Source organism: Meriones unguiculatus, chromosome 2 (genome assembly GCF_030254825.1).
Source record: "Meriones unguiculatus strain TT.TT164.6M chromosome 2, Bangor_MerUng_6.1, whole genome shotgun sequence".
NCBI lineage: Eukaryota > Metazoa > Chordata > Mammalia > Rodentia > Muridae > Meriones > Meriones unguiculatus.
In genome coordinates this window covers 172,230,981-172,290,243 of record NC_083350.1, presented here as the reverse complement: position 1 = coordinate 172,290,243, position 59,263 = coordinate 172,230,981, and the positions used below count along the sequence as shown (strand labels likewise).

Here is a 59,263-nt window from a genome sequence, read left to right as displayed (position 1 = left end):
ACACGCTTCTAACCCAAGGTTGTAAGCTTGATTTAATAAACGTTGATTGCACTGGTTAGCAGCAAGCAAGGACTTCATTTGCCTTGGCATAAAATGAAAAAACTAAACTCCCCAAGCCCTCTTTCCATTAGAAGTGTAAATTCTGAGTCATCTAGCCAATGACAGTGGCATTGGGCACCACATTCAAACTTCACCAGAACTTTCAGAATTTCAAGATATATCAAAAGTAGTACCACTATTTTATCTAAAATTCCATTTTATTCTACTCAGTTTCAATTTTTCCTACCTACTTAAAAGTTTTTTTTTTTTTTAAGATTACCCGTGGTGGTTTGAATGAGAATGGCCCCCACAGGCATAGATTTGAATGGTTGGTTGGCCACCAGGGAGTGGCACTATTTGAAAGGACTAGGAGGTGTGGACTTGTTGGAGGTAGTTTGCCACTGGGGGCACATTTTGAGGTGTCAAGGGCCCAAACCAGGCCCAGTGTCACCCTCTTCCTGCAGATCCAGATGAAGAACTCCCAGCTCCTCTCCACCACATCTGCCTGTGTGCCTCCATGCTCCCCACCACGGTAACGGACCACACCTCTGAAACTGGAAGCTAACCACTAATTAAATGCTTTCTTTTATAAGTGTCACCGTGGTCATGGTGTCTCTTCATAGCAACAGAATACTGACTAAAATGGTTCATTTGAAGGTCAGCTGAAATGTCTATTTTGGACTTGAATATTAGTCCCTTAAGACATCATACTTTATTACACTGATTTTTCTCGGTTCAGAAAGTTCTGTGACCTCCCCTAGCTATGAAAACACAAGGCTCTGCTGCTGTGCTCTCTGACCCATGTATGAGTGAAGGAGCACATCTGCGGGGAGCACAAGCCGCTTGCTTCAGTGAAGCACTTTAAGTTAGCTGAAGACTTAAAATTCTTATTCAGCAACGTAGTTTCAGCAATGCAAAGAGCTATCTTCTGCAATGGGACAGTCCCAACACGCCACAATTTACTCCTTTCTGGTGACTGCCACATTTAAGATTCTATGTTAAAATGTTAAAATTCAAAAATTCCTATTTTTCAAAACAATCAGTTTAAATTTTGTTGATTCACAAACTATACAATTAAGCAGGAAGAAAAAGAATTAGAGAAAACTCAACTGTATTTCTTTAATGCCAGTTATCAGCTGAAGGGACAAGAGCCCAAATATAATATCACACAAAAGAATATTGATACTAAACATTAGAGTTGCAAAAAGAACTTTTAATTCCACGTTTTGGGCCTATGTGCAGGTGACACTACGGTGGTCTATAACATCAAATGCAAACTAGAATCAACTGGAATGTCCCAGGGAGCCTGGCTATCTAGAGATGGAACTGGGTCCTCACTAAAAACTCTGGGGATTCTTTAAGTGAGACAGGAGAGGGCAGGCAGGCACCAGTCTTCCCAACACAAGCTGACACTTCCTTTAAAGTAAGTACAACTATTCTTCATAATAATCGTATAAAAATCCTCAGTTACTAACGTCCACCTTAATCTTTTCCATGCTGCAGACTTTTGTTTGTTTTTTCCAGTACATCCATCACTAATCTAATGACCTAGCAACAGATATGGGTCTGCTCCTGGAACTGGCCTGGAACTCACCAAAGAGACCAAGCTGGCCTTGACTCACAAAGGTCTACCTGCCTCTGCCTTCTGACAGGCTAACTAGAATATTTAACAAATTAAAAAACACACCCAATTTTAACCATTTTTCTGATTGTTCTCAGTATCCAGAGACTGCATTAAATTCTATGGCAGTACCTCCTTCCTGGGAATGTACTCACAGTACCCGAAGCAAACCATTCCCAGACCACGCACACTCACCAGGATATGGAGCTCACGAGGAACTGGAACCACAGTATCTATCTGAAAACGTAATGACTGCACGGTCTTAAAGACTCTACTATTTCTGCATGTTTGTGCTCATTGCAAAGACACGGTATTTACTTTCACAGGGTTAAATTAGATAATGCATCTTAACTTAAAAGCAGGTACTCAACTTAAATCTTTTTATCCTAAAATCCTAAAGTCTACAGATAAAGAAAATCAAAAAAGCTGCACAAGGTGGCACAGGCTCTAACACCAGCACGTCAGAGGTGGCAGAAGGAAGCCCCGGATTTCAAGGCTAGACTTTGACACATGAGAGTCTGTGGAAAACCCCTCAGGAAACAAGTCGTTTTATTTCTGTTATCTACTTTTCTCCAGGATAAAAGAGACTAGAGTATGTATGTTGCATACATACAAAGGGGGTTTTGGAGTAGAAAAAATTTCTGTGACAGAACAGCCTGAGAAAAGCCAACTTATTCTGGAGACAAAAAGCTTAACTTTTGTTCTTTCTTAATCTCAATGAATACAACACAGGAAACACTCAAACACCATATACTGCAAGAATGAACTGACAAAGCAGCAATTCTAGAAATTCTATTTTATCAGAATCCATGAATAGAAAAAAGGAGAACATTAGAAAAGACTGCAAATAATATTGTATCCCTAACACAGAGGTGGTTATAAATTTGTAGAAGCCATAAATTGAAGCCATTTGCCATCGTCAGTATTTTAATAGCCCAATGAAGAATCTGAAAATGTTCTCTATTAAGATCATAACGATTCACTTTAAAAGAGAAAGCTTCATTAAATGACCCTCAAGAAATGTCATGATGTGCAACATTTACTTTCATAGCCTCAACAGAGGAACTTCTAAAATATCAATGCATGCCCCAGAGACAATGGAGAACTTATTTGAAAAGCAAAGCATTGAAAACCGTTGACTCCTGAATATAGATAAAAGAAGCTATGTGGCTTTTCTGTATATTACATCACATGACAAAAAAATTAGGGAGCTGAAGGGTTGGCTCGCTCAATAAAATGCTAAACGAGGAAGCATGAGGAGCCGAGTTCAATCCCCCAAAACCCATGTGGGAGCAGCTGGGCGTGGCACATGCCTGTGATGCTCGTGCTGCGGAAGCAGAGGCAGGAGGGCCCCTGCTTTCTGGTCAGCAAGCTTAGAGAGAGACTGTACCTAAAAACGTAAGGTGGAGGACACTGAGAAAGACAACCTCTGGCATGTACATTCACACACAAAACCACAGACTACATACACATTCACAGTGTTCATATCCACAGTCCTAGCACTTGGCAAGAGGACTGTGCATTTTGAGGCCAACCATAGACCTTGTGTCAAAAATATTGCAAAGTAAATTAATATATATATTCTAAGCTGAAATTACTCTCTCCTTCCCTTAAATAATATTAAACATACTTCAGCAATCTATTTTATTTAAGGTCTTTCACTAGACAATAAAAATAGTCCATTCAGTTTAAATATACGTAAGTATCTTTGCATGTGCATAGAAACTCCTGAACAGGAGACAGCAAGGGCTCCTAACATTTGCTTCAGCCCACTGAATTCATCCTGCTGGATCCGTCATCTCTAAGTTCTGCGATCAAACAGTCTGTACATTCAGAGGAAGGTGGCTCAGTTCTTGGCTTTTCCTTTTTTCACAGGAAGTTGGCCGGTAGCCTCCAAGTACTTATTGACGAGGTCTTCCTGTGTGGACGGTAAGCACGGCTGGTATCTGCAGTACTCCATCGTGTACTCTCCTTTTCCCTACAGTTCAAGACAGAGAGATTCATTTGCGTATGCAGAGTGAAGTTGCAGTGAGTCTTCTGAAGAGCACTGATGTGAAGTTTGACCCTGCCCTAAAGCTGCTTACCTCTGTGCAGGACCTAAGCTCCGTGGAGTAACCAAACATATCATTTAGGGGAACCTAAAATCAAACAGAAGAAAATTTTAGCACTATTTGTTAAAAAATTTTAAGGAAAACAGGGGTGTGTTAGTCAGCTTAATGCCTTACAATTAGCTTTCTATGACAACTCTAAGTTAAAAAAAAAAAAAAAAAATCAAAAGCCAGAGCCTTATTTCAGACAGAAAACCCTACTTTAAAGTTATCTGACAGGCATAGTCAGAGCAAATCTTTCTGTTTCAGACTGTACACTACCGGGGCGTCAGCTTCTCACCCCGAGCTGCTGTCTACCTCCAGATCACACATTCACAAGCGTGTTTTCTATGGAAACATTAATGAGTTTCCACTGCCTAATCTGTGTGTGTGTGTGTGTGTGTGTGTGTGAAAGAGAGACAGAGAGAGAGAGATTGGGTATTTAACCCAGAGCCTCACACATGCCTGAGTGCATCACCACTAAGCTGTACCCAGGGCTCCTTTGGGGACTGACATATCCTGACAGCAACATCTTTATAGAGGTGATCTATAACGCGACCAATACTTTCTCTTACATGAGAGTTAAATTAAGACATGTACAGGTCAGAGAATTAAATACGAACCTTCTAACATAAGAAAGCAGCTATATAAATAAGGTTAAAACAGGAAAAAAGAAGTATACACCTAAGAAACAACAAATTCACTAAAAAATTATAGATATTTAGAATATATATACACTCATATATAGAGATGCTAAATAAACGTATGATATATATATCCAAGATTCCTATTTTTGGCTTTTGCACTTAAGAGTTGCTCTCACAGAAAATCACACAAATTGCCAAAACCAAAACTAATTGATTACCTTCTGTGGCTAACGAAAGTAAGACATATCTGCATCCCCAGAGGGGTTCCCTCATGAGGCTGAGGCTGCAGGATTACTGTGAGTTCCAGGCTAGCCTGAACTACAGTGTGAAGTGTGGGACAATCAACGACTGCACACATCTGCAGGCAGTGTGAACTGTGGGATGCCCAATGAGCACACTTACCTCTGCATACAGTGTGAAATAGTCCTCTATTCCATCTTGGCCTGTGATTACTCCATGGCGCCGGTTAATTCCTGCGATTACTGTTCCCTGAAATTCATTTGGAGCTATAACTTCCACAGACATAATAGGTTCAAGAATACACATTGTGGCATTTGCCAAGGCTAGGTTTAAAAATAAAAAAATAAAAAACAACAAGAGAGAAAGTTAAGTATATTAGTTATTAAAGTGACATTCTCTCCAGCTCTACACATGAGACAGATGGTACTTTCCCAAAGGCAATAAACTTAAATTTTCCCCTGGACTCATTTTTTAAATAGTAATGGGAACAGTTATGCATGGGGAAATTCCAAAAGAAAAACATTTCATTCCGATTTTTCAATTAGCACCCTTAAAAAAAAAACCTTAAATCTCTTTAACCTGCAGAGTACAGAAAACATTAATCAAGGCTCACATTATGTAAGCTGGCCGGCTGTGCCACCTGTTCTCTCTGGAACTCTGGTCTCTCTGGTCTCCCTGATGAGACCAGCGTAAACCTTTCTTACTGGTCTTTGGCACGCGCACACACACGCACACACACAGGCGCACACACAGTGCAGGAGAGGGTGCATAGAAGAAAGAATCGCGTCTTTCAGAGTCTTTCCTTTCTAGGCTGAACAACTCCCCTGCCTGACTTGGGCTTTTAGTTTCTGTCCTGTAACAAGTCATTTGCCTCTTGTGAAAACAGCCTGTCCAAGTCTTAAGTTTCTTTACCAATAATTAAAAAATATCAAACTAAATGTTAACAACCACTTTAACCCATTTTTGGTCTTGTCTAATACACAACTACTACACTTTTTAGTTACAAATACTGATTAATATTTACGAAGAAATTAAAACAGAACTTCAAAATTTACACTTCAAATATTTACAAAACTTTAGCAGCAGGGCTGGAGCACAATCTTTAACCTCAGACTGGCTGCACTGTCCCCAAATGAGAAGTTTTAGGCAAAACACAGGAAAGGCAGCTAAGACGCTATTTTGTTTTAAAATAACCATAGTCTTTCCAGAGACATCAATTTGTTTGTAAGAAATGAATTAGCAGCCATTTTTGTACATTCATATAAGCACTTCTAAAGAGACCACAGTCTCAAGGGCAGTAACTGCTCGAGTGACAGTGTGACACATGTCGCTCAGTACCAGTGGGGGTTTGGCACCAGGACCTCAGCTGGGTAGCAAACTCCAGAACTGCTGCACTTTCTGCCATTTATACAATGCTCAGTGTTTGAATATAACACTGTTACGATGAAGAATTGGGTTCTAGTAGCTAATTCATGGCAAGTCTATGTAATAGAAACACTGGTGATTCTCTGTGTCAACCCACTAGTAAAAACACTAGTACCGGCAGGCCAGGTGCTGCCGTGGCTAAACGAGCAGGTAGTCAAGGACTAAAACTAGTCTAGGTTTAACTTTACACTCCAGCAAACTAGTATGTCAGCATGGGTTCTGAACCTCAATTCTCTCAGCATTAAGGTCACTGTGAAGATAAGCTCACTCATGTAGTCAACACAACACAACATACACAAGGGATCAATAAATGCTACGAGCGGCAAGTGGGGCAAACATACTGGGCAATAAGTGTCTTGGCACAATGCTAGGTCAAAGGCAGTGTAACAGGAAGAACTGTATTCAGTGTGCCTAAATGGATGTACACACACACATATACACACGGTACATTTCCGAGTAATATTCCCAGGCAACTTGGCAAAGTTCAAGTGATGGGCCTATTTCTACATAGTAAGGAGATGAGACAGACTCAAATCCAAAGCCTGGCATGGAATGGCAAGAGAGCCTAGAGAACAGACCGCTGGGCTAAAGACGTAAGGACACAGTGCTGGCTGTTTAGAATGGCTGTAAGCAGTGTTTGGGAGGTAAGTATGGTGTTCTCTAAGAACTAGTTACGGAACACCCACACCCACAGAGCCAGACCAGACCAAGCACATCTAGTTTCAAACTTCAGTTTTAAGTTTCATCATTTGTTGATCTCTATGCAAGTTCAGATTGCCTGTTTGTTTGTTTGTTTGTTTTTGTTTTTTGAAAATCTAAAGTATCTCCTAATCTTGATAGTATATCAAAAATGTTAATATATTTTACTATATATAATAATAAACCCATTAACCTAAGTATAAGCTACTCTAATCCTCACCCCGAAGCCCTCAGGTAGTTCAGGGATATATACACATCAATTAGTTAATGCGTAGCAAGAGTTTCCTGTGCTTGATTTTGTTCAATAAAATTATTTAGTATTTTGTTGTTTGTTTTGTTTTGTTTTTTTTGAGACAGGGTTTCCCTGTGTAGACCTGGCTGTCCTGACTTGCTCTGTAGACCAGGCTGGCCTTGAACTCCAGAGTTCTGCCTGCCTCTGCCTCCTGAGTGGTGGGATTAAAGATGTTCACTTTTAACATTTTAAAATTTCCTCTTTTTTAGAACTTTAAAAATCAATCTTTTACTTTTTTTCCAAATCTAATGCCTTTTTTTTTTTTTTAAAAAAACTGCATTCTATTTTTGGCAAATATTTGCAATGTTTTTATGGATAAAATGTGATTCCATGTATTTTTGCTTTTATGCATGAAGAAACAGTCAGATGAAGAACCCAAATCAGCTGTTTTTCTTGTTAGTACCTAGCTTGTATGCACAACTTGGTTTTACAAAATGTTCCTATTTCAGTTATAATCCAGATTTTTTCCTTTGTACACCAACTAGGCAATTACTCATATTTCACTGACTTTTTCATTGACATATGTGTTTATTATGAGCATACACATCTATCTTTATTTATATTTAAATATAGGAAGAGCTAAAAAGGATAATGTGGCATGTTAATTGATAAATGGAAAATTTATCTTAGTTTTATCTAATCTCTCTTTCCATAAAAGTTACAAACTTCTAGTCAAGAACCAGCATAAAACAATTGGTACTTTTTAATTCAATTGTATTTCTAAAAAGTATTAAAGTGATTTAATATTATTTAGCTTAAGATATATTAAGTAAAGAATATTCCAAGGTCAAAAGGTGAGTACTCTAATCTGAGTTATGCTCAATAACATCCAAATCATTTTTTTTTCTTCAGATTGACCAAATTCCTACATCACAGACTACAAAGCCTGTTTATTTATTTACTTAATGTATGACTGCTCTCTCTCTGCATGTACACATGCACACCAGAAGAGGGCATCAGATCACATCATAGATGGTCATGAGCCACCATGTGGTTGCTAGGAATTGAGTTCAGGATATCTGGAAGATCAGCCAGTGCTCTGAACGGCTCAGCCATCTCTCCAGCCCTGCAGAGCTTGTACAATACACAGCTGATATAAAGAAAATTGAGTCAGGCATGTAGGAGGTCTCTGGGCACAGGGGTCTTTTTTGAGACTGATACTCTAACAAAGGTTCTAGGTTATTCATGGAGATAACCTAGAACCCCAGCACAGATGTAGCCCATGGCAGTTCAGTCTCCAAGTGGGTTCCATTGTAATGGGATCAGGGACTGTCTCTAACATGAACTTATTGGCCTGCTCTTTGATCACCTCCCCCTGAGGGGGAAGCAGCCTTACCAGGCCACAGAGGAAGACAATGCAGCCACTCCTGATGAAACCTGATAGACTAGGATCAGAAGGGGAGGAAGACCTCCCCTATCAGTGGACTTGGGGAGGGGAATGGGTGGAGAAGGGGGAGGAAAGGTGGGATTGGGAGGGGAAGAGGGAGGGGAGCTACAGGGGGATACAAAGTGAATAAATTATAATTAATAAAAATTAAAATAAAAAAACTGAGGATCACTTATTCTTTTTACAACTCAGGTAGACTATAACTACTAAGTTTAAATAAAATAATGAGTTTACAAGCTAGTGCAGAAAGCAGCAGCCTTTCTGGCCCCTGCCCAACAGTGACTGGAGATGCCAACTGAGACCAAAAAAAGTTCAACAAGCTTGACATTCACACAGAACCAATAGAATTCTGATTTACAGAATGGTTTGGAAATAATGATTAAGACATATTAATTCTCTACTGTCTATTTCAACTCTCTTCGATGTAAATGTTTTATGAATCATAATTTTATTATGTAAAGACACTTCTATATATTACTAAGGAATTGGCAAATATCAGATGGGATTGAGGAAGCAAAGACAATCAATTTTATGATTTCAGAGTAACTGCGAAGTTCTCTTGCTGGATAATCCTGATGTCAGTTGCTTTATGGTCATTAGGTTTCCACGCCCCTGAATTAAAAGCAAAGAACCAGATATGCCTGCCTGCAACTCCTCAGAACTCTAGTTCACAGTTTGAGTAAGTGTATTATCCAGTTTGTGGAGGGTGATAATTTTAGCAGTTTAGCAGGAAGTCTGTATTATGCATAAAGTTTACTGAATTCTTTAAAACAGTTTCCCATTCTCATAATAATGCCTAACAGCTTGAAATGTGATATATGAAAAAATTACTTGCAAATTTATGAACTGCTTAACATTTAAATAGTTAAAATAACACGACTAATTTATCCTTAACATACTTAAAGTTCTGAGCACTTGTCTTTTCTGTTAAGACCAGAACTTCAGATTATATATGAACTTAAACACCCAGATAATCTAGAACAGGGTGGGCTCTGGTCTTTGCAGGAACAATGACCTCCCATACTTACGAACACTGCAAGTACTTGCGCCTAGCACACTCTGCCCCAAGTTCTGGACGAAGAAGACAGTGCTGCTCTTGAGGCTATGGCAGTCTCCCACACAGACTGATACAGAAGACATCAGGACAACATACCTTGTTTAAGAGCACCTTCTCCAGCTCGGATGAAGGAGAATTCATTAGAATCAACCATGTGGTGTGCTCCATCTTGCAGAATAAACCGTAGTCCAGAAAGCTTATGTCCAGAAAGTGGGCCTTTTTCGCAGGCATCCAAAAACCCCTAACAATGAATGAATACAACGCAATGAGATTTCACTTGCAGAGTATTACCCAAAATACCGGAACAGGTTATTGCTCAGAAGTGTAATGTTCTTATGATATATGTTGTCTTTCACTTCTCAAAATACTTCTGAGTAAGTCTGGCATTTAGATGAGCAATTCTCTAGAAAAGGACAGCATATAAAGGTGGGAGCTGGTTAGAAAATGAAGTTAAGGGCTCATCATCACTGCCCTACAATCTCAACTACAGAAATTACTTAATGCTCACACTCCCTTACAGACACAGCAGGACCTTCATTTCACAATAAGGAAATGGAGGAAAGGCCAACTAAGGTCACCAGCCTTACCAAAATCTGTGTGCACACATCGGCTGTTACAGATCAATTAATACTTTGCCTCACTGGCAGATCACATCATAAAAACCACTGTGTAAATGCACGACGTTGTTAAGAACGAGAATTAAAGGAAATTTCATTTTCTCAAATGCAATTCATTTTTTAGAAGACAGCTTCATTGATGTATAACTCATATACAACAAACTGCAACAATTTAAACAGTTGACAAATTTGTCACTCATTTTCAGTCACTTATAGAACTCTAATTCAGTCACATAGCCATACACACAGATCATATTTCTGACATTTCAAAACTGTACATTATGTATCCTGAAAAATATGTAAATTTTCCCCTTATGCGAATTCTGAATATCATCTCAGGTATTTAGAAGTGTGAGAATGGCAAACTGTTACCTTAAAATAAAAGTATACTAAATGAAATACATTACCAACCAAAAAAATGCTATTACTATTAAAACCAAAACTATAATCTGCTGTTCACAAATTAACAATTGCTTAGACTGTACAGCCGCCTTAAGCGAGTAACAGGGAAAGCAAAGCAAGCACTGTGTGTGTGCACAGCTCTTTGTAATTTCACACGTGCAACCTTACCTGGCCTCAGTATTTTTGAAGGGTACAGTAAGTGGTACAGGTACTCCCAATTTCCATATTTAAAAAGGAAGCAGGGGCAAATCGCTTTGAATTCGAGGCCATTCTGAGCCACATATAGACTCCCTGTCTCAAAGAAACAAACCAGCTCCGAACACTCATTCAACAAGGAGTGGATTCAGCAGCAGCAAAAATGCTATAGAGCAGTTCCCAGGTGCTGGGACTCTTAGTGCACATAAGAGCACACACAAAACTGTCATCACCCGATGGTGAGTGCTCTCTGTCACGAACAACTCCACATTTGGCTAAGGCCGAGGATCTGGCTTGCTTCCATGTATGTGGACCTATCTGCATTGCCCCCGTGGCACGCCTGGGTTGGCTACCCAGAGGCTATTTAAGTTGTGGGCTGGCTTTCCCCAGGGTCCGAGGATTGTTCAATGTTCCTGAATAAACCGCATTGAAAAAAAAAAAAAAAAACCTGTCATCACCCCCCAAGGATTATAATAAAATGATGATGGATTATAATCAATGTAGTAGTATCAGCCTTATGCAAAGAGACTTTACACATGATTAACAGAGCACTGTTTCCAGCCCCTGAGCTGGAGGTTCTAAGATGGAAAGCCCAGTAGTCCCATAAAGAAAGATGGTTAACTTAAACCATGGTAGACATGAACAGGACAGAAGATGAAGTGTGATTTAATCCAAATAACCTGCTTTCACATAGAGACAAATGCCAGAGTTCTGTTAAGCACTACCTTTTCAACAGCAGGTACAAACTGCTTTGGAACGTTGGCCCCAAATGTTTCATCGGAAAACTCCAACTTAGTGTAGTCCTCTGGGGGCAGGGGCTCCAGCACACCTATTACTTTTCCATACTGGCCGGCACCGCCTGACTGCTTCTTGTGCGTAAAATCAAACCTGCAGGTGATTTAGGAGGAGAAAACAAGCAGAGCATTCGTAATCAGCGAAATGAAAAAAAACTCCCACTAATTTATGCGAAGATCCACATTTCATATTTTTTTCTATGATGGCCAGTATGAAATTTTATTATAGAAGTTATTTAGAAGGAATTATCTTCTGTTCTTCCTCATCAGTGAAAGTGAGGCATGCCACCTAAGTAATCATGACTTTTCACTCTTCTAATAGAAGGCTCAGTCTAAGGCTTCTAATAAAGTGCAGACCGAAGAGCTCAACCAGTCTGGACTGACGCCCTTCCATGTCACGCAGTGCAGTGATCAAGGATGGTTACGTGGAAACGAGAACTCTGATGGGTCCTACCTCACTTCAGTATTTGGCATTACAGATTTGGGTGATTCAAGGGAGCACTTTGTGTAATAATTAACACCTGAAGATGATTAATGACGACATGACAGTAACGAGCATCAAAAAGGCTCTCAGAAAGAAATGAACACAGGTTAGTGTTTACTTCAAGCCAAGGGATAGAAGAAGTATTTTACACACATATCAAACATGGAGACACAAGAAAATGGGCAGCTGTTTCTTAGGAAACATGGAGACACCGGGCAGCCGCTTCTTCCTTTAATGAGTCTTTCAGAGAGCACTTTCAAAGTACTCACAGTATCTGCAGGTGAACGGACATTAATGGGTGAGTCTGTAAGTGGCTTGGAAGAACTCAATGTAAAAAATGGTAGGAGATGCAAGCTTGGAAGGGCATATTTCCTAAAGAGCCCAAGGGTAAATGTGTTTGACTCTTGGTAGGTTGCCTTCTAATAATCTTCCAAGGACCAAGCGCTTCAGGATGTGCGAGGCAACGCCAGAGAGGGATAACTTAGCTTTCCAGGGAGGGAAACACAGCGCCATTAGGAGCAAGGGAACAAGGTGGAAGGTGAAAGAAGCCACAGTCGGGTCAGAGGCACGGGGGAGGCTACAAGCGCTGCACCAAAGCTCTGCCAGCCACTCAGCGCTCCCTGAGGTCCTGGGCAGTGAGTTCCAGTCTAAGAGCAGCGTAGCATCTCTATAAAATAGCCTCAGCTGAAGAGACGGCTCGGCAGGGAAACCAGCTTGCTGCCAAGTCCAATGGCTTGAGTTCAATCCCTGGGACTACGCAAGGTAACAGAACCAGGTCCTGCGGTTGTCCTCTAGCCTCCACACTCCTGCCACGGCACACTCGAACGCCGGTGCCCACACAAAATAAAATAAAGTATAAAGAACTTCAATGAAAAAAATAGTCTATGTCTGTACTTCATAGATGAAGTATAGGGTTAAAACCAGTCACAGCTACTTAAACTTAATTGAAAATTCAACAACTTGACACCCCAAGTGCAGGAGACTTGAAACAGTGACCACCGTATGGGCTGGGGCGGACACAGGACCCTCTAGCTGCTGAGGTCTTCAGGCAGCAACGGCCTAAGGACCAGCCTCAGATTAAAAGTGTCACTTATGAATGGAAGGAAGCAAAGCGACTGTAAGTACCAGGTTTGTGTTAAATAAACCCAGGAAAGCAACAGCATATCTAGTCATCATTTTATAGGTGTAAGACGTGGGAGTCAGAGGCTAAGTCACTAGACAAATGTGACTGCGACCAAAGCCGGGAATGCCCTTAACCAAACATCTTCCTAGAGAAGTTATAGGACACACAACTAGGAACGTATCAAACAGTACTGCATATCTGCAGACCACTTTCTGACTAACTATACAGCCACTCTTTCCTGGACACTACCCAAGGAGTGTTTATGCCAACACACACACGCACACACAGTCCTCCTTCACAGGAAAACTGTGGCACTCCAGGAAAGCAACACTCAGCACACACAGCACTGTCCCTTCTTTTTGGTGCGCCGCTGCAGCATGCACAGGCAGTCTATCCAAAAAGCCTTCCATAATCTACATTTAAGAAAAGAGAGATGGGGCCAGAGCTACGTGCACAGCAGAGGACATGAGTTTGGTTCTCAGCACTCAGGCTGTGTGTGTGTGTGTGTGTCCCACAACTGCACAGAACTCCAACTCCAGAGAGATCTGATGCATCTGCACACACGTGTGCACATCCACACGCATAATTAAAAAAACATAAAAATAAAATTTTAAGAAAGAGAGCCAGGAGTGGTGGTTCATGGCCATAAAGCCTTATATTTCTAAAGTCAGTGAGTGGGGAGGTATGCTGATACATTTTAGTTTTTTCCTTTAGTCCCCCCACTTTAGAGCATGATTTTTCTGCTTCTCCGGCCTGGATGAGCCTCCAAAGAAACCCGGGTGAGCAAGCCTGTTCCTGGAGGTTCATAATAGGACCAGGAAAGAAGGGGTGAATCACACTTGGAGCACTTTGCACCTTGCCCCGTGAGGCCCATTAGAGGAAAGTTGTACTCCAACCTGTAGGCAAAACAGCAGAGGTCCCTCAAGAGCCTCCGAAGGCCTCAAGAGGACCCACTGAGGCAAGGCCAGAAAGCTCCTCCCACACCGGCCCGGGAGCCCCGGGAGCCCCGAGAGGCGGCGGGAATGCCGAGGCTTTTCTCCAGGAGCACCCGCCTACCCCGGGGCGGGGCCCAGGCTTCTAGCGGCGGAGCCACAGCCCTAACAGTTTCCTGAGTGAAGGAGGAAGAGGGAAGGAAGGCGCTGAGGATCGCGTGCCCAGCCCAGCTGCCGGCTTCCCCACCACACCGTCTCGGGCCGCCGGGACCCAGGCTGCCCAGGGCCCACTGTGATCCCTTCGAACCAAGGCAGCCGCGCTCACTGCTGCCCTAAGATGGAAATCCCACCCACCCACTATGCGGCCTCCAGGGCCGCCTCAGTGGCGGAGAACTGCATCAACTACCAGCAGGGGACCCCCCACAAGGTGTTCCTGGTGCAGACCGTCCAGCAGGCCAGTAAGGAGGTGAGTCCGCGGGGCGCGGCCCGGGGCTCGCCCCCTGCCCCGCCTCGGAAACTAGCATTCCTATGCGCCTTGTTGTGGACGCTCCACAACTGTGCGCTTTCACGTGAGGCGCGGAACCCATGCAGACAGATTTTCGCGCATATTACTGCAAGCAACTGGGAAATGTGTGGGGTGGGCAGCTCACCCTTTCCTGTGGTGAGGAGGGAGGTTGGGAAGAGGCACACTAAACAATCTGTCGCTGTCACTGTTTCTCAATCTGCTCGTAGCCAGCCTTGGCCAACAAAAGCTCACGGCCTCCCAACAACTCCCTAAACTTTTAAGAGCAACTCTGAAGGGAAACGTGTGAGGTTAGCGCAGAGTAAGGAGACAAAAGCACTGCGGGCTGCCACATCCTGCCTCAGACGATGCGCTTCCCTGGCTGAAGCCGCTCTAAGACCTTACCTCCTGAGCGCCCCTAAATTTTTTTTTTTTTTTGGCTGACAAAGAAATAGTTTTTATTTTTGAAACTGTACCAGATGTTTAGGTGCAGATTTCAAACGTATGTTTTCATTTAAAAGTGAAATATCTAATTTGTCTGTCTTTTCATAAGATTTGTTGAAATATTGTTTGACAAGTCAAGACAAAATAAAAACGGCATTTATACCCATTGTCTCTTGGCACTTGACAGTAATTTGCCACAAATCAGTTTAGTCACTGAAGACACTGGTACCATTGGCTTTAACATAAACCTTTCCAAAGCTGTATCCTACTATCATTTCGTCTGTGTGCTCTGTATGCTTCTACACAATCTCAAATAAACTTGCCAGAGATGCCAAATTAGAAGCTAAATACTTGGCAACAGGCCCTTCTCAAACAGTAAGGCTTGGGGGAGGGATGATGAGGTGAAAAATGTCAGAACAAACCCCACTGTGTGTGCTTAAAGATATGCAAAGCTTTAATGTGTTTCCTCTCACCATCCTCCCAGCCATGTGACAAGAATGTCTTGGCTAAAAAGAACTGATTTATTACAATATTCCCTTTTCAACTACATTTTTTCTTAACTTTAGGATATCCCAGGAAGAGGGCACAAGTACCACCTCAAATTTTCTGTGGAAGAAATTATCCAAAAAGTAAGTGAAATGTCCTTTCTAGTGACTACATCTTGATTCAGAATGGTGTAGATCATTTTTGCTGAAGGGTCTGATCTGGGCTTTCACTGTCATGGCTGTGAAATTTCTGAGAATAAACAGTAGCAGCTCTGCAGGCAACGCTATAGGAGCCAGTGTGTGCTGCCTTTGTGTACTTTCTATTGAATTCTTTAGAAAATAGTCTGTATTTCAGTTCAGATAAATTACTTTTAAATAAATTCTGAATAGTCCGAATGTAGGGCTGATATGAGTGAGTGAAGTGATTTACTCCAGTCATGACTGTTGCCTCATGCCTGCCTTTCTGTTTGGTTTTTAATTGGCTATTCACTTTAAGTACATTTAGAAATTCAGGAACAGTGGAACGGCCAACAGTGATTCCACTAGTCTTTCCGTAATGAGGCAGGACAGTTTGAAAACTTTTAATGCCTCTCGAATTATTAATGAAATAAAAGAAGGAACCGCAGTTTGCACCACAGCCATCTTGAAACTGTGGGAAGCCCGCCCTGTCGCTGAGATTAACCCAGGAGATAACAAAAGGAAATGGCCTGAAAGACATCTGAGCTGCTAGACAGCCATCTACACAGCATGCTGCAGCCCCTTATTTTCGGATTAGGGCAGACTGCTATGTCTACATTTGGAGACAACAGTGCTTTAAGACGCAGAGAGAAGGCGTGAGGAGCAAACGTAGGAGGACCATCCCACTTTGGTGTGCAGTCAGACTAAAACTTAAGCCGACAGCCCACTAGCAGACTTCTAAGTCCTAAGATTCTGAAAGCTCGTAACTTAATGAATGGCCATGTCTGCATGATGATCCTTTCCAAACAGCAAGTGACCGTGAACTGCACGGCTGACGTTCTCTACCCTCAAATGGGACAAGGTACTGCACCAGAGGTCAACTTCACATTTGAAGGAGAAATTGGCAAGAGCCCAGATGAAGAAGATAACACATTTTATCAGAGACTCATGTCTATGAAGGAGCCACTGCAAGCACACAATATTCCAGGTACACCATAAAGCACAGGAAGCTATGGTTTCAAACCTGAGCTCTGTCTCTATTGCCCATGCTCAAAACTGTTTGATGGTAACTAGGTTGGAAATGACTTCTGCAAAAATACTTATCTAATCTAATCCAGCAATTTATACAGTCGTGGCTTAATTTAGTCTTTACATATATCAGAACGCTAGAAAACACGACTAAGAATAAAAATGATTTTTAATCTAAAAAGTTTAATAACATTTAGCATATAAATGTTTCCTCTACCAGACAGTTTTGGAAATGTGTCTCCACAAATGAAGCCAGTTCACCACTTAGCCTGGGTCGCTTGCGGTTATATAATGTGGCAGAATTCGACTGAAGACACTTGGTATAAAATGGCAAAAATTCAAACTGTCAAGCAAGTGGTACGTAGTCTCTCTCTACAAAGTATGCTATTAAGAGTTGATACTGACATAGTATTGGAGTTCATAATGGATACTGTTCCCATTTCCATTCTGTATTAAAACTCATGAACCCGGCAGTCTAAAGGCACTGTTTGTCAGTCAAGACAGGAGAAGGCCAAGCTAGAGGAAGCACGGGAAGCAATGGCACTGGTTCCGGAAGTCACTTGGCTTATTATAAGAGCTAAGACATGGCGTCCGCATAAGAAAGAAGACAGAGGGTCTTCTTACAATCGTGTGGTTAGGCAGCTCTTACAGGAACGAGTGTTAGCAGACTTTCTATGAAACATCTTCTAACACTGAGCAGTTTCTAGACTGCATTTTCAAAAGTTTATGGTTCTTAATCTTTCAGGCCAAGCAGTTCAGGTTTAGTTATCTATGATGTTTTATTCAGATCTGTTTCCAGAGAACAATGGTTATAGCTTTATCAGTATATGCAAGACAAAGACTCGGGTACACGATACATTTTTAATGAATCATCCTGTCTTGAATTGGCTTTACAAAGGTCCTGAGGGCCACTTTTATAGTACTCTCAAATAAAGGTACACTTCCAAAATTATGAAGTTGTGAGTTAAAATTTGGCAGATATTTTTTGTTTTGTGTTCAGTTTAATAGAGTATTTTCTTTAGCAACCTAAATAGTGTATCTGAATTGCTATTATGAAGTTCTACTGAACTAACTGCAGTTTTCTCTATTGAATGGCGGTTCCTTGGCTACCCAGAGACACAGGCCTGGCATTTCCCCTAGAGAGACTTGTAGTACTGTGGTCTTTGGAAGCTTGGAGGAGTTCTAGCTGTTGCTTGGCTCAAGCGTGACTCTTTTCTCTAATTTCCCATTAGATACAGTTTATGACCTCGCATTTTGTTAGCAGCCTTACGCTTTCTCAAAGCTAATACCGTGGTTATGCAGAAATGCATTTTCCTAGGCCAGAAATACATAGGGAAATTTTCTTTAGTTTTTACCTTTTTGAGGCTAAAGGGGGAAATTCAATTAGTATTAATAGAAAACAAGAAAAAGTACTGAGAACCACAAAAGACAGTTTCCATAAGCTCCAAGAGAAAAAGGCTTCTTGCTGCCCTCTTTCAGCTTGCAGGCATTTTAAAAGTGCAGGAGAGCAGGAGCACTGTGTCTCCAGGGACCTCTGTAACCACTTACTATGGCCTTCTGAGAAACAGTGTGTCTGCTTTCCAGACGCATTTTACAGAGACCACCCTTGGTTACAGCACTCCCCTGAAGGCACCGAGCTATCAACCCAGGCCAGGTACAGGACTCAAGCTACATCCAGCAACGTACAAGCTAAGTGGTTTTACACTTACACAAACAAAACCCTGTGACCGTTCACTGCCTTGTAATGGCATTAACAAAAACCTCAGCAGAAGGGCTTATGAACATTACAGTCTTTACTATGGAAACCAACAGGTAAGTCACTGACTTTAAGGGACTCTTTGCTGATAAATTCAAAGGAAAGCTTACTTCGAGCTATTGCAGAGAGTGGTGACTGTGGGCTATGTTTATAAGCACTGTTACCTGGAGCCCGGAGCTTATGTTGTCCACTGGAGTCTCAGCACAGCAAAGTTCTGCTGAGATTTTCAGCCTAGCTCACTGCATAAATGCTTTTTATTTCTGAAGTAATAATCAGTACAGAACAAAAGCCCTAATTGTAAAAGCAGATAACTTAGCCATTACATTTTATTATTGTCCATTTTCTAAAGAATGTTATGTAACTGGTTTCCTTTAATGTGAATTCCCATTGCCACTGTTGACACTAAGGGTTCATAAATAAAAACCTACACACAGTAATGCTCTTATATAGCTGCCACAGCTGGAAGAAGAAAAAGCAGGTAAGCAATTTTAGACTAACAAATACAAAATAAGGATTTTTAAAAAATGGCTTGAAAGAGTATCTGTTTATTCAATATAAGAAAAGCTTTCTGTAAATTATGAACGTCAATTTTTTTTTATAAATCAACATTAATTCAAAATAGTAAGATGTCACGTTTTGCAATGATATTGTTTAAACATTTTTTTTCTGTCACAGCAAAGAAATGATGACTTCGTTGAGTTAGACTATACCATTCTACTGCATGACATTGCGTCCCAGGTAACATATATGATTTATCGTTATTTGATGCCACTTTGAAAATTAAGAATTCTTTTGTAGCCACAGTCACTTTATTCCTTTTGACTCTACGTAAAGTTAATGAAAGTTCAAGCAGGCACCAGGATGAAGTGTATCATCCTTGTAGCAACTGAACCTGTTTGGTGCTGCTCCTGGTGAAGACAATTTTTAAATAAATCGCCGTTGAAATAGAAAATTGTTTTCTAGGCTCATAACGGCATGAACTTTCTTTACCTGCAGGAGATTATTCCTTGGCAAATGCAAGTTCTGTGGCATCCACAATACGGCACAAAAGTAAAGCACAACAGCCGCCTCCCAAAGGATGTGCAAGCAGAGTGAACAGAGACCCAAAGGGAGACGCCACTAGCGATGCGTGCGACCATCCTCACTGGCACCTAGCCCAATAAGCCAGATGAATCCCACAGAGCCACTCCGTATGTCTTGGCTACAGTACCGAGCCACGTAGATTCCATAATAAAGAATATTACGGCATAAAAATCTTTCCAGCAGTAACAGGACTATGTATATCCCCTAATAAAAAGTCCACTTCAGCCTCGGACTCTAATTGCATGGAATACTTACGGCACAGGGGCAGTAATGGTCTCTCTAAAGGCCACTTTTGGTTTGCCTGTGATACAAGGACAGCCATATTCTCTCTCCATTCTCTAAAATAAATTCGGGGGGGGGAGATTTTTTTAATTTGTAAAGCAAAGTGAAAGAAAAAATACTAGCATTCAATGAAATAACTGAAATAGTAGTAAATAACTAAACATTACATTTTAAATCACCTCAATAACTAGCAAGAATCAGATGTGCTATTCTAATAACACAAACTACCTTTACGTATCTTATATAAACGAATTCTAATTTTGTCTCATTAATTTATACCTGGTGCCAATTGCTCTATCTGCTAAGACCTACCATAGTTGCATATTCATACGCATTCATTGGAATAACATAAAGAATCTGTTGTCAGGACCTGCTGCCCTGTGAAGACTCAATCATGTATCATTTGTTTTCATTTGATCTAGAGAGACTTTTAAAAAATCTATATAAAACAGGCCTGTGTGTTTTAAATTTAATTATTTCATTATTTTCTGAGACAGTGCTTCTCTATGTAACTCTATTTGGAATTCACTGTGTACACCAAGCTAGCCTTGAACTCAGAAAGACCCTCCAGTGTCTTCCTTCCAAGTTCCAGGACTAAAGGCTACCTTGCCCTGTCCTTCATTTTTATGTGCACACCCGTGTCTGTGTGTGTATATATCATGTACGTGTGGATGTCAGAAGAGGGTATAGGATCCAGTGGAGGGTACTGGATCCACAGGAGGTGAGCTGCTGAATGTGGGTACTAGCAATTCAAGTGTTCTGGAAGAGCAGCAAGTGATTTTAACCACTGAGCCATCTCTCCAGTCCTCATGAAGAAAAGTCCTGAGAGTAGCTATAAAAATAACAACAGGCCATCCCATAAGGCTGCTTTACTTGACCCGGTTATTGACTGGGAATGGATGAAGGTCTTGATTCTAGGAGTCTACAGTGTTTAATAAATGGAGGCTCATGTACAAAAAGTAACTAGCCAATGCACAGTAGGGGAAGCAGTGCAGTATGCCATGCTTGCAAACAAAGCAGCGTAGAGGCTGAAGAAGCTCTCTCGGTTCACAGTCATCACTTTTGAGCATTGCTGGCTTTTTCTCTTTTCTTTCAACTCACTATGTAGCTGAGGATGCCCTGTATTCCTGCGAGTCTTCCTGCCTCACCTCCAGAGGGTGAGCACAGACATAAGTCGCCAGGCCCCGCTTCTGCCTTCTAATAGCACACACGGTAGCAAGTGCAGCTGCACACAGCTTGCTTGTGACCCGTACCTGAGCATAGATCTCCAGGTGCAGCTCCCCCATTCCAGACACGATTGTCTCCTTGCTCTCAGGGTCAAAGCGGACTTTAAATGTGGGGTCCTCCCGTGTAAACCTGCCAATACCTTTTGAAAATTTCTCCAGGTCATTCTTTAAAAGAGGAAAAAAGTCATTATAGGATTGATGACACATGAAAAATATCTGTATTTTGAGAAGATGTTACTGAATAAAACCATATACATTAGCAATTAAGAAATAAAGAGGATTCATAGCTAGTTCTACTCATACTTTTTTTGGAAAAAAAAAAAAACAACCCTGGCCTAGGCAGCTGAACAGGATCTTCTCTCCATACAAAGACAGAAAACAGGTGCTCAAGATTTAACCTTGTCACGTCCTGTCACAATGACCAAATTATCCATCTGTGGAGACTGCCTAAGTGGAAGAACATGACACTCTTAGAAATGCTCTATACTATATAGTCAGCATGTTTTCTGCAAATTCAAGAGCATTAACCACTCTGTTAAGACCAACAGCAAACCAACTATCACATCAAGGTGTTTCTGTTTTGAAACAGTCTTTTTGGTTATAGTCTGCAGAGCTTTCCACTCAGTAAGTTAGGACACATTCTATGAATTGTCACAGAAGGCTCAATGTGGTCACAAAGGCCTTTAAAGATGAAGAAAGCAGAAGAGGGTGTAAAGTGATGCAACAATGAAAGAAAAGCAGGAGAGAAACAGGAAAAAGCCCCAGCCCATTGTTGCTAGCACTAAAAATGGTGGGAGAGGGGAAGGGAGGACAAGAGAGATGTCTCAGTGGTTAAGAGAGCATCCTGCTCTTCCAGAGAACCAGAGTTCAGTTCCCAGAACCCATGTCAAGTGGGTCAGAACCACCTGTAACTCCTGCTCCAGGGGCTCAGAGGCCATTGAGCTCCCTAGGGGCCTGTATGCACATGCACGTATCCACACAGAGATACATACACACGCTCACATAATTAAAAATAAATATGTAAAATCTAAAAATGATAGTGGGGGGAGGGAGGACGAAATACAGAAGCCAAAAATGGTGGGTGGGCAGCATCTGGAAGCTAGGAGTGGCCCCAAGGAGAGGAAACCCCAATCACAAAACCCATAGGAGGACAGTTCTCTTTCCAAACATGGGGAACCAATGAAAAAAAAAAGGTTTTCCCTAAGAACCTCGAGAAAATACAACCCTGAGGTGGAAAGATGGCTCAGTTGGTGAAGCATTTGCGTCATAAGTCTGAGGAGTGGAGTCTGAGTTACACATATCTGCAATCCCAGTAATCCTTTAGCCAGATGAGTGGCAGGGACAGGAGAATCGCTGAAAAGGAGCCGGTAAGCAGGCCTGGCACACAGTGGTGAGCAACAAAGAGACCCTGTCTCCAACTAGCTGGAAGTTGAGGGTGTTCTCTTACTTTCATGAACTCACACTAAAAGGGATGGGCAGAGCACGCAGGCACACACCAATACATCCCTGTTTTATAAATTTAGACGGTACTGAGTCGTAGCAGCCTCTAACCTACAGAACTATAGAATAAACCCTGGTGCTGTTTTATGTTACTAAGTTTTTGGTAGTTTCCGATAGTAGCAATAGAAAATGAACATGTCCTAGATGAGTAGTATTAGCAGCAGCACTGGTCACATGCTTGGAGCTGTAAGGCCTAATGTGCAGGCTATCTCAGATTCAACTGGAGTATAAACATGTAAACAGCAGTTAAGTCACATGCTCAAGGCCACACAAGTCACAGTGGAGAGCAGTCAGTCCCGAGGCCAGTGCACTCAGCAGGAACATCATTCCTCCCACTATCCGAGCTCAAGTCCTCACAGTGAGAGACCTTATCACTTGACTGAAATTAACTTACTTGTGAGAAGACATTTTTAAATGTTTGCATGTACAAGCAGGCAAGGATTCCAAAAAATCCTCCTCCCCCATCCACCCGCCCCATTCACCCAATTTCCTCAACTTATTGCAAGTTACTGTTAAACATTTCTCATCAACTCTGAATGTAGAAATGAAAGGTATAAAGACACTGCTCATTTCTAACCTTAGTCGCAAGCCTTAGCAAAGAGCATGAAACAGCTAAGGTAGGATGCGAAGTTTATCCCCAAAAAGATTCTGAGAAGATGGATCATTTTCAGGTCTTTTGCTCCCCTGACTTTCTCTTTTCTATATTAAAAAATAATCTGGAAAAATTCCCAGGTTTCTCAAAACAGTAACAGTTATTAATAATGTATCTTATAGGATGATGTATCCAAATATGTTCTGCAAATGATAGTTCTCAGATGTCAAGAAGTCTTAAAATGTTCACTCAATATGAGTGAATTACCTCCAATGAGGCAAGTTGGGAACTAAATAATCATGGCTCAAGATTGAACTAATTCCAACAAAGAGCATTATGAATGCAAGCCATTTCAGCAATTTTGGCTTTGTAGAATGCCAAATGATAGCAAACCTAATTATACTATTGTAGAAACAGTATAGTAGTTTAAAACCTTAAATATGAATTATAGACGAAGTCTTAAAGAGTACTCTTGTTAGCCTGTGATGTTATAATCAGACACTTCGTAACAACTACAAATCTAAAAATGTATTATACTCCACAAAGCTTTTTAATCGACCAACACTGTAAAGTACTGACAGTGAAGTTTTACACCTCTCCACACACACCTCTCTCTCTCCTTTTCAACAATTGAAGGCTCCCAGAAGGTAGACTTACCATTGAAAAGCCAAAGTTATAAAGTTATAACTTTGTTAAGACAAAGTTAAAAAGTACTCCCTGCTATTAAAGGCGACCTGCTCCTTCAAGTAGACTGAAGACTTGTTAGAACTGACCACTAAATTAAAGGTGATCTCAACACCAACAGAAGAAGCAGGAGCCAGCTCAGGGATGTCATGTGCAATATGGAGAACAACCAAAGAGAGCTCAGGTTTAGAGCAATCTGTTGAAGCTTAAATCAAACTCCTACCTTGTTGGAAGGCTTCATTGCTACTGAAATGACAGGATCAGGAACATGAATTGATTCCTAGAAAAAAACATTTTTTGAAAGAACACAAAATAACTCAAAGACAGTAGTATCATGACTCAGTGAAAGGTCAATGTAGCACATTACCAACAGGGCAAAGGACAACCACTAGCCTCCATCTCAGGCGGGACCACATGGCTCTTAGTCTGTTCTGTATTAAGTAAGATAGTTTTGTTACTCTAATAAACACAAATGTGTACTTACATGAAATCCTCTCTCCCCAAATAAAACATCTAATCTATTTACATAACTAACTGACATAGTCACTACAATGAAGTTAATTAAATGTGAACACAGGGAATCCCTTTCTTTTTGTGGGCATATATTCTTATTGCCTGTTGGACATTTCCTTTTGCAATCTTCTGAGTAGTAATTATGTCTTATATAGTGAAGGAAACAGAAGGGCCCCTGAGTCCTTATTACACACATCTTATTTGGTCAAAGACAGCTATTAAGAGTAGAAACTTGTTCAGTCTCATCAGGACTGCTTGGATCCTCTTCCTCCGTGGCCTGGCAAGGCTGCATAATCAGGAGTGAGTGATCAGAGAGCAGTCAACTGAGTTCATGATAAAGGCAGCCCCTGCTCCCCTCACTCAGAGATCCACATGGAGACTCAGATGCCAAATCGGCCACATCTGAGCAGGGGGTCTAGGTCCTCTCCATGTAAGCACTCCTGATGAGACTTAACAAGCTATGGGCAGATGGCAATAGTGGGGAATTCCCCCTATCAGTGGACGAGGGGAAGGGGATGAGGGGAAGAAGGAAGGAGGGCGGGACTGGGGGAGTTGAAGGAAGGGGCTTTAATTGGGATATATGATGAATAAGTTGAGAAGAAAAAATAAAAATGGAAAAAAAAGAAACAAAGAAAGAAAATCATAAAAATGGAAAGGGAAGCAGAAGACTTGGGAAGACTTGGGAGAGTGGTGTGAATAAGACTAAAATATACTGTGTGAAATTCTCAAAGAATAAAAAATAATTTAATAAACAAAACAACAAAAAACAAAAGAGGTAGAACCTATCTCACATTGCAACTCAAGTTACTAAAAGCTTGAAAAGAAGGTAAAGTAACAAGGCAAGGACCAGGCAGCAGTGCTGGGCAGAAGTGAGACCGAGACCTTTCCCTTCAGGGTCTAAGTGAGCAGTTCCCACAGCAGCCAGTCACTTCACAACACAATGGCAAGTATTGCCTTATAGGTATGAGTGTTTTGCCTGCATGTACACATGTGCACCAAGTGTGTGCAGGAGCCCATGAAGGACAGAAGAGGGTATTGAATGTTGGGTAGATGTGAGCCTCCATATGGAGGGGGAATCCAACCCAGTTCTTCTGCAAGAAGAGCAAAAGCTCTTATCCACTGAGCCATCTCTCCAGCCATGGCAAGCACTTACATAAGGCCTCCTCTAAAATGTAGTGTCTTTATTAAGATCTCAAAACTAAAGACTTATGGTTTTATAGGGTCTTATAATAACTTATAAAATTCAGAGACTATTTTATTTATAAAGGTTATAAAATTATGAATTCACCATATGACACAGGGAGCTACTGTAATTCTCAAATAGAGCAGTTCTGATATAAGTAAACCATTGTAAGCAATCCATGTATATATACTCCCACTCTTTACTGAGCCCAGAAGAGGATCACCCTCATGAATAGGGTTGAAGACCTTGTTCTGCTCTACAAGAAATAAGATAAGTGAGTGATGGGGATAGAAGGCAGGAGCTGCTTGAACATGCTTTTCTCTCCCGGTCTTCAGAGGCCTCCGGATTCCAAAGAGCCAGCTGTTTGCAGTGTACTACAGCTGGCCGTGCTGGCACCCTGCCTTCTGCAGTGGCATGAATGAGAATGGCCTTCATAAGCTCATGAATTTAATCTGGTCTGCAGTCAGTTGAACAGTTTGGAAAGGATTAGAAGGCATGGCTGCGCTGGAAGAGGTATGTCACTGGAAACGGGTTTTGAGGTTTCAACAGCCCTCCCCCCACCCACCCTGTCCTCACTGCCTGTGGATCTCTGTTCAGCTACTGTGCTGGTACCATGTAACCGGATTCCCACGCCACAATGATCATGGACCAACCCTCTAAAACTATAAGCAAGTCCCCAGTTAAACACTTTCTTTTACAGGAGTTACCTGGCCAAGCTGTTTCTCCATAGCAATAGAAAAGTGATTAAAATACCTTCTCAGCATGGGCATGTTGTCATCCCCAAGTCTATCCTAAATATTATAGTCTGGCCTCCCAGTCTTCTCGGCTACTGGAAGAGATCTCTCTAGTCACTGACTTAGAAAGTAGCAGCCTGAGAGTGGCAATAATTAGTGTCACTCACAGTGGGCGGCAGACCTCAGGTGGAAGAGCTGGTGCCAGTTTCCACGTGTTATCTAGTAGAGCCTTCCCTCCACATTAAAACTCTGGGAGACTGTGGAATGGTTTAGGAAGAAAAGCTAAGTAAGCGCACACAAAGCACTTATGTAGCTGACATTCAAAGAGCCATAACCGACAAAGGGCATGATGGACTTGCCTGTGCATTCAGTGCAAGCCTTTGTGGCTGCTTTGCTGCAGGATGAGATACACTAAATAAAATTAGACATTTGACATTCAAGGCATGAACAGCTGTGCAGTTACATGGCTTACCATAGAAAGGCCACTGTTGTCTTTGTTTGTGAATGTGTCTCCACTTGCACAGTCAATTCCAAACAATGCACAGATGTCTCCAGCATAAACCTCCTCGACATCCTATATAAGACATAATTCAAACTATGCTTGCACATAAAAGTCATCGAGGCACAGTATGGAGCAACTGCACTCTAAACACACTGCACATAAGCAATGCACAAATGCTACACGCTTTATACAATGAGAAAAATCCAACACCAACAGTCAATCATGCCAACGCACGAGCTTTACGATGCTGCCTATCTGAACTGACAAGGTTTTACGTTCTGTGGAAAATTCTGTGGCTTCTTTAACTGTCTGTTTTAAAAGCAGGGGTTACAGCGTACTGCGCCTCAGTACAGTGAGACCATGCAAGACAGACACACAAGGGAAACTGCAAAGGAAGTTTAGTAAACAAGGTAGTAGAAGCCATTGTACTAAAAATACTTTTAATTTCTCACAGATGCAAGCAGCATGAAAACACAGGAAAGCTAGAACAAAGCACCGCTGCCTCCAGGTTTCCGAGTTATTGTCCTGCCTACTCACGGTTCATTCATAATAGCTGTGCTGTGAGTTCCTTTTTTTGATGACATATATTTGCTTGAATCTGGCACGAAATGTCTGTGACAATTACTAACTCTCTAGCCTGCTTCTTGCTGCCTATTTTACAAAGCTGTCAAGTTTTGTGACTGTCTCTTCATCTTCAGAGACAAAAGCTATGTCTTCCAAAAACTTCCTCTTTTCCGTTTAAGCCAACAGGTTTTTCTAGGAACAGAGCTAGACTAGCGAGGGGAGTTTCTTCCTGCACCCGGTATTCTTGCCATGGCCTATCTAGAAGGATGGCAATAGGCTAAGGCATATTCAGAGCCACTTCAAAACATATGTCAAAGGCCCTGACTACCTTGAGAAGTTCCAGGTCATCAGGTGGAGCCTAGAAGCAACGCGGCCTTGTTAGGTTTGCGTCACATGTTCCAGACTGGCCTTGTGATTCTGCCTTTGCTTCCTGGATGCTCATCCCTTCATCACAGCCAGTATCTCTGTGACTCTTGAGGAAATTACTGAATCTTGTGCCAAATCCTGTTCTCTTTTCCTGCACCTTGGCCTCTGAGAAAGCAGTAAACATGGTCTTAACACCTGCCAACTATCTTAACCTATGGCAAGGTTAACATAGGTCAGAGCTACAACACAGCTGAAGAGAAAGGAAGCAAGGGAAGCCACGTTGAAACAGAGGCGCAGCAATGGAGCTCAGACACAGGAAGGCACACCTGCTCCCCTGCACTCGAGACCTGCAACCTCAGTGGCATACTTGCCTCCATCATGTCGGCGTGCATGCGGACTAGCCGCTGTACCCGCACCTTCTTTCCTGTCCTTGTGTTGTAGATGGTGTTTCCCTTCTTTAGTTCGCCTTGATAGTTGCGGACATAAGTTAACTGTCCAAATCGGCCTGCCTAGAAGTCAAGAGTTTGTTTTTAGAAGGACAAAAGCAACTGAAATGGAAAGGAAAGCTTTCAGCTATCTCCAAATATTCTCTCAGTTTTAGAAATCATCGTATATACATGTTTTTAGTTAATTGTCATACTATATAGCCATCTGAATATCAATACAGTCAATGAAATAACTGCAGCTGATCCATCTTTCTGGTATCAGAACCCAAGATATTCTTGTGCTTCTAATGTTATTACGTTATTATTTATATAAGTTATCTTTTTGCTTTCTAACATTTCAAAATTTCAGTTTAATACAATATGGTATGAAAAATTAGGTGTAATTATGGAGACAATATACCCTTAGAATGTCTTATTTGTCTAAAGCTACCTTTAACAATCACTTGCAAAGCACATAAGAGTTCTATGAAGAAACTAAAGAATATCTAGTCTTATGACTTGCCCTTTATTATCATGTTAATTTATATATTTAGTGGTACAGTAAAAATATCCCAACAGAATATTTTAGATGTATTTTTTAAATTACATGTGTCCATGCATTTTAGGGGCGGGGCGGGGGGAGAGCTCTGTATGGTCCATGAGTCAGTGTCAGTCAACAGCCTTACAGGACTGGTTCTCTCCTCTCACCACAAGGGGCTCAGACTCAGGCCATCAGGCTTGGCGCTTGAGCCTTTACCCACTGAACCACCCCACGCTCCCAACAGAAATTTCAGTTAAGTGACCTTAAAATTCATTTAGAGGAATATGTAAAAACAGACATTTCTCAAACACTACAATGATGAGAAAAAAAAAAAAAACCTCTTACTGATATAAAACATTAAATGCTCATATTTAAAAATTTAAGTCAAACTTAAACACAGCCATAAAGAGCAAAACCATGCCATTTTCAGGAAAATACATGGACCCAGGGACTATATTAAGCAAAATAAATCAAACACAGACAGACATTTATAAAATATTTTCTCTGAAATGTAGGATCTAGATTTAAAAGCATCCATGGAGCATTGAAGAGTATAAGGGCGTATATTTGGAAAGGAGACCAATGGGAAAACTGGAGAAATAACAGAGTAATTGGAAAATTGGTAGAGAACCAGAACAAATTATATTAACAATTCATTAGACTGTAATATAAACATCAAGGGTATAAATATATTCACTAATGGATGATAAAGGAAACAACAAATAAATAGAAACGAACAGAACTGCTTACAAATGGTAACTGGACGCCTGGCTTTCTATTTGGAGGCAGCACAGACACACTATGATACTTCACTAACCCTGACTCAGAAAGACAAATGTCTCAACAGCTCTCCCACGTGGACCCTACCTTCAAACTTCCAATTCTCCTCATTTAATGTGAGTCTCTAGGAACGGGTACAGTGACTGGCAGGCTGCCAACACCTCACACCTATGCGGTAAACACTAACTATACCCTGTGGGCTACTAAAAACATAGAAAAGACGTGGGAGGGCTGGCTCAGCAGTTAAAGGTGCTGCTCTTCCTGAGGGCCTGAGTTCAATTCATATAAACCCATATGCCAGCTCATAGATGCTATAACTATACATTCATGGGATCCTGTGCCCTCTTATAGTATGCAGACATACAGACAAAACATCCATACACATAAAATACATACACAAATAAATAAATCTTAACAAAACAAAAAAAGAATATTAGCATAGAATGAAAAGTACTGAAAGGGTCCAGGGGGAATGGGAAGGGAATTGGGTTATATATGATCAAGATACATTGCAGGCATAATGAAATTATCTAATAATCTTTAAAACATCTCTGTTTAAATATATAACAAGAAAATATCAGGAAGAGAAAAGATTCAACCTCACAACATACATCAAAACAAATTCCACTATATTAACAATGCAGAGACAAAAACAGAAAATAAAAGTATATTATCAACAAAATATATACAAAGAAAAAAGTCCCCAAGTTCAAAATGGAAAAAAAAAAATGAAGACTGATATTTTATTACAAATTTTAAGTTGCTAATTGCTTTCAAAAATCCCGATTGTTAGCTGAGCAGGTGGCACACACCTTTAATCTGAGCACTTGGCAGGCTAGATCTCTGAGCTCAAGGCCAGCCTGGTCTACAGAGCAGGACAGAAAAACCTGGTCTCAAAACACTACAAAAAAACCAAACCAAACAAACAACAACAACAAAAAAAACTTGCTAGCAAAAGTTTGACCTTAATAAAAATGAAAGTTATTATTTAAATCTACAAAATAAGAAATGCAGGTTGGAGAAATGGCTGAGGGGTTAATAGCAGGTGTTGCTTCTCCAGAGAAGCCAAGTTTGGTTCCCAGCGGCCACAGCAGCAGCTCATAGGGCCTGCTCAATGGGATCTGGTTCTGTCTTCCGGCCTCTGTGGGCACCCCCACCTATACGAATACACCCTCACACACAAACACTAATTAAAAATAAAACTGCACTATAAACACACAGAAAGCAGCCATCTCCTCCGAACTGAAGCATTTCCTCGATATCCCCACCTGGAGAGAAAACCTAGTTCACGAGATTCAGAAAACGAAAACCTCCCAGGACCCAGGGAAAGTTGGAAGACTCAAGAGCCCTCACTGTGGTCAGAAGCAGAAAGGTTCTGGGAAGACCAGCGTCTAGGTGCAGCCGCCTGCCAGCGGGGCACAGCTCTTAGGAGGTCTCACCATGCAGGGCTGGAGTGTTTGGTGCTGCAGCTGTTCAGGGCCTGGCCATGCTCCTGAAGGCTGCCCTGGTGAACTCGCTGCTGTCACTGGTGCCCTAGCTGAGTGATGGGCGCTTGCTTCTCTCTCAGGACAAGTCACTTAGCAGCCAAACTTGATGACTTTTGTTTAAGGAGTACAGCAAGAAGGGAGGGGAAACACAGGACAGTTTTATAGGGAAGATACCTTACAAGCCCTACCCAAGTCAGGTGATCAAGGTTAGTGAAAACCAGTGTGTTTGGCATGTGACGAGAATGACATTTTTCTCTGCAGTCAACCTAATCTAATCCTCACAGAACATCAGGAAATCTCAAACTGAGGACAGTCCTGACTAGTACTTCTTAAAAATGTCAAGGACATGGGTGGCAGAGGGAAAAACATCTCAGAAACAGTCCACAGGCACTGTCGTAGGGTTTGCATTGCAGCCATGAACATCACGGTCAGAAGCATCTAGGGAGGGTTTACTTCAGCTTGGAGTTCCAGCACAGTCCAGCACTGAGGAAGGAGGTCAGGACAGAAACTCAAGCAGGGCAGGGACCTAGGGCAGGAGCTGATGCACAGGCCATGAGGGGTGCCGATACTGGCTTGTTCCTTATAGCCTGCCCACTCTGCTTTCTTACAGAACGCAGGACCACCAGCCCAGGAGAGGCACTGGCCACACTGTCACCATCCAAGAACATGCTCCACAGGCCAGTCTGGTACGAGTATTTCCTCAGCTCAAGGTCCTTTTTCCAAAATGCCTCCAGCTTATATCAAAGTGACATAAACTAGCTCTGACAGGAGCCTAAGGGGACATGGGAACTTAATCTAATGTGCCAGCTGAATGGGATACAAACAGAAAGGGGATATAAGCAATAAGCATAAATATTTTAATAAGTATGGGTTTTATTAATAATAAATTAATATTGTTCCATTAGTTGCCATTAGCTGCAATGCTTACTAAAAGGAAATGGAGTGAATTCTCTGTACAATCTCTATATTTTTTCTGCAAATCTAAAATATGTTTTTTTTTAAAAATTCACCTCTTCCCATGTTAAAAATTAAACAGGTAGGCATCTTGGCTGGAGCGATGGTTCAGCAGCTATGTGCATTTGTTGCTCTCACCAAGGATCCAGGTTCAGTTCCTGGGACCCACAGGCCATAACAACTGTCTGTTATTCCAGCTCCAGAGGATGGACACACACCCTCTTTGGCTTCCAAGGGTGCAGCACATAGATGACACAGACGTACATGCAGACAGAACACCCCCCCACACAAACTAAAAATAAACAAATCCTTAAAATAATGTAGACTTTAATTTTTAAAGTCTCAATAATATTGCATTATAAAGCTACACCCTAATTCACTAACACAAACTGTAATAGCTGTACATTTCCAATAAGCTATAGATTTCAGTTTTAAAAATAGAGCTAGTTTGAGTTCCTTCATAAGTGACTCAGGACAACTTTTTTTTCTAAAATCGGACCCAGTACTCTTTATAATAATGTCCAATAATTAGATAGTTTTAAGCCAGTTATGGAATATTGACTTAACACACTCTTTTACGTTTTGTTTTTCTGAGACTGGGTCTCTAGCCTTGGCTGTCCAGGAACTCTTTATGTAGGCCAGGCTAGCCTCAAATTCAGAGGCCTGTCTCTGCCTCCCAAGTGCTTTAGTTGTTTCACCACCACCCCAGCTACTTAATATAATTTTATACTACTACTTAAAATGTTTATAAGTATGCTGGCAATGGTAGCACACACCTGTAATCCCAGCACTCAAGAGACTGTAGCAAGAGGACTGTCAATCTGGGGCCAGCCTGGGCTACAAACAAGCCCCTGTCTGAGAACACAAAACAAGAAGTTAAAGGTTCCATTTACAGAAACATGTATACATGAATGTTAAATGGAAATACCAGGGTAAAATTACATAGAATATGATTTCTGTAAAACTTTACATTTTAAAACTGCAAAGTTGTGGCATCTGAAAACAAGGAACTATCAATTACTGTTAGAGGTTTTAGTCCGGTCTTACCTCTTCTACTTTCCTAAGTGTTTCCTGTGCACATATGGAGTCACTGCATAATGGGGTTAAAAGCCTACTAAGAGAAAACCTTTGCAGACAGCAGTAAGGACATTAGATAGCAACTTACCTCCAGTTTAAAAGCCAGGCCTACAAATGGGTGAGAATTGTCTCTGTTGGGATTCATTAAGATTTTGGTCTTCTCTTTTGAGTCACTTAAAATAAAAGAAATAGAAAACTATAAAACATAAAACTTGGAAGTATTCCCATGTGTGTGTGGTGGTATACACACACATGTGTATGCATGCTTCTGCAGGCAGGCATGAATAGAGGCCAGGATGACCTCAGCTGCCCTGCTCCAGCACTCTCTGCCAGCACACCCCAGAGATCCTCCCGTCCCCACAAGAGCACTAGTGTAACCAGCACACCACCAAACACAGCTTTTTCCACCGCTGCTCACACTTCCACAGCGGGTGTGCTGACCCGCTGAGAGTTCTATCTAGTCCTGGATACTTCTTCCTCCATATCAATCTGTTCTTAGCAGAGAGAAGTATGTGTTTGCTAACGATTCCTGGCTTATACATACAGAAAGTTTCCTTGAACGAGTCCAAGAAGAGTGAGTCCCAGGGGCTGTGTGACTATCCAGGCAGGACCAAAGTAGATTTAAAAAGCTACAACTGTGGTAGGGTATGCAGAGAGTGATGTTAAAAAGCGTCTTTCCTTTGTTGGTTTACACTGTATTTATTCTGTGTTGTTTTAATTATATCACACGTATTCTGTGTTGTTTTAATTATATCACATGTATGTAGCAGGAGACATGTATGTAGGTAGAGCAGAGGACAACTTCTATGAATTGGTTCTCTCCTTCCATAATACGGGTTCTGGGGGTCAAACTGAGGTCACTAAGCTTGGAGGCTAATGCATTTATTTGATGTGCTATCTCACTGACCCAAGTTGCATATTTTTTAAGTGAAAAAAATCTATAACTGAAAATAAATGATGCTACATCAAAAATACATAAATATTAAAGTATCTTTTCATAAACCAAGATTCAGATGGCAATACTTACTCCTGATTAAGTATAGCATAATTCTGAACTTCAGATGGATTGGGGAGAAATTCTAAAACAGCATCCAAAAGAGGCTGAACTCCTTTGTTCTTCAGAGCACTCCCCAAAAACACAGGTGTAAACGATCTACTCAGGGTCGCTCTTCGGATTGCCAGCTACAGAGCACAGAGAAAACGACCTGTGTTAACAATTTATTTTCCAGGTCAATTATGAACAAACAAAGTGAACTGATACTACTCCAGGGAAGAGACAAAAATAACACCTCAATAACAGTAAAAATATTGAAAATTTTGCTTTTCCTGGGGCCAAGAAGTGATTTATGAGACAATTACTTTTTGACACTTATAAAATCATTACTTTCTATCTGGTATTAAAAGAAGTACATACATATAAAATAAACACATAAATATTGTAAACTGTATGTTACTATGATTGTGTGAGAGGGAGAAGACAGAAGAGAGAGAGAGAGAGAGAGAGAGAGAGAGAGAGAGCTGAGTGTGGAAGCACATGCTGTTAATCCCAGTACTTGGAGGCAGAGGCAGGTGCATCTCTATGAGTACAAGGCAAGCCAGTTAATAAGACCTTTTCTCTAAATCAAAAAAAAAAACAAAAAAAAAACAAAACCAAGTCTCTAGAAAGATCAGAAACTACTAGGTTCCAGAATGGGCAGAGAAGAGGTCTTATGGGATAGGAGTATTTTTTACTGTAAACCTTTGGGAAGGTTAATTTTAACTGTCAACTTAACACAGTTCAGAATCCTGGGGGCAGGGTGGGGGATGTAAACGTCTAAAAATGTCTTTGAGGGATTATTTTGATAGCATTCATTCAGGTGGGAAGACCCTCACTGAGTGTGGAAGGCATCAGTTCACATGCTAGGTCCTCAAAAAAGAAAACACGAGCTGAGCAGAAGCAAGCACACATTGATGCATTGCTCTCTTACTGCCTGAAATCACCTTAAGAATGCTTGTGCTGTCTCAAGGACTCAGAAATGGCTGTGGGAAACTAAATGAGGTTTTCCCAAGCCATTCTGTCATAATGGCTTTCCTCTTCTCTTTAATATGCAAATACGGACACACAGCAGCATTACCATACTTAGTCCACAGCTTTGAAACACTGAACCTATGGGGGTGGGAAATGGGATGGAAGGCATGGTAAACAGAAAACAATCCTATGAAATATCCATTTCCCAAGATTTTCCCTTCATTGCAAACATTTTCACACTTAAAAGTTGCTGTTTTCCAACATGTCAATAAGCGTCCAACCACAGCCCAGAGGCTAACATGTGCCCACTCTACCCAAGGAGCCGGAGGACTGCCTCTCCTGCTCTCCTCAGAAAGCTGGTAGAGTGCTGGGTGTCAGCAGGATGGATCTTGGGAAGAGCCTCATCATTTTGAACTGGCAACAATGGTTTGCCCTGCTGGTGGTCTGCCCAATGTGGTGTGTTAAACGCTTTCCTTTGAGAAGACCAGAATTTGAGTGTGTGCTAAGTGGACTCAAGTGAAAACCTTGGACCCTGAGTTTCTCTTGGTTTTGCTCTGCTCAGTTTGGTTTTTTTGAGCCATGGTCTCCATACACAGTGCAGGCTAACCTCAAACTTGGGACTCCTGTCTCAGTCTCCCAGGGTGGGGACAGCATGTCCCGGGCACAGACAGCCTGAGCTCCTCAGGTGCTGTGACAGCTTCCTGGGGAGGGATCGATTCTGGGCGGTTCCTCTGGAAGCTCACACATGGGCTCCTCCAGATTATCTCATGTGCCTTTTCCCTTTGCCTAGTGTTCTCAGTGGAAAGCCGTGAGTGAATGCTAAATTTTGTTAATTCCAGTGAGCTACCAAACCTATGAGAATAATCTTAAAAACTTGACACATTTTAATAACATACACACCCCTCTTTATGGTGGTTAGCAACATATACTTGACTTTATTTAGGGCTAAACCGAGTGTTCTCAATTCATCAAGGCTAAGCTGCTAACTCCTGTAAGTACGTCACAGAACTCACAATACAAGATAAGACCCAGTTTAACACGTCAATGAAAATCAATAAGGACCCTCAGCTGCAATAGGGTTCTTTCTTGTTTGTGATTTATTGAGTTTACATTTACGTTATTGAACATAACATCTTATGTTCAATAATTACCTATCCGATCTCTGCTATGCATAACAAGTGGTTTAAAATGATCAATGTCTTTTTAACAATATATAAAATTTACCATTTTAACCATTTTGAAGCATATAACTCAATAACATTCATAATGCTTTATAACTCTTATCATTATCCATCTTTAAAACTAAACAGTTATCTCTAAAATGAAGGCTAGCGACTCATGCGGTCACTTATTTCTGTCTTTCTGAGACAGGGCACTCACTCCGTAGACCAGGCTACTCACTGTGTAGGGAAGGAGAACCCTGAATTAGTGGGAACTGTCCTGTGTCAGCCTCCAGATACCGGGATTACAGGCCTGGGGCCTCCACACTCAGCTCAATACTCTACTTTCTATACATTGGACTACCTTGGTATACACATAAACAAAATCATAAAAAGAACTAACTTAGAAGTTTGGCATATTTCACTAAAATGTCTTCATAGTTAATTTATGCTGTCACATTCCTCACAATCTTACTTTTTTATGGATAAAAAATACGTGTACAGACTGTATAATTTTTATACATTTGTTTCATTAAGGATTGAGTCTACCCTTAGACTGTGTGGATGCTGCTTCTAGAGGTCCAGCTAAGCCAGCTGGGACCCTTCTTTCACAGAGCGTGCCTCAGGGAGAGGCCATCCTTTTCTCACAATGGTTGGTACATTTCTTCCAGGAAGGCAAGAGGGCTTGAACTTCTCCACATCCAAACCAATACATGCTTTCTGGGCTCTTTCTTTTTTTGTCTACTTGTTTGGTCCTAACTAACATTCATCTTCATGGCATGAACGATACCTCACTGGAGCTTTGATTTGCATTTTTCTAGTGATTAGTACTGAAGAGCATCTTTTCATGCACTGACACGAATATCTTCTTTGGGGAAATGTTTATTCAAAAGTCTCTGGCAAGAATCTTTACTTTTATGGACATCAATATACTACATTACATACTTTTACTCAGATTTCATTAATAAAGCCCATTAACAAATGAATCATGTTCTCTACCCCCAAATCAATCCTTTTTTATAATTTAAGATTTGTTTTGAGGCACTGGAAAGATGGCTCATCAATTAAGAGCACTAGCTGCTCCTCCAGAGGACCTGGTTCAACTCCCAGCACCCACATGGCCACTCACAACCGTCTGCCACTCCAGTTCCAGGGATACAACGTCTTCCTCTGGCCTCCAAACATACTGCCTGCAGGCAAACCACTCATACACATTACGAAAAGATTATTTTGGGAGCACTTGCCTTTAAATCAGAAACTGAGGGGATTTTCTCTTCCAGGAACAGCTCACCAAGCTGCTCATCTGAATTAGCAACACATTCGATTAGCTCCTGCCGGTGGTCAGCTGCTGCGGCCCTCAGTTCAGCTGGAATCTCACCATATCGAACAATCTGACTAAGAAAAAGAAGGAGTTACTTTAGAAACTCCAGGAATGTTCCGCTAAACACGTAAGGCATCAAAGATGTGGCTAACACCCACGGTGTTTTGTTAATGCTAAGCGCTCTGAGGCATCTGCACTCAAACAGCAAACAAGACAGCATGCATCTTCCAATTCAGACAACACAGTGGGCAAAGACACTTCAGTGGACCAAGAAATTTGCTCAAGAATGTGGTAAAGGAAGAGCCTAAACTCGACAGTCAGCTTCAAGGGAAACAAAGCAGTGTCCCTGGTGTTGTAACAGGCATCACAGTCTATTTTCACACAAATCAACTTTCTCAGAATGATGCATGATGAAACGTAAAAATGCTTCCCAATTTAATACAAACAGCTTATCTTATTCTAGAGATTAAACCGAGCTACAGGACACAAGGTCAAAACAATGACTTGGGAGCCAGGTGTGGTGCCACATGCCTTTCAGTGAGTTCGAGAAGAGCCTGGTCTTGTGGCGATTTCCAGGCCAGGCAAGGCTACACAGAGAGAACTTGTCTCCAAAAAAAAAAAAAAAAAAACACCAACAATAACAAAACCTCAGAAAAGTAGAAAAGTTATCAATTAAATAAGGGATTAAAATTCTTCTCAGTATCGCTACAGGCCTATTTTTACTGCCAGCTAACTGAAAAACAAAGTACCATTTATTTAATACCTGAATCACAACCGCATGAAACTAGAGATCTGTTAACTCTCACACCATAAGAAAGTTTCTCTTATCTGCACTTTTAGATGAGAAAGCTAGTTTAAACAGGCTAAGTTATTATCAGCTCATTTTCAAGCTAATCCACATGAAGCCTGAGGTTTTGAAAATTTTATTAACAAGGGAACTAAGATCTGAAGGCTTTAAGACTTAAAGGCTTTTGTCTAGTCTGGTGCACACCACCTGTCTTGAAGGGCGTGGGAGTGTGGGGACTGGGGTGGGCTCTGAGGAAGAACCCTGCTGTGCAGCCAGAGCTGGCCTTAAGCTTGCTCCTGACTCAGCCTCTCCCTGCTAGAAGGACAGACTTGTGCCATCAGGTCTGGCTTTCCACTAGGAAATAAATGGCTTGACATACACTGGGGCTGATGCTGTTAAGCATCGAGCGCGCTACACCTTTCCATTGTTAGAGTTGGTGCGTTTACTCCTTTCCTCTTCAGCCCGCACATCAGCAGTTCTCAGCCTGGGGCTCCTGACCCCTTTGAGGGCCACATATCAGATGTCCTGCATAGCAGGTATTTACATTACAACTCATAACAGTAGCAAAATTACAGTTATGAAGTTGCAACAAAAATAATTTTACGGTTGGGGCCACCACAACATGAGGAACTGTGTTAAAGGGTCTCAGTATCAGGCAGGATGAGAGCCCCTGCTCTACATGAATTGAGAATTGCTGTTGAGATTGAAGAATGCATTATGCTGGTTCCATTTCTTACTCCAAATTGGGATATTCTAAATAAAAGGTTGTGTGGTCAGCTTTGTTCTTTCCAGGGAAAGAGTAAACTGTCTAGGATCCATTGTGTGGCTCACACCTTTAATGTCAGCACAGGAAGCAGAAGTAGCAGAGCTCTGTGAATTTAGAGAAGAGAGCCAGCCAAAGCTACACAATGAGTATGTCTCAAAACAAAATTCTGATATGGTCAAGAGAGTTTTCAAGAGGCCTTCCTTCCAACAGGTTAGCAGGAAACCCTCAGAAAGGAGCCTTGGGAAGCCACTGGGATCTTCCTTAGGGCCAAGGACCCTGACTCCTACACTGTCTAGAGCACTGTTACTCAAACTGTAGTTTTTAATGTTCTATATCTATATCACCTGAGAAGTTTCCAGAATTACAAATTTCATTCCCTAGCTAAGACTTACTAAATCAAAATCATGTAGGTAAACCCAGAAATGTGCTGTAACACACCCTTCAGATGTTTTAACACAATTATGACTTTCTTTTTAGATTTATTTCATGCATAAGCATGTTTTACTCACATGTATGTCTGTGTAACATATGAATGCCTGGTGCCCAAGGAGGTCAGAAGGGTGCGCCGCATCCTCTGAATTGGGGTTACAGACACTTGTGAGCCTCAAGTGCTAGGAACTGAGCCCAGGTCCTCTGCAGATGCAGAGAGCTTGGAATTGCTGAGCCAGCTCTCTAGCCCCTTTATCTTATTTTTTTGACACAGGGTCATTCCTGAATTGGTCTTGATTTGGCTAGACTGGCTGGTCACATGTCTCTCCCCCAGGACTGGGACTAGAGATTTGTGCTCCCACACTGGGCTTTTAAGTGGGTACTGGGGATTCAATTTCGGATCCTCATGCTTCTGTGGCAGGCACTCTACTTATAGGACATCTTCTCCAGGCTAATTTTGTTATCTTATGAAGCATGTCAGACAAGTATTTATAATCTCTATTTTCTCCGACTTTTTATCATAAAACTCAGGCTTTATAAAGAAATGCAACTTTAAGTCAGGCATGGTGGCACATGTCTTTGATCTGAGCTTTTAGGAGGGAGATGCAGCTTTTAGAGGGAGATGAGTTCAAGAACAGCCAGAGCAAGGTAGACAGGCCCTGCCTCAAAACTAAATAAATAAATAAATAAAGCAACTCTAGGTGCTGCAAACTGAAATAAGCAATGACCCGAAAGAACTGAAGGCTCCTTTCATAGCATGGTGGCACACCCCTGAATCCCCAGCGATGGGCGGCTGAGGCCAGACCATGCAGTCTAGCCTGTGTTCTCCCGCTGAGCTACACCCCCAGCCCAACACAGTCATTTCCCAGCTACAACTGGGCTACGTAGGAGACTTTACAAAAGTAAGGGTGGGACGCATGCATGCACAACTAAGGTGATCTGTGTAGTCCAGAGTAGTGACACGTCCTCTCTCTACCTCTCTCTAGAATGAATGCTAATTTTAAGTCATTAAAAATCACCTGAAAAACTAGCACTCAAGCACATTTCAAAAAGATAATTAGTTGAAGCTTAACATATGTCTTCCTTTTCTTTGCTGTTTTCCAAAATGTAAGGTGTTAGTGGTGTGTTCTGCACTTACCCAAAGTCGCCATCAAAGTAAATGGCGCGTTCCTCGATGAGGTCTATGAGACCCTGGAAGTCGCCCTCCAGACCAATGGGCAGCTGCATTAATGCTGCATTGTGGTTCAGCTTGGATCTGAAAGATGGAAGAGTCGTTTGCCTCTTCTCTCAAAATTATTTTAAAAGTGACAAAAAGCAAAAACAATGTTGGACGTCAGAGAACTGAGAAGGGCGCTAGCGGCATGTCAGGAGAGAACAGGCATCTAAGTCAAGGGGCTAAAAAGGCAGCCACATGTGAACAACGAAGAACCCCAAATAACCTTCCACCCCGACCCCGAATATGCTCCTCCAGAAGAAGGGAAAGACAAGCAACTGCCGGTGACCAGGACATTAGAAGACAGTGGATAGCACAGCCTAGTTCTCATTCCGAAATCAAGTGACGGAAAGGCAGCAGTGCAGAGGGAGCTCCTGGAGGAACCGCCCATCAGCTGTAGCTGGCACATGCAAATGAAGAGCCTGCAGTTGCAGCAGCGACTCTACCTTGAGAGGACATATGCTCTCGCTGACTGTTTCATATAATCTCGGTCTCCCTGTGTAACTATACATAGCTAAGAGTTACGAGCATTTGAAGAAAGCCAGGAACCTACAGAATGGTAATATCTTGGACTGGAGAGATGGCTCAGCGGTTAAAAGTACTTGCTGTTCTACGGGACCTTAATTTGTTTCTGGGCACCTCTTGGGGAGTTTACAACTGCTTATACAGCGCCAGGAAACCCAACACCTCCTTCTCGCCTCCCGGGACATATATACCTACACACACACACACACACACACACACACACACACACACACACATAAATAAAAATTTAACATATACACACAGAGATAGACATAGATATATGATTTATTTACTTTCACGTGGTGTTTTGCCTGCATGTATTATCTCTGTGAGGGGGCCAGATCCCCTGGGACCAGAATTACAGACAGTTGTGAGCTGCCATATGGATGCTGGGAATTGAAGCACGTCCTCTGGAAGAGTAGCCAGTGCTCTTAACCACTGAGCCATCTTTCCAGTCCCCTAAAAATATTTTTTTAAAAAAAACGTGTTAATATCCAAGAATAGTTACCGGAGGAAAGAAAATTTAAATCAAGATTTTGTAGTGCCGGGGATTAAAGAAGGCGGAAAGTACTCTACCACTGAGCTACACCCCCAGAACAAATTTAGAAATACGAAAAGTACCTCTAGGAAAAGATATTACAGTAAATGAAAATTTATGGAAATTAGCTACATAATTGCTGAATATTTTAAAATGGCTAAATAACAGAAAAGACTATCAAATTCAGAGCTAAAAATTAACCTCAAAAATTACTCAATACAATTGCTCAACTGCTGGAGACACTTGCCATGAAGGTTTGACAACTCAAAATGAAATCGCTGGCCCCACGTGAAGGCGGAAGAAGAGCAAACCACACAGCCGTCCTCCGATACGTGTGAGCAGCACGGGGCTCAGCACTCAACACGCACACACATGTTCAACACACACAGTAACAAGAAATAAACAGAAAGGAGTCCTCTTATGGGCCAGTGCATAAGAAGAGGGAGAGAGAGCAGTGACACAGAAGAAGCCAGCAAATGAAGGCCGGATCCAGTAGCCCCAAAATCGGCTTCATGGGAGTTCCAAACTGAGAAAAGACAAACAGGAGTCAGACAAAGGACCAAAGTAATCGAGTCATGTAGAAAGAGAAGGTTCTCAGAAATCAGAAAAAATATTGCTGGAGAGAGTTCATCTACTAGCAACCACGAGTAAAATAAGAACCAAAAAATGTTTATTTTTACCAAGAAAGCAGTTTAAATACCCAAGAAAGATAAACATTACTTTCACATATTCAACTACATTCTGGTCAGATTTGCTGTCATGAGATGACCACTCTCAGCCCACTGACTACACAGGTTCCGGCCCGTCCATCAGCCCTGCTGTGTAAATCTGACAGGGGCATGACAGCCACATCCGGAACGTTTGTTAAGACCTAAACCTCCTCCAGTTTATCCTCGAGCACCTGCAGTTTCCCGGACAGCAGCACAGCAGCATACACTGCCCGGCTGTTTTCTGGAATCATCACCTACCCTAGAAACAGAAGATACATTTCCCCACTTCAGAGGCGGCAGCTGATGAACCGCAGGGTAGGTTAAAGCACTGAGACTATGCTCCATTTCCTACGAAATGCAGTTTTGAGTCAAGAAAAAACCTTTAGGATACAACTGAATAAGTGACCTAACTGCCCTGAGTTTGAAGTCCAGCATAGCTGAGGCTCAGTACCTCATTTGTTGAAGGGCCCTGGCTGGGTTGGAGCCCATCCGGTCCAGTTTGTTAATGAAGGTCAAAAACGGGACGTTGTAGCGCTTCATTTGCCGGCTCACAGTCATGGTCTGGCACTGCACCCCGCCGACGGCACACAGAACCAGGATTGCACCGTCCAACACCCGCAGGGCCCGCTCCACTTCTATTGTGAAGTCCACGTGGCCTAAATGAGGCAAAGCAGTATGGGAGAGGTTTAAGTTAAGGAACAGTTTGAATTTTCAATATGTGAACCATTTGTCCTTGTTAGGTTGCCCATTGCTGCGATAAAACAGCAAAAAGAGAACAAGGAGTAAGAGTTTATTTGGCAATCCCTCATCAGGAGAAGACAAGGTAGGAATCAAGGCAGGAATGGAAGCAAAGGTATTGGCTGCTCACTCACTTGCTCCTCACGGCTAGCTCAGCACAATCTGTTATAGACCCAAGACCATCTGTCTAAGGGGTAATGACCCAGGGCGCTGGCCCAAAGAGTGGCCTACAGGCAACACCACGCAGATATTTCCACCATTAAGGTCTCTGCTCCCACCTGACTCTAGCTTGTATCAAGGTGACAAAAAACTAACCAAGACAATCTTGCCAACCTTGTCAACCTTGCATACCAATACAACAGTCTTAAACAATAATCTTTCCTTTCCTGCTTATCCTCAAGATCTCATGTTAATATTACTATCGCAATATAAAACATAACTATAAAACATAACATTAAAAGTCTCAGTCTTTGGGATCCCAGGGTCTCTTTCAGAAGTCTAAAGCCTCTCCTGAATATCCTAGATGTCCTAGCTGTGGGTTTCTGAAAAATAAAAACACAAGTTAAATACTTGCTTACTCTTAAGAAGGAAGAGTCAGACACAGCCACACTTCAGCAGAGGGCTTGGGCAGCTCCAGTGCTCTGGCCTTCCAGCCACACACAGGTTCTCTCCTAGGCTCAGGCCAGCTCCACTCCACAGCTGCCCGCAGTCCTCAGTGGCCACTGCACAGATACCTCCAAAATGCTGGGGTCTCCCCTGAAAACCAGGCTGCATCTTCACTACGGCCTCTCCTGGGATCTCTCGGGGCGAACCCTGCCACATGGCCCTGTCAACCCTGGACCTTCTGCAATGGAGGCTGCACACACACCAATGGCCGCGCACACTGCTGCGCCTCAGCTGCTCTCCAAGAACCCTTCACGCCTTCAAAGCCAGTACTAACTGGATGGCTCTTACGCACTGCCATGTCCAGCTGCCAGCAATGACATGCAATCTTGGTCTCCCTTGAACAGCACAGCTTCTGTGCGCTGACCCTGGGGGAATATTCCCAGATTTCACCTCAGTGATGCTGGTTTCTTCTTACATTATTGCTAATTTCTCACGTCCAGCTGACCAGTATTGACGTCTCAGCAAAGCAAATGTTTTACTTTACTTTTACTTTGCTTATTAATCACAACTGATCCTTTAGCCCCAGCTGAGCAGACACCGCATGGTATTCTTAATTCAGAAAGCAAGTGGCCCTCACAAAGTCTTTGCTTCCCTCTAAATGTCACAATGCAGGCCTCTCTCGCTACAGTTCTTTCAGCATTCCTACTTCCTAAGCACCCTCAATAGCTCATCAGATTCTGACCACCCAATGACTTTCTCAGCTCAAGGTTCCAAAGCCCTTCCACAGTCCTCTCTAAAAACAACATGGTCAGGTCCGTCACAGCAGTAACAACAACCTGTACCAAGTTCTCTATTAGTCTGTTTCCTTTTTCTTTGATAAAGCACTGACCAAAAGCAATTTGGCAAGGAAAGGGTTTATTTGCCTTCTAGACTACAGCCCATCGTCAGGGAAACCAAAGCAGAAACTGTGGAGGATGCTTACAGACTCGCTCAGCCCACCTTTTTATATGTCTCGGGACCACCTGGGTGCACACAGGGAGGGAGTTGGGGGATTGTGGTGCCCGTGGCCTTGGCCCTCTATCAGTTAGTAAAATGCTCCATAAATAAACCTACAGGCAATCTGACAAGTTGACAAAACTAACTAACCTGAACACTATTAAAAATTTTCAGTCTAGCGGGGCGTGGTGGCACAAGCCTCTACTCCCAGCCACTTGGGGAGGCAGAGACTGGTGGATCTCTGTGAGTTCGAGGCCATACTGGTCTACAAAGTCCAGAACAGCGAAGGCTACACGGGAAAATGCTGTCTTGAAACAAAACAAAACAAAAAGAAGAAAAATAAAACAAAAAAAGTTTTACTCTCTGCTCATTACATTATCTTTAAATTGTAATGTAGATTCCTCATGTCATCAGTTTTATGCAGCCGGCATCAGGTTTAAGGCTTAATACAATTCCTTTAAAGGGTCCTAGGGAACGCTAGAACATGCTAAAGGCGAGAGCACTTCTTACTTTCTCGTGTTATTTCTCAAAGAAGCAACATACAGGTGAAGTGCTGTAAGTCCCAAGTCTGGCAGGAATTCAGTTTTGTACTTGTAAAATTTGATACTCAAAGATGAACTGGGACATAGTAGGAAAAAGAACTACATTTATTTTTGCCCAAAGAAACTCCCCAACAAAGGGCTGGCCTACCTGGAGTATCTATGATGTTGATATTAACAAAGGGCTGGCCTACCTGGAGTATCTATGATGTTGATATTAACAAAGGGCTGGCCTACCTGGAGTATCTATGATGTTGATATTAACAAAGGGCTGGCCTACCTGGAGTATCTATGATGTTGATATTAACGTCTCTCCACATGGTGTAGGTAGCTGCTGACTGAATAGTGATTCCTCTCTGCCTCTCCAGCTCCATGGAATCCATGACAGCACCAACCCCATCTTTACCTTTCACCTAAACACAAGCACAAAAATTCAGATTTTTATGTTCTTCATCCCAAGAAAGAAACGTTTACTGAAACGGAACCAGAAAACAGAGCTAACCTAACTGTGGGAGAAGCCCGATCTTCTAACCGTGTATTTCTTAGGACCATTAGCTGATGATGGGTTTCCTGCCTCAGCTACCATGCTTGTGTTTCCTCCTGAGCAGCTGACAAGTGTTTGGGGCAGCCATGTCCCCCTCTGCACTGCCGGCTGCTGGCGCTGCATAGTCTGTGAACTGACGGAATTGGGGCAGCAGGGCTCTCTCAGCTGCTCCACTTGGACTCTGAGGCACAAAAGGATGGTGGTCAGCATTTAAAGTGTAGGCTTTAGCGGATGCTCTTCACCCCAACAACAGTTCACACTGAGAGTTAAGTTACTCCATGGTATAGCAGGATCTGAGTACAATATTTTAAAAAGCGCTTTTCTGGAGGGTTTGCAGTATAGCTTATATTCAGTGCTCTGAAAGGAAATTCCTCAAAGGAAGCTGTGTCTGGCTGTGAACGCCACACTCCTGGAAGGAATCTGTGTACAGGGACGGCTGGGCCATTGAATTTCTGTAGTGCGGAGAGATTGGAGTTTTGCAGGTTCAAGGCTAATGGCCTTCTGTTGGACTAGTTTTAGCCTTCTGGGACAATGGTGCCTTGCCCTGATCTGTAGCTGAAATAATACCTCATGGGAAGAAACTAACGCCTCTTAGAAGCTAGGAACTTAGCAAAGCACGAGCTTCTCCCAATCCTAGAGCTAAGACTGTCATCAGCGAGCATCGTAGGCTTAAAGAACGGTTTCCCGTCGCAGTGAGCTGCCTCTCCGGGGCACCCACCAGTGCATTTTAAACTTGCCTTGTTTCATGACTCTTTGTTCTGTAAAACTAAATCATCATGATATTGCTTGCAGGCTGGAACATGAAATTTGTGATAACCTAAATCTGTTTCTGAGCCATGATCACTCAACATGGCTCCAGAATAACTCTTTATTTCCTTTAAGATGAGAGCTGTAGTTTTTTATATCAACAACACCTTCCAAAATTCACTTCCCATTTAACATTATAAGCCTGGACCCTTCATTAAAATGGCTAAGACTGTTGTTAGCAGCTGTGTAAAGGTCCATGATACTGACTCAACATTTACTCAGGATCCTCACAGTGATCACTTCTAGAGAGATTATCCTGTAACATTTCAAGACAGCTTGACCTCTCCTTTCTGCACAACAGTTCTCAACCGGTGGGTCGTGACCCATCTGGGTGAAATGGTCCTGGGTAGAAGGACACTTCCATAGAGGCTGCCTAAGACCACTGGACAACACAGATATGTACATTACGGTTCAAACCATAGCAAAATCAGTTACAAAATAGCAATGAAAATAATTTTATGGTTCAGGGGTGTCATCAAAACAGGAGGAGCTGTATTAAAGGGTCGCGTCGTGAGGAAGGTTGAGAACCACTGCTCTGCGCCCACTGTTTTCATCTTAACACAAGGTTTTGTGGAACTTATAAAAACTGTAACTACAAAGCAACAGAAGCCAAGCTCCTACAGCTCGGGAAGCAGCCATCAGCCACGCACCTCATGCATCATGGCAATCCTGCCAGTGTAGTAGAGCACCCGCTCCGTTAAGGTCGTCTTCCCAGAGTCAATGTGGGCCGAGATCCCAATATTTCGTATTTTTTCATTGGGAATTGTTCCTGAGGAGCACCATCGGTAGGCCGTCCAGTTAGCCTGAAGAGCAGATTTTAAAAGCTCGATTTAACACACCTTTTAGAAGAGAGCACAGTTCAAATGGGAACTCTAGACTTTTTTTTTTTTTTTTTTTTTTTTTGCTCAACCTCAATGCAAGGGATTCATTATATACAGAGTCCTGGATTTAATTCCCAATAGTAATCAAAACTAAAAGTAGTACAGACACTACTGCTAAATGTTAGTGTTAAACTTTTTAGTGTTTGTGTGTGTGTGTGTGTGTTTTACTCACAGGCACATCTGTGCACCACAGGCAGGCTCGGTGCCCGAGGTCAGAAAAGGGCCTTGGAAGTGGAGATATGGGTGGCTCCAGGTAAACATGAGAGTTGGGAAAAAACCCTTCCTACGGAAGAGCAGTCACAGGGAGGTCAGAGACAATTTGAAGGACTCCATTCTTGCCCCTCCACGGTGAGGGTCCCGAGATGGACGCTCAGTTTGTCATATTTGGCAACTACCCATACACCTGAGCCATCTTGTCTACCCCAAACCTAAGTTTTAAAACACACACTATTATAAAATCAGAACCTCTCAGAACCACTTTAGTAAGAAATACAAGGTTTTTCTGGGTGGTAGTGGCACACGCCTTTAATCCGAGCACTTGCCAGGCAGAAGCAGGAGGATCTCCAAGTTCAAGGCCAGCCTGGTCTACAGAGTAAGTTCCAGGACAGCCAGGGCTACACAGAGAAACCTGTTTCAAAAACAAAAAACAAAACAAACAAACAAACAAAGAACAAGTTTTAGATTAAATTGTACCTAAGGTTATCTGTCTTCCCCTGTCCTGTAGTTCACGGCTATCAAGGACAGACTCGGTCTACACAATTAACAGCCTCAAGACAACCCCCAGAAGGTTTGCAACTTTATCTGCACGATAGCAAGGAAGCTCCGATTTGGGTGGTGGTTGTTCCTGGCAACTTCACTGTGAGGAGAGGGGATGTGTTCATTCAATCAAAACCAAACCGCACACCCAAACGCTTTGCAACCACTTCTGGAAGAGGGAAACTGACAACATGTCAAAGGAGACAGGTGACCAGTGCTTAAGCCACGGGGACATTTGGCTCCAAAATAAACGAGGTCCATGACAGGTAAGGGGTCACCATCGACCAGTGGCCACCCTACCCTGAGGGTTTCACTCCAAAGACTGTTACAAAGTTTAATCTACACACCTAACTGGGAAATACGAGCGGAGCAGCGCACCGGGAAGTTGAGCGTCAGATCACAGAACACAGGAACCGCTCGCTCAGAGAGCATCCAACCATCCAGCAATCAGAAAAGCGCTGGATAACGAATCAGAAACAATCAGAAAAGCGCTGGATAACGAATCAGAAACCCGGGGCTCCAGCCCCGGGACACTAACTTTCACCTGACCTTCACTCGGGGTACTTTTCTTTAAAGTGGATCATCCCCATCAGGAGGCGGGGGACCCCAGCGCAGAGCTGCGGGTCGCAAGGCCAAGCTGGCATGCGGGTACCCCGGGGCTTTCGGGGCTCGGGACGCTGCAGCTCAGCAGCCCGGGGGAGGAAGGGGTGTCGCCCGCCCGCCGCCTGCCCGGAAGGCTCGCCGGCACCAGTACCTGCTTCCCCGGCCAGCCCAGGACCGCAGGGACCCGAGGGAGCGGCCCGCGACCCAGGGACGCGGCGACTCGCAGCAGCCGCATGACAAGTCCGGAACAGCCACTCGCAGATATCCCCGCTCCGCGGTGCTCGGCGCGGGCAGCCCAGCGGGAAGCGCTCAAAGTCACGCCAGCCACCCGAGCCGCGGGAGCACTTCCGGGGGGAAGGTCAGGAGCGGGGCTGGAGGAAGGCAAAGGGAGAGGAGCCTCTGTCGGAGCGCGGTGTGGCGCGCCCTCTGCCGGTCAGGAGGAGAAAGCGCAGCTCGTACCGCGGATTGTCACAGGGAGGTGGCATTTCTACTGAGTGGGGGTAGTCTGGTCCCTTTGTCTTTAGAGGAAAATTAATAATAATGAAAAGCACCGCTGTGCAAGAAAAAAAAAATGCGCCCGGTGTGGTGGCACACGCCTTTCATAAGAACACTTTCGCGGGCAGAGCTAGGCGGAGTTCCAAGCTAGCCTGGTTTACACACAGGGTTCCAGGCCAGTCACCACTAGACAGTGAGACTGGGTTTCAACAAAACGAAACAAAAGCAGCAAATATTAAACATGGTCGCTTCACCAGCATAGCAATGGGGAAAATATTTATGACAGTTTAAGTGGAAGAATTCCACAAGATGCCAACATTAGTACAGTACAGAAAGTATGGGGGAAATGATAGTAGATAAATGTTGAATTACAAATAGGTTTTCTTCAAAACGTTCTTTATTGCTCGTCAGTAATACTAGCTGCGCATCCTCTAATCCACAAAACTGCACCCTTGAGCTTCCGCTAGAACATCCTAAAGGCATCTAAAACTTGACAGTTCCAAAACGAAGCTTCTGACCTTGCCCGAACCTTCCCGGCTAAAAGGACCCTTTTAAGTCAGGCCATATTCCCTCTCTGTAGAAAAAGGTGCTGGGAGTCCATTGCTATCTCTACTTGGGTGAAAGTTCAGTGTTTTTCATAGTGCTCTTTGGGAAGGACATTTAGCTCTTTTTCCAGGATGCCTAGGCCCTGTACGGGTGGAGACACTGTTGGAAGAGACCAAAGCTTGAAGTCAAGGCACAAGCACACTTCTTTCCATGGGAGAGTGGCTCCCAGCACTTTCTTGTAGAGGAGGGAAATCAGAGGGTTCCTGTGTCTGCAGTGTCCTTTTACCTTCAACTGTAAACACCCCCCCCCGACAGAATAGGGCATCTGGAGACCCGAATACTGGTTCCAAACCCCCAGTCATGACCGTCTGCCCAACATTCCTGTTCCTTTTCATTTTCTCTGAGTCCTTTGTCTTCTGCCTAATGAGATTCAACAGCCCCCTCACCGTTTCCTATATCTGCATGCATCCTGCACTCTCTCTCCTGTAGGTCATTATATTTTATATCTTTCATGATACCACATGACAAAGCACAGTAATCTCTTTCATGGCTCCATTCTTGTTAAAAAAAAAATTCAGAACCATGTTTTTTAGTAACATCAGCTTAATTCAGAGATTTAGCACTGGAAACACTCTGTATACTTGTTGGCTGGCATTGCCCAGACTGAGAACGGCTAGTGATACCCTTTGATTATACCTGTTATCTGTGCCAAAGAGAACCTCTCCTAAAGTAGGAGCAGAACCCATTGGTGGAGAAGGAAATGGTGCTAAGAGACTGTCTGGCAACTGGAGTGGGTGCTTACATCGTTCTGGGTTCAGGAATAGCCACACACTGACCGCTCAAACACCAGACTCGAACTAATGGAAGTTTATTGAACACTGAACAAAAACTGACCAGGCAGGGATGTAATCTGGGCTCTGGAGCCAGACTATGACGCCTGTCTGTTTCTAAGACAGGTTTTTTTATTCGAAAAACCATAACCAGGTAACAGCCAGGTAATCAGGTGTAGGAAGCGGGTGGGGGGCAGCATTCCATCATTTTGACTAGCTAAACACAATTGATTTTGTTCCAAATGCATCATACTTAGGTAGCTAGACAAAGCATTTTGAGCTGATTGGCTAGGACATAGGCTTGGGGACTTTCCAGTTCCTCACCATTCCAGGAGAAAGGAACATGGCAGGATGTTGGGGTCTTAACTCAAATAGAGCTTACATTTATTTTTAACTCAAGCAGAACATGCATTTATCATCTATTGTTTTATTCTAAGCAGCAAGTATTGAACTATTGAATTGTATCCTGGTCTCAGGCATGTAGGGTCTGAGAACTTGAATTTAATTTCACCTTATGATCAAAATGGAGACTTGGAGGCAAAATGGCTTCTGATATGCCAAAGGCGACAGCAGGTGTTAACAGAAGGGGCTACAGTAATGCTAGGAACTAAAGTAGGTCTCAACCGACCTGTAGAGTTTAATCAGGTTACAACAATATGGATAACCTGTGTGTCACTGGAATCTCCACCACTCAATAATTACCTTTCTCCAATCTTTACAAATTCTGTCAAAATTTTGCTTAGTAGTCATAAAAACTGACACATTTAGAACAAGGGTGATGGCTATGAATTTCAATTACTTCTGAAATTCTATTATTGCTGGTTTGTGTCTGATGGAAACATTTTGTCTAACCTCTCCCAGCCCAAATCCTCCCTGATCTGCTTATTTTTGGCCCTGGAGATGTAGCAATGGAAGCTGCAATGAATGAAATCTCCAAAAAGAGTTTTACATGATAAAATAAAATTTTGTCTTAAGGTAAAGATTGTTCCAAAATTAAAAATAAAAGATGAGAAAAAATATTAAAGAAGGCTAAAGCATATTATAAAAATATTGTGAATATAAATTAAAATCTGATGATGGTGTGATTGAGTTAATTACAATTACAGATCATAGAATTTCTAATCAAAATTCTATACCCTGATGTACAGCTGATGTCTGTTTCTATATTTATAGTAAAGTTTTCTTAAAATATTGATCTACTCTCAGTAATGTTTACAGAAAAACTGATTTGGAAAACAAGGATTTTTTTATTTTATCCTCTTCTCTCTCTCTCTCTCTCTCTCTCTCTCTCTCTCTCTCTCTCTCTCTTTTGGTTTTGGGTTTTCGAGACAGGGTTTCTCTGTGTAACAGAGACCTGGCTGTCCTGGACTCATTTTGTAGACCAGGCTGGCCTCAAACAAATAGCCCCCTGCCTCTGCCTCCCAAGTGCTGAGAGCAAAGGTGTGTGCCACGATGAAAGGTCCATGTTTAGCCTCTTATTGATGAGTCATTTCAAACTTGGTGACAGCTGGGCAGGGATGGTGGCGAATGCCTTCAATCCCTGGCCCCTTTAATCCTGAGGGCTGTCCCAACCTCCCTCAACTGAAGACACCAGCCAGCTAAGCCTCAGTGGCTGGGCACAAAGGACAAGCCTGAATGGGAGCATTCTGACTTCCAGTGGCCAGGCTGCCGTGGCTTGGTGGGCAGCTGTGGAACCAGTGTCCTTCCTGACCACATTTAACACAGGTCCCTGGTGGAGTCGACTTAGGCTGGACCCAGGTGGGATGGGACCCAGGCAGAGCTTCCTTGTTCTGTCTGCAGGAATGCTGATGGCCTCAGGGCAGCTGCCAAGGGTTGGGCTTAGAGTGTGGCTCAGGGCTGTATCCAAGCCTATTGGGAAGACTCAGCTGCCTCCTCTCTGCAAAGACTTTAAAAGCCATTTTCACCAACTCCTGTATGGAAATTTAGGGACCATCCTCAGCCTTGTTTTAGGTTTTTGGTGTTTGTTTGTTTCAAATATCTGACCAAGATTGAGAAATAAAATGGGTACTAAGAACCATGGCTCCTGCTGGGTCCATGGGGAGGGTGGGTCCAGGTGAGTTATCTCCGGGATTTAGAAAAATAGCCTGATTTTTGTTCAGTTGTTTCGTAAATTCTCAGAGATCATCAGAGCTAACAACTTTATTTGAGACCAATTTCATACCCTGAAGGAGGCAGCAGATCGTTGTTGTGCCAGTATGCCAGACGCCAAAAGACAACCAGGAGTTGAGTCCGTTGGAAAACACAAGAGGATCTTTTTATTTGCAAGCTATAGCTCAGGCTCATACCCTCACCGCTAGAGCAGTTGAAAGCAAAGAGCCTCACACTCAGGTTTAAAGAGTCCAGTCTCTCCCAGAGTGCTGAAAGCAGGGGAATTCCTGCCTGGCAAGCATCTAATTGGTTGAAACGGAAAAGGGGATGTTGCATTTTGAACTGATTGGCTATAGGAAGGCCCCCAAACCATTAATGGTCTGGCTTTCCTTGTTTGGCTGTCCTAGGGGAGAGGGTTGATCTGGGCTGGGTTCCTAGCAACTGTATCTCTAGTGGGCAGGAAAGGAATGCAGTAAGACTGGTTCCTCCCTGCAGGTGGCTGGACATGTCTCCACCTATCTGGCCTTTGTTCAGGCTTGTGCTTTAAACCTTAATTCAATAACAGAAAAAGAAATAAGTTTTAATTCTTTAGTCTCTCACCATGAGGTCCCTCTTGTCATGGCCATCTTTACCTGGCTGGCAATTCCCACTGGGTTCTGTAGCTGGCACTGTGTGTTACCCATGGAGACAGTATCATTCTTGAGGTGGGTCTGGTCTGCATACAGCCTGGTGGCTGCCTGAACCCAACTACCTTCAGGAGTGAGGGTAGAAGCCTGTATGACATAAGTCATGCCAGGTTAGGTCATAGGTCTGGCAAAGGTAGTGGAACTCAAAAGTAGAGAGCACCTACCCAACAACTGGAACATTCTGCTCTGATTTTCCAGGAAGCCCCAGTGAGGGGCTGGGATGGCCAAACCAGGTCTCAATTGGTGGCAGTCTCTCCTGTTCCAATGGCTCCCCCCATAATAGGACCCCCTCATTCTCATTTGTCTATTTTCAATTTTTATTCCCTACTTCCTCTACCTTCTCCAAAAATGGATTCTTGAGGTCTCCAGGGTAAAGGTCAATCAGATGCTTCTTCACCCAAACCTCCCACTGAGCATCGACTCACCAACTCCTGACTCTGCCACCCCAAGCCTCCTCTTTTCATAAAGAAGTAGCCGGATTTAAACTCATCATCCGTATATATACCCAAAGAAGTCCTGATTTGTTTGGTTGACATTTCTGGTTGGCCTCCCTACCCTACACGATCTGGTAAATTCCATTCTCTCTCTCTTTCTCTCTCTCTCTCTCCAACCCTGTTCCTGAGACACCAAAAGATTAAAAATCAGCTATTAATTAAGGCCTGAACTAGGTGGGTGGAGAAGTCTAGTAAGCCCTGAGGGGAAGGACCACCTGACTGCATTCTTTCCCCACCCACTAGAGATACAGTTGCTAGGAAACTGGCCCATCCTCCTAGGGAAGGACACCAGGTCATTAATGGTCTGGGGACCTTCTATAGCCAATCAATTCAAAATGTAGCATTTTGACCAATAGATGCTTGCCAGGCAGGAATTGCCCCTGCCTTGGGCATGCTGGGAGGGACCAGAATCTATATATCACCCAACTAACCTGGGTACAGCGAGCTCAGCTCCCACCGCTTTGGCGGTGGGGGGTGTGGGCCCAAGCTGCAGCTTGTAATTTACAATAAAAAGAACCTCATGTATTTACAGCAGAGTCTATTTATTCCTGGTCTTTTGGGGTTCATGAACTGGGCAGAACATTCCCTCTGAGGAAAACCTCTAAGAGCTAGTTCAGAATCCCTGGTGTTCCTAAGGGCTATACCAACCCCCCTCACCTGAAGATGTCAGTCACCTAAGCCCCTACCCCAGGTGGCCATAGCTGGTCGCAAGTCCAGCAGGTGACAGAAACATTTTCCTTCACCCACAATCCTTAAAAACCTTGCCTGCCACAGTCTGGGTGGCACTTCCTCTGGTCTCGTCCTCTGAGGCTGGTGAACTAACCCAGGAGCTCCAGTCCCCAAGTAAACCTGCCCTTTTTCGTACTTTTAATCTGCCTTAAATTGACTTATTTTGTCGTTGGAGATAATCTATCAAATAACAATAATAATTCCTACTTGGGTTGTTCCTGCTAAATTATATAATAATCATGGTGTATATTTTAATGGAAAAATACTTAAATGTTTGTAAAATGTATTTGTAAATCTTTTTGGTCTGCTGTACAAATTTTCATTGTACCTTTGATCTTCCATCCTCTGAATTGGTTAGGCAATGGCATTCCTACTAAACCCTCTAAATTTGAGATCTACCGTTTTTTGGAAAACATGTTTATCTCCTTGTAAGAGCAATACAACTTTATGAGCCTTCCGTCTCTAATAAAGAAAGACACATTATTTAGCACTTTTAAATTTAATAAGTGCAAAGTCAGAACTGGTAGCTGAGTCTTCCCACAGTGCACAGCAGGAGATGCAACAGCTAGAGAAATGAGAACCAAAACCAGGTCATTTCATCAACTGGAAAGAAAGACCCCCTGCAGCCCAGAGGGAAAGGGCTCTCTCGGATAATTCTAAACACCACTCTTGCTACAAAATTTCTTGAGATAAACTCTTACATTTGTGACAACATATTTTGGGACTTCAAAAAAGCTGGATGATACTCATCAGAGTGGTTTGAATGAGAATTGTCCCAGTTGGCTCCACATTTGCACATTGGTCCCCAGTTGGCGGTACAATATGGGGAAGTTTAGGAGGCGTGGCCTTACTGGAGGAAATACGTCACTGGAGGCTGGCTTTGGATGTTTAAAGACTCTTGCTACTTCTAGTTCACTCTCTGTGCTTCGTGCTTCGGCTGCCATGTCTGCTCCTGCCTCCACCCTGCCACTATGGACTCTAGCCCTCTGGAACCATTAGTCAAAATGAGTAAGTTGCCTTGGTCAGGGTGTTTAGCATAGTAACAAAAAAGTAATACATTCAACTCATCAACTACGTTGACAATTGAATGCGGTTTCAAAGCCTTCTAATAACATCTCTACTCTTACGTTTTCTTCCTTAAATCATTCCAGCTTTAAGATATTTAAAGTATATTGAAAGAGATATTTGGAATTTTGTTTTTCGTAAGTGATAAAATAATACCGATCTTGGTTTAAGTGGAGGTACAAATGAGCACAACATCATGTCCCCATATCACTTGCATTTTTGTTATGACTCACACCTCCAACCTTGCTTAATCAAATTCATGTTTAAGAGAGTCAGGTATTTTGTACTATCTCTGTGTTATCTGAGTGAGAATGGCCCCAGCACACTTATACATTTGAATGTTTGGCCTTTAGTTGGTGGACTGAGGTTTCAAAAGCCCACACCAGGCCCAGACTCTCTCCCTGCCTCGTTTGTGTACCCAGTGTAAGGCCTAAAGCACTGTTCCGGTGCCCTGCCTGCCTGCCTGCTGCCGCGCTCCCGGCCATGATGGTCATGGACTCAGTCTCTGAAACTGCAAACCCCCAATGAAATGTCTTCTTCTCTAAGTTCCCTTGGTGTCTTCTCAGAGCAATAAAACAATAGCTAAGAGAGTTACAAAGAGTAATTAATAGTAATAATTCTCAATAAGAGAATTATCTCGTGGTCCAGTACACGTTGGATTGTAAAATATAGATTCTAAGTTGGGGGTGGAGAGATTGGGTTGGGTTAAGTTGGGTTCAGTGCTTGGGAGTGCTTACTGTTCTTGCAGAGGACCTGGGTTTGGATCCCAGGCTCCACAGCAAGTGCCTCCCACCCCCGTACCAGCAGTTGAACGGCAGCTGAGGCCCTCTTTGGCTGCAGCAGCACTGTCCCTGCATGCATGTGGTGTACGCACACACAGGCACACGCAGAAGATAGTTAAACTGACAGAAACTGCTTTAAAAATCTCACCAAAGGGATTTCGATCTGTGAATTCTATTTTGAATCCAGATTCTTACAGCCAGAAACAATTTTTTTTCTACTAAGGAAAAAAAAAACATTAACTGGGTCCAAGCAACTGAACTGTGTTTCTACTATTTTTAAATTTAAAGACTCTAATCAGCCTTATTGCAGGTAGGAAGCCCTGTGTGTGTGAAGCCCTGAGGAAAAGTGTGCTGTGACATGTGCACAGCGTGTCAGGGATGGTAGCCTCAGACCCAGGGTAAATGGCAAAGACTCCCTCCCTGGAGGGAGGACAGAAGGAAAGAGCAAAGCCTCCCTCCCATTCACAGTGCGTGTGGAAGATGTCCACCATCGCTTTCTCCCAGCCAGATGTTTACGGCCCGAAAAGACTTGTCCACAGAGGCTGCTTCTCCTGAGATTGCTCTCTAGGCCCGTCTCCTTGACCCAGCTGTGAACCACGAATCCTGTCTTCTCCTCGAGTTGTAATCATCCCATCTCCCTGCTCAGCTCTGTAGAAACAAAGCCAGGGTTGTGGGGGTTCTCCAACGCACTAGTCCACCCACCCTGAGTGTGGTTTTGTGCATGCGTTGTCTTCATCCCCCGGCCACCCCAGTCAAGTTGACTCTGGAATACCTAGACGTCTGGCTACCTTCAAGCAACTTTAAACTTTACTGTCTCATGTGATAGTCAAAGATTTGGGTTGACTTTTTTTTCTCCAAATTACACAGCAGTTAGATTTTTATTGAAACAACACCCATGATGCTTTATACCTCAAAAGTCCATGTTCCTTGATTGAAAGAGTATTTACAGTAGCCAGGATTAAAAATTAAAAGTAAGAATTTACATTTTACCAATATAAAGAAAAATATTACCAGTAACCCTTATTGGAGATGTTTCCCTTTCTGATTATAAGAAATAAGACTTGGATATGTCTGAAAAAAACTAAAATTCTGACTTCCATCCCTGTCACTAATATTTGGTTAGAGCCACACAATACGATTACTGGATTTCATCTCTAACATGACCTTCAATTTACTTCACCAAACTAAACTCTGGCACTGGGACAGGACAGAAACACAGGGAAAATATGAGTACATAGAGAAAGAAAGGGGCCTCTCATTCTGGAGTCTGGTTGAAGTCTCTGTCAAGCTAAGAATCAAGGATTCCAGTACAATCAACATTTTATTAAGCTTCCCACTATAAACCTGCAATTTTTGAGGACTCTCACCAGAAGCCCCCCTTACAGCAGTAAGAGGCATGTCCTAACCCCTTTGAGTGGCTACTGGCTTCTGGCTTTACTAGTTTCTTCAGTTTTAACAACTTACTAGGAGCATGCTTATTAGGTACCTTATGATATAAAGATCCTGTTATTTTGGGTGTTAATATTGGGATTTGACATAACAATCTACTGTATAGTTTATGTGGTTTGACACGCTCTCTTCCAGATTTCCATGGGAGATTTCCATGGGATGTTGTCCTTTTGATCTCCAAGCTTAAACTTTTTCAAGTCCTCCAAAGATCAGACAGATTGAGGCTTGGGGCCTATAGCTATTCATCACTGAAAATGTTTTAGATGGACTTTGAGTTTTCATTGCCCCTTACAACAAAAGGGATCAAAGTATCAGAGAGAGAAATTGAAGCAAGATAGACAAAATTATGGGGACATGGGAAGGAAAGGAGCCCCTCACTTAGGAGACTGAAGGCTCTCACTAGTTAAGGTTAAGAATTCCAACGCTGTCAACATTATCTTGGTCTTTCCTCCTTCCCAGCTGTAAACCCACAATTTTCTAGACCAGAAGCTCCCTATACATTGAAAAACTGTGTGTAAACCAACTGGCTCCTGGCTTTAGCTTTATCAGATTGTAATCCCATCCACAGTACTCAGACACACCCCATATAATTTTTCAAAAGAGAAAAATAGTGTATTAGCAACCCATTGAGAAGTAAATTGAGAGCCACAAAATCAGTCCACATTGCAAACTAAGACAATTAAGTCTGACTAGTTTGAAAACCCATGTCCATACTTGTCTTTTTTTTTTTTTTTTACAGTGAGAGAGCTTGCTTTACTTTATCTTTACTCTTGTGCTTAAAATCTGCACACAAGATGTCTTAAATCCATCTCTGCTTCATCCTGGCACACCTGAAATTCTTTTCTGTGGCCAGGCTAAGGCTTCACCTGATCAAGGTCCCTAAAAGCTGAAGGGAATCCCCCAGGCTGCTGACACATCTCAATAGATAAAATTATCATCTACAAGAGCTAGAATTTAGATCCGAATGACTAATATTTCCTAAAACTAGAACTAGCTACTCCAAAGTGGAACACTTAATTTGCTGGTAGGAGTGCAAACTTGGACAGCCACTCTGGAAACCAGTGTGGCAGCTTGTTGAGAGTTGAGCTACCTCCAGATCCAGCCACACCACTCTTGGGTATATACTCAAAGTGTCTATCACAGAGACACTTGCCCATCCATGTTCATTGCTGCTCTATTTAATAGCCAGACACTGGAAACAACCTAGATGACCCTCACCAGAAG

The 59,263-nt window shown here is 42.6% G+C and overlaps 2 protein-coding genes across 3 annotated transcripts; one reads left to right on the top strand and one right to left on the bottom strand.

The window, feature by feature from the left end:
- Positions 1–3,290: 3,290 nt before the first annotated feature.
- On the bottom strand, positions 3,291–49,212 carry Gfm1 (G elongation factor mitochondrial 1). Of its 2 annotated transcripts, XM_021659627.2 has the most exons (18): positions 49,006–49,212; positions 47,265–47,417; positions 45,544–45,676; positions 42,836–43,040; positions 40,537–40,653; positions 37,340–37,490; positions 33,955–34,109; positions 33,016–33,100; positions 28,035–28,172; positions 26,704–26,805; positions 24,025–24,081; positions 21,053–21,190; positions 19,773–19,855; positions 11,434–11,596; positions 9,591–9,735; positions 4,797–4,957; positions 3,745–3,798; positions 3,291–3,638 (listed from the first exon to the last, which is right to left on the bottom strand). In XM_021659627.2, exons 1-18 carry the CDS (start codon positions 49,087–49,089, stop codon positions 3,507–3,509), a joined length of 2,256 nt encoding a protein of 751 aa, XP_021515302.2. In that variant the 5' UTR covers positions 49,090–49,212; the 3' UTR covers positions 3,291–3,506. The 2 variants fall into 2 exon arrangements, with proteins under 2 accessions (XP_021515302.2, XP_060234390.1); XM_060378407.1 differs by lacking the exons at positions 45,544–45,676; positions 47,265–47,417; positions 49,006–49,212 and adding an exon at positions 45,415–45,440.
- Positions 14,164–19,741, top strand: Lxn (latexin). The gene is made up of 6 exons (XM_021659629.2): positions 14,164–14,507; positions 15,554–15,616; positions 16,460–16,637; positions 16,899–17,035; positions 19,110–19,172; positions 19,431–19,741. Exons 1-6 carry the CDS (start codon positions 14,379–14,381, stop codon positions 19,527–19,529), a joined length of 669 nt encoding a protein of 222 aa, XP_021515304.1. The 5' UTR covers positions 14,164–14,378; the 3' UTR covers positions 19,530–19,741.
- Positions 49,213–59,263: the final 10,051 nt, after the last annotated feature.

Excerpts from the sequence above, each read along its gene's own strand:
- Lxn (XM_021659629.2), top strand. The coding sequence starts at position 14,379 with ATGGAAATCCCACCCACCCACTATGCGGCCTCCAGGGCCGCCTCAGTG. Across the intron at positions 16,638-16,898 it reads GCAAGCACACAATATTCCAG|ACAGTTTTGGAAATGTGTCT; the intron begins GTACACCATAAA and ends TTCCTCTACCAG. Across the intron at positions 17,036-19,109 it reads TTCAAACTGTCAAGCAAGTG|CAAAGAAATGATGACTTCGT; the intron begins GTACGTAGTCTC and ends TTTCTGTCACAG.
- Gfm1 (XM_021659627.2), bottom strand. The coding sequence starts at position 49,089 with ATGCGGCTGCTGCGAGTCGCCGCGTCCCTGGGTCGCGGGCCGCTCCCT. Across the intron at positions 28,173-33,015 it reads GCCTGGCTTTTAAACTGGAG|GCAGGCCGATTTGGACAGTT; the intron begins GTAAGTTGCTAT and ends CTTGACTTCTAG. Across the intron at positions 21,191-24,024 it reads CAATGAAGCCTTCCAACAAG|AATGACCTGGAGAAATTTTC; the intron begins GTAGGAGTTTGA and ends CCTCTTTTAAAG.